Consider the following 71,831-nt stretch of genomic DNA (forward strand, 5'->3'; position numbering starts at 1 on the left):
CTTTACTTTTGCTAACCTCAACTCAGGACCTGCAAAATTAGAATATCAAAGTCAATTGTTTTCTTTTATGTTCTTATTTTCAGTGTTGTCAATCGCATATCGCAAAAAATAGTGGTGTGTTCAAATTTTGCTATGCTAAAATGCTATAGCCGCTTTTGACCACAGTTTGCACTAAACAGCATATCACAGGACTATAGTGATTTGTTCAAATTCTTCAAAGCTATAGCAGTTATTTGATAACACTGTTTCAATTGTGGTCGCATTTGTCTGCACTTATCCTAAACATTAAATATCGCAACATAAATGTAACCGCAACTACAATTGCAGGGATATTTTTCCTTACAAAAAATGTCGGTTTCGATATGGCAATATTCTTTCTACATTCCCCCTCACTACTAACAAAATAGTCCCTTTTTTTTCTATTTTATGACTGTTGAATATTTAATATGTATAGCATAGTTTCTCCAAATGAAAAAAGAATAATAAGAGTACAAAAGCATGATCATAAATAAGAAAAAATGAATAATATGATTACTCACATTCTGAGGGTTTGACAGTGGTTGGAGATTCAGGAGGCAAGTCAACAACCCAATCATATGATTTGATGTGCATAGTTCCAAAAAGCAGCTTACTAAAAACTGTCATTCCAGGATGATTATGAAGAGGAATAACACCAGATGGTGGCAAACAAAATATTCCCATCTATACAACACATATAGAGTCACTATCATCAATAAAAACATCACTCTTATCGGATCAAGATTCCCTGCTGTTGAGTTATTTTGAATTCACGCAGTCAATACATCAGTGACACGTAGATCCATATTTTGTAAATTGTCTGATCTTAATCCAACGGTCACCAATGCATTGATTGTATGAATGAATGGATATCTCAACGACATGTAATCCATTTTCCTTTTCTTATAGATCGCCATATAAACAACTTAGATGTGTTTAGTTACTTACGGAAAACTTCTCACACTCATAAATGTGTAGGTACGTAATTTTTGGCCTTCTGTGAGAGGCATTTGCCATGAAATATGGCATATCAGGTCTCAAATCAACATCTTCTGGTTTTATTCCGTCTGTAAAAAGAGAAGCATGAGTTGTATACTTTGCATGACACATAAAACTCATGAAAATTGTCATGAATTGGTTTATATATAAACTATGAAACACAGACACCAATATATTTAATCACTTATATTTTCTCCAATATAATCAAATGTGTCGGTGTCGGACACCAGACATGCCTTCAATATGAAGTGTTGGTGCGGCATATAGTATATAACTCTTGGAACCGGTGCACAGGTAATTAACCTTGTGGTCCAAACTACTACTATTAAGTAAGTAAATTCCAAAGGAATACAGTATTATACAAAATTTCACTTTGATGTATCCATCTTCAAACATATAAAACAAGCACATAGGAATATTCTTTTAAGTTTTGACATAGACTTTATATGTTTAACAACTCTTGCTAAATAATGACTTTTTTGTTCCTAGGCTACTAGGCCTAAATCCACCAACAATTTTTCCACTCTTTGACAATAATGTCCATACTAATAATCACTATACAAAAAACAAAAATGTGAAGAACATTTTTAGCTAATAATAGGGATTCAACCTTTATTACTAAACTATAATCTAGCTCATTATATCCAAAGTGGTCCTTGTTAACCAATTAGTGAATCCATATGAAATCATTCACATGAGAAGTCAAATGAATGGATGAAAGTTAAACATAAAAAAAGAGAGGAGAAGAGAGGCATGAGAGAGAGAGAGAGAGAGAGAGAGAGAGAGAGAGAGAGATTATCAATATTTGCTTGATGACTCATTCACATTACATCACATTGTAAACTTAACTTCAAATGTAAAATATATATATATATATATATATATATCTCGTGGGGAACAAATAGCACATGTGACAACATGAAATTTTTATTTCATTTGATAGCTAAAGCAAGAACCTGAGTATATAATATATAAATATAAATGCATAAATAAAAGACATGCATGCAATGCATGTTAAGACACATGACCTCTCACACTAAGGAAAGGAAACAAAAATCAGTATATGAAAGAGCACAAAACTCCCCCAAAACTCCAACAATAATATTCATGGTAAAATGATAACATAAAAAATTGGTGCGATTTTGTAAATTTAACCAATTCAAAACAAAACCATGAAACATTTAATATAATAAGCAAAACCTTGTGAGTTGTGACCAAAAAAAGAAAATGATTATAATTCCAAAGAAAATAGAAAAAATCAACCTAATTCACAACGACCAATTTTTTTTTTTTGAAGAAGCTAAATTAGCCCACTCAAATTCACAACGACCAATTAAAATTAAGTCCCTAAAAAATTTAAAAACAACACAAATATCTTCATTTCCACATCAACATATGGACATAAATTTATAAAACACTTGTGCACACAATGACACTGACACACCACCGACACATATACATCCTAATAATTGAGATTATATAAATGATTGAATGCAATCACATGTGTCATGTTAGTGTCTAACAACACATATCGAATATCGGACACACCTTCAATCTGAAATAACGGATGTGAGTAAAAAACACACTACATAACCAATTATCAACACAAAAACAATGAGAAACAAATTAAGAAAAGAAAATAAGAAAAAAAAAGAACAAGAACCTCGTACCTAAAACAGACCGCAATTTGTCAATGTCCTGAGTTGGAGGAACAATTCCTGTCCCACTAGATGCAAAGACTTCCTTACAAGTCTCAAAAAGTTTCTGAACCGGCGGCATCTTCTTAGAAGAACGCCGCCGGTTCCTCCTTGACCTGCTGTTAGTAATTGTTTCCTTTGGCAATTCACAAAAATCTTTTCCTTTTCTATCAGCCAAGTTTCTCTCAATCCCCATTCAAACCAAAACCAACAACAATAATAAAGCTCTCAACTTTCTTGACCAACTGAAAAATCCAATGCAATAAACTTAGTTTCAGCTAAAAGGGTATCCAAAAAACACTCCAAATTTCAAATTCAACACACCCCATAAAAAATTCAAAAACAGAGAAGACAGAGGAAACAGAGTATTGAATTTTAATAATTAAAATATAAATAATGAAGTAAAAGGGTATCAAAAAACAATCAAAATTTCAAAATCAAGATACCTCAGAAAAACTTCAAAAACAGAGAGAATAGAGGAAACAGGGGAATTGGGTTTAATAATAATTTAAAATATAAATATAAATATAAATAATAAGAATGAGGTAAGTATGTTTTTTTGTTTACATTTGTTTTTTGTTAACTAGGAGATAGTATTTGGTTGCACAAGTTGGTGTTGTTGTTGATGATGTTTTTGTTGAGATTAAGGATGAAAATAGTTGATGTAATAATAATTGTAATTGGAATGAAAAATAGTGAAGTTGGGTGAAGATTATGGATTGACATTTGATATAAAAGAGAATGAAAGAAGAAGTAGCAAAGAGAAGGGGTTAGTTGAGAGAGAGAGAAAACAGTTGGTTTATGCAAAGAGAAGTTTGAAAACCAGGGGCCAAGTTTGATATTCCAATGGGCTGTTTTCAACACCGGGTTTATAAATAGCTTACTATACTATATAATAATTATTTAATATTGATCTGATTTTATGTCATTGTTTAGTTATCTTAATCACTAATCTATTGTTTGTGTAAATAATTAGGGTATTATTTTAACTCGAGTTATAAAAGAAGGGCACTGCAAATTCTAAGAATCCAATAAAAGGTTTTCATCAATAAAATTTTTGACTAAATTATATACTATATTATTTGTATAATAATATATATGCAAATTCTAAGAATCCAATAAAAGGTTTTCATCAATAAAATTTTTGACTAAATTATATACTATATTATTTGTATAATAATATATATAAAATTTTAAACTTATTATATGTACCTATTTTAGTTCCTTTTTAATTTTCATTTTTTTCATGTTTCAATGACGGTGAAACGACAAAAGTTACATTTTAGAGCTTTAAATATTGTTGTGGTATCGTAATTTTCGAACTCTCTATGAATCTAAAATAATACTTTGAAGAAAATTTGTGTTTACTTGTTGTTTTTAAAGTTCAATGCAACATTAAGTATTATTTAGTCAATAATAGTCTCTGCATCACTATTTATTGCAAAGAGGGAAAAGATAAAATTAAATGATAAATATATTAAATAGTACTACATTTTAGTCAAAGTAGCTCTTATAAAAAAGACGGATGAAGTATTTGATTTTTTGTCTCCCACATAATTCTTTTAACAGAGGTATTCATGCGAGAGACACAATCAAACACTTAATATTGACATATTTCTTAGTCGGTATTTAAACTTTGGTTCACCGTGTTGTTTATCGAGAAAAACTTAAGTCTTACATTAAAAATAGATAAGGTTTGTAAAAACGAGTCAACCAAATACAAAATTCTAACTTAGTATCGGTCATCGGAGCATAATCATTCAAGTCAACACGCTATTTCTATTCATACACACTAATTCTAATAGTGTTAGGGCGTGAAAGAGTGTACTGGAAAACGCTCAAGTACTACATATAAACGAAATAAGATCGGATATAATTTATAGGAGTGGCATTTTTTACATTACAAGACAATTTTATAATAATAAATTAAGTATGACTAACATTAAACTAGTTGTGATTGTGAGACACTTTTCCTTTTTTTTTTTTTTTTTGTTATGTAGACAACTCTGAGGTCTCAAATTTAAACTTGAGTGAAAATATTCAACCTAACAATATCAACAATATCGATTAAACTAAATCTTACGGATTGATATTTAATGCGGATCACTTAACCACATTTGATTATTAAATTTTATGTTATTTGAATAAATTTTAGTATAATATAATTTTCACTTTTATTATATGAATGAAATGAACTCCTTTTTTTGACTCATGAATGAATAATGGACTTATTTAGTTTACTTTTTAAGTTGTATTCAAATAATTCTTCAACAACAACAAAAAGATGCATTCGTATAAAGGAAGCAAACATTAAAATAGTACTCCTATGTTTTTTTCTTCCTTTTTCTATATATAATATACACTTTTTTTCTTCTTTCGATATGGTGGTTTTTAGACTGCTTTTTTCAACTAAGATTATACAGCATGCCCTAAATAAGATTATGTCAAAGACAAGAATATACAGCATGGTTTTGATATTCCATTTTTAATTTTCAAAATTGAAGGTGCGAAAGCTGGAAAAACACGAGAAGGTGGGGATTGAATTGTGTTTTAGTATTTTAAAATCTTTTTCGAGTTGCAGCGGATGAAACTAAAACACGAGGTAAAAAGATAGAGAGGAAAGAATAACATAAAGGATTTTATACTAGTTCCTCTCACAAATCGAGAGTAGTCCAGTCATCTTGCACTTCCAAGAGAGTTTTACTAAAATAATCACAAAGATTACAACTACTTGCTCAAGTTATAACTAACAAAAGACTTCCTACTTAAATGTTCACGTTACCTAAACAAGAGACTTCTTACAAACACAAAGTTTTCCAAATGAAAGTATAAAAGATATCTAAGACTTAAACAAACACAAGTATGATAAGTTACAAAATGTTTGAGCAATATTCAGAATATGACAGAGTCAAAGCTTCAGAGCTTTAAGTCTTTGTGCAGAGTTCTTTCAATTCGAGTGTATGCGCGTATATGTCTCAATATGCAGAGATGCAATTCGTCTTGTATATATAGGCGAATGAAATATAGACGTTGCATTTGACCGTTGATGAAGATAAGATTGTCAGTTTGGTCTGAAATAAATTGTCTTGACATGGATTTGAATTATCATCCAATTTTGAACAAGAGTTTCCATAACTTTACCTTGACACAGAGAAACTTTGCTTTCTCGGCAAAGAAGACCAGACATATCACGTTACTCCCTTAAGACTAGGGATAGTGTAAGATAGCTATCATGAACCATTGGTATAGTCGCTTTCGCCTTTGATAAATGTGTTGACCATCAAATAAACAAACATATTCTTCGAAAGATCACAAATCTGTGCAAAGGTTCATCATACTCTGAGCTTTCAACTTCTGAAGCTTACATCTTCTGAATGTTGATAACCTCTGAGCCTTCAGAACTTTTGAATGGTCATCTTCTGGCATGTCTTCAGAACTTATCTTCAAAATAAATCTGCATACTTGAAATCAAATTTTAGTACCTCCAATTGTACATTTAATACTTTGTTATCATCAAAACCTTTAATAATGATTGAGAATTTTACAAAACTCAATTTTGTTCCAACAGTGCCTAAACGATTTATCACAATATTTTACATTTTTTCTGAATGCTATTAGGTATGAAAAAAATTCAATTAGAAGTAAAATAATTATTTTATCTTTGTGTGTGTTACAGATTTTCGAATAAAAATTAGTACCTATATATTATTGATGGTGAAAACTTTGTACGTAACTATAACATGCTAACTGAAAAATATTATTAAGAAATCACGTTTAATAAGTATACACCTATATTATTTATATTTAATTATAATTTACAATTTTTTTTGACAAAAATTATAATTTAAAATTATATTATTAATTATTTTGTATGGTTTAAAATTGAACTTATGGTAAAGAGATTCAAATATTTACTATTTGTATTACAACATTTTATGTTTACAACCCCTGAAAATTATTGCAATATAAAAGTTTGTGGTCTTTCTCGATGAAAATCAAAATCTAATGGTAAGATCATCAATACATCGTCTTAGGCCTAAAAAAGTATGAAAAATTTATATAGTAAATGTTAAATTGTACGTACTTTTATCTCCCTAATTTTAAAAAGTTTGTGATTTTAGCCACCTAACTTTAGCCCTTTTTATAAAAAAATGAGCCCCATTTATTTTGGCCAATTAATAAACACATACATGGTAAGTGACTCACATGTCACGTCAATATTTTTTGTCATATGTATAATGATTCACATGTCATGTCAGCATGACTTGCCACATATGTTGACGTGACATCTAAGTCATTGACCACGTGACAAGATCGGCATGTTGAGATGGTATGTGAGTCACTTGTCACGTGTGCGCTGATTTGGTAGTGCTAAAATTGCTAATTTGTGAAAGTTAATGGGTCAAAAAAATTATTTTTTTAAAAAAAAATTGACAAAAAAAAAGCTATTTTAATAGTTAAGATGTCAAAATCACAAGTTTGTGAAATTTAGAGGGCTAAAAGTGCAATTTAACTTGTAATAAAAAAAACACTTGCTCTCAACAAAAGATTATATCAATTGATTTACTACCAAATTCAAATTGATAAAAATAGTATTAAATAAAATTCATAACACTTATTTAGTAAATGACTATGCATGATTTTTTTTTGAACGACAAATATATTAATAATCAGGTCTCTACACAAGACGAGCAATGATCATGCAATATCAATTCTAAAACTTGTAAAAAAAAACATAAATTAAAGTTTAATAATTTTACTAAAATATTATTGTGAGCTTTCGAAAAGTCTTATATTTCTCTTACGCTTCAAAATATGTTTGGTTGACCCTGATAAAAATGTGTTTTTTTTTGTTGATAAAAACAATTTCCTAATTAAGGTAACATAAGACATTATCTTTTTTTATTAAATAGAAAATTTAAGGCGTTATTTATTGTTTCGACAATGATTTTGTTGCATTGTGGTAACCGTAACTTAAACCGTTGTCTTCTATAAAATTATTATATTGAGTTAAACGATAAGATATAGATGTTTTTTGTTACATCTTTTCGAAAGAAAAAAAGTCACTTTTAAGAGTATTGCATGCGTTCATTAATTATAACATTTAAAAAAAAAAATCAAGATCTAAAAAAATCAGAAAACATATTTAAATCAAAAGATGTTAATTAGTGTAGCTTCTCAAAATACATTTTTTTTAGACAAGATAGAAACTAAGTGAAAAAAAATGGTGTAATTTTTTAATAAAAAATCACTGATATATAATTATACCTAAACAAGTTGAAATGTGTGCTGATGCTCTTGCTCACATAGGGTGTACTATGAGTTTTAATGTGAATATTTATAAGTCTTGTCCGATTCAAATTCATCATCTTTGTTGTTGCTTATGCAACTTGAACTAGTGTTTCCATACCGGTTACTTTGTAACCCTCTAAAGAGTGGCATTGAGAATCAAGCATTTTTTTTTGGACACAGATAAAGCATATTCTTTATGATGTCTCTAAATGCAGATTTTGGCACAGATTCTAAGGAGTATATCATTCAATTTCCTTTTTACCAAATTTTAAGGTTCCAAACATTTTTTAAAACGCCAGAAAAATTAAATTATTGATGTTAGCTAAGGTCACAAATTTAGCTCTCATGATTAATGTTCCAAACATTCACATTATGATTAATAAAATAAACTTAGATTTTAACTTAGTTTTTAAAACCTTTTTAGCTCCTATTTTTTTATGTGAAAAATTTTAAGACGGCATTTAAACTGACAAAAGAATATTTCAAACTGATTTCATACAAACAATTGTAAGTGTTTGGTTTAACGGTGAAAATAAAGTAAGCGCACGTCTATTGCGAAGCTATAAAATGTGGCTTCTCTATTTATCTATTTTTACGGTGAAACACTGTCAACGTACAATGGCAGTAGTAAAACGTAAAATCAAACATACACTTAATTAATGGATAAATTAAAGCATAATTAATTGTATTGAACAAGGTAGTAATAATCCAGACAAGATCCGTGACACTAACATGAAACTTGAAAGAAAGTCAATGGAAACATGCGTTTGGACAGGAAACGGGGTCCTTTGGACACCAAACAAAGATGTTTTGTTTATTTAATTAAGCACTTCAAAATTTAAGCTCTTTCTTCGAAACACTTATACTACTATGTGTAAAAAAAAAAAAACTATTAATATATTATTAAATGTCTCGTTCAGTTGTGTTTTTGATTCGTCTACTAGAACGAAACGAATTATTTGAAAGAACCCAATTTAATTGGCGAATTCATTAAATATTATAAGCAAAAAAAATTTTGAATTCATTAAATAATTGATGTATGTATAGGTCAAATATATCGGTTATTCAATAAATTATAAATTTTTTTTCTTAAAATATATACAAAACCTTGTACTCCCTCCGGACACAAATATAAGAAAAAATACACTTCAAATTTTTGACACAAATATAAGCAAAAATCAACTACTTTTAAACTAATTAATACTACTATTCCTAATATACACTTATTTAATCATTTCACTTTTCAAAAGTTTATGTGATTTCCAAGGCATAAATCATTTTTCAAAGGGTAATATAATAAACTTAACTCATGTTTTGCATTAAATCAAGAAAATTAACTGCACTTAACTAAATTTCTTTTTTTTTGACAACACACTTAACTAAATTTTTTAAACACCGCGTAAACAATTATTTTTTCTTATATTTATGTCAGGAAGGAGTAGCAAAATAAAAAATATACAAAACCTTGTCTGAAAGGCAAATGCAGTTTGCTTAAATTCCGCAATAATCTGATTTCTATTATGTGATCAAAGATGTACAAACCTTGAGACCCAACTCACATTTTTTCCTCACGAAAAGACTTTGGTAAAGATAATTAAGGCTAGGTTTAGTATTACGTAAGTATACTTGGCAATATATGATGTCCTTAGCTCCTAGTTTATGTTAGTGCCTGTTTTAAGGAAACATTGAAGACGTGGTTTCCTAACAAATGTTTAGTGTTTTTATTACAAAAGATTCGATTCTGACCACGATTTAGTTTTTGGACTATATATGTTAGTTTTTAATTAGTGTTCCATAATATTATATTATTCATAAATTTTAGTTTTGATGTGGCAAATGTGAGATGAGTTAATCGCATATTATTTAGAAAAGTTGAGGTTTAACACTTTATATAACTGAGAGACCCATAAATTTAATGTCTTAAGATTTTAGATAAAGATGTGGTGTCCAACTCACTTTTAGTTGCTATGAGTCTAATGTGGATGATTTAGCTCCTGCCGTCTCATGACCCAACAGTGATATTAGATTCGATGGTTTGAAAAGAAGGGTTCAACCGAGTCCTTGTATAGAAAGTCTTCCTGACAAAGGTGATCAGGTGAGGAGACCCGTTGAGTGCAGCTAACGGCGGTGCAAGTGTATGTGGTTAAAAAAGTTTTCGCTTCAAGGGGGAGCATAAAGAATTGAATGACTCACACTTGAGGGCAAATTGTTTTAGCAACCGTAAAGTAGGTTAAGTCTCGCTTATAAAAGTGGAGGTTGAATACTTTATAATTTAGAGGACCATAAACACCTTAATATTTTGGGAAAATATGTGGTGTTCAACATAACTCACATATAATTGTCCTAAGTCCAATATAGATGATCTCATGCTACCCCCATGATCGAACAAGTTCAAGTAGAAATTATGAAATTATGAAACAATAAATGCCACACAATAAATCCCCTCATGATCAATATTTAGTGCTTGAGTTTCCACCATAGTATCTTATATTCCTTTGATATTCCAAATAGTAACTGCAATAATACGAGTTTTTTTCATCTCATATTGAAGAAGAATCACTAATCTCAATAATATAAGATTAGTTTACAATAAATTTATTAGTCTTTAGACAAAAACAAACTTAGAATTTGCCTTTCTTTGTCATATAGGCTGCAGCACTAACACTACTTTATTTAACTTGCTTCATTATAAGAGGAAAAAAAATCAATCAGAAAAAATAACAGAGAATGTTATAAAATCATATGATATAGCTAAACATCAATTCATCAATAACTAGCCTAACTAGTGGCTAACTACTAATCTAATTTAGCAATCAACGTTGGTCATTTAGATAAAGTTTTAATTATTTTCAATTATTATACCAATGTCACTAGATAAAGCTAACAAGGGGTTGAAAACTTGAATATATTGAAATGAACTAAATTTTTGCAACACATTAAATTAAAATTTGAATTTTAGCTGAATTTTTTTATAAGCAAAAATATATTATTGAAGGGAGTACAATGTATACTCTAACTCTATATAAAGAGAGAGGTTCGAACTCAACATTATAGCAGAGAAACTATCCATCTTCTATGAAGAGTTGTAGAGTTCCACCAAATCACATGCTCAAAAATTGAACAATATTACAACACCACACACCACACACCAAACAATATTATATTTATATTTAGTGCTTAAATAAGATTGTTTTAAGTAGAAGAAGTCTACTAGAATCAAATAAAAAAAGTTTAGATCACTCGTGACATATTCATAAACTACTTTTAACTTATTATTCTTATAAGCTAACTAGGATAGTTTATAAAAGCCTATAGTTATTTTATTATAAAATTACAAAGGTTTAACTATACATTTGGTCCCTTACGTTTATTTTAGGTTTCAATTTGGTCCCTTACGTTTAAAAAGTATCAATTTGGTCCCTTACGTTTATTTTAGGTTTCAAGTTAGTCCTTTCCGTCAATTTTGTCACACGTGGCAGTCAATTTGCATATGTGGACTGACACGTGGCACTTGGACACGCTGACACGTGTACTGTTCAAACGGTGTTAGTGACAAAACTAACGGAAAGGACTAACTTGAAACCTAAAATAAACGTAAGGGACCAAATTGATACTTTTTAAACATAAGAGACCAAATTGAAACCTAAAATAAACGTAAGGACCAAATGTGTAGTTAAGCCAATTACAAATAACTTATATGGTTGATCTTCGATCTTCTGACTAATAATAATTTCAAATGTATTTTTCTTAGATAAAACTAAAATTCAGATGTATTTATTAAATTTTAAAAAGTTGTTATATTAAAAAATACCTTTTTTTAATCACTTTTTTTAAAAAATGGTTATCTTTTAACTTACACGAGAGATTTTGACTCATTTAATTTTATACTTTTAAATTTATATTTCAAAAATTATATAGTAATAAAAGAGATAAAAATAATACAAAAGCGAGAGATCAAAACTCCCTCTTTTTTTAGATTTGGTTAAAAAAAAAACTCCCTTTTTTAACTTAACTTTTTTTGTTGATGAGTTTATAACTCATGTTCAAAACCACCTAGAACATATTATCTGATTAAGCTAAGGATTAAGAAGCATAAGATTGATGATTCAAATCTTGGCAAAAGAAAAAAAAAAACTAACATTATTTATAAAAAAATATTATCTACACCCCCTCGCTACTCGACTAAATTTAGTGTTTTTTGTTTTTTAATTAACTTATTTCTCGTGTAAAAATAAAAATCTTATTTCTCAATTTAAAATTTATTAAATTAAAAAACAAAAAATTACCGATCGTTAGTTGGTTCAGTGGTGATTGACGCTGAACTTGGGAGGACCGCGGTTCGATTCCCGCACTGCGATCGGGAGGGGGCTGTAACACTTGATGGCAGAATTGACTCCCAACTAGATTAAACCGTATGAAAAAAAATAAAAATACTTCAAAATAATCCCAACTCACTTCAATTTACCTTTTTTCAATCAATCATCTTCCCAAAATCTTACATTTTTAGGGTTTAATGGCCGCTTCACCACCACCACCACCGTCATCACCGCCGTCACCGGCAACAACAATAACCGATCTAAACGAAGATTCAATAGGTCACTGCGCCACAAACTTAACTCTCCGCGACGTATGCAATCTGGCAATGAGCTCCACTGCTCTCAAACGCCTCGCTTATTCCGATTCCGTTTGGCATCACTTGTTCAAGTAGCAATCGAATCTCTTCATCTTCCAATTTTGAATTAATCAACGAATTTTCAAAATAATTAAATTGAATCAATTAAGTGATTAACCAATTAATCACCTAATTAACAATGCTGATACTGTTGTTGTTGTTGCAGAGATCGTTGGCATAGAGAATTAGCTGGTGGCAGTAGAACCGCGGCGGCAAGGGAAGTGTACATTTCTAGACACAATGATTTGCAACAGTTCAAATTCAGTGATCCTTTTGTAATCAATAATTTTCAAGCAAATGCTCCTAAACCTTATGATCATTTGATTCTTCACCGAAACAATGTTTTCTTTGCTCAGGTTCGTTTTACCTCGTATAATGCTTACTAAGAATATTTATATAGGATAGGATAAGCTATATTGTATAAGCTAGCTGATAGTAGATAGATCGCAGATTAAATTTGTATTGTTTGGTGAAATTTGTATGCACGATTTAGGGCATGTTGGAATTGACTTATTTGAGTTTATTTACCGTTATAAGCACTTGTGAGACTCCTGTTTGAATTGGCTTATTTGAGCTTATTTAATGACATAAACACTTGTGAGACTGAATGGAAGTTATGAAAATAGCTTATGATATGCTCATAAGCTGTTTCAGGTTATTTCCATAAGCTCTCCAGCTTATGAAAATAGTTTATAGCTTATATGAAAACAATTTGCCATTGTTTATCTTTTTTTATAGAAATAACTTACACAAGCGCTAAAGCTGTAAGCTGCAAATTAAGTTATTTATTCAAACAAGACCTATATGGGAGAGCTTATCGAAAGAACATATTCTATAAGTTATTTTCAGCTTATTTAGGTAAGCTATCTAGGATAGCTTACAACTTATATGAAAACAATTTGACTTCATTTTATCTTTTGTTATAGTGTTTGGAGAAACAACTTAATTAAGCTCTTATATGTATAAACTATTTTTACAACAAAATATAAAATAAAGTCAAACTGTTTTCATATAAACTATAAGCTATTTTCATAAGCTATCTTGAAGATCTTATGGAAGTAAGTTGAAAACAACTTATGGACATGTTATATGTTGTTTCCATAAGCTCTCCCAAAAAATCTTGCAAGTGCTTATGTTAGTAGATAAACTCAAATAAGTCAATCCAAACATGTCCTTAGAGGATATACAGTGTCTGTTATTAACTGTTTTGAAAATTAATGGTATGGTTATGAGAATATGGAGGGTTAACGAGTCTAATTCTATTAGTAACTGAATGAGTAATTTTTTATTGAATTCTAATGGAACTTTTATCCTCTGGTGTATATGCTAGTAGAAGTGTCTCACTAATAGAGACCGAGTAAAATGACAGGAAATGTAGAAATGAAGTAGAAAGAGAAGAGTATGCTTAAACAGAATACGGATATTCTAATGGAACTTTATTTAGTATGCATTGATGGTGTGAAAATGTTTTACAGAGAATCTAATTCTAGGTATTTGTGCTGGTACTTTAGGAATAAGACATGGCACTATACGAGATATTATTGAACGCACTTGTAACATTTTTTACACTGTTTGTGTATAGATATTAAACTCATAGTTTACTAAGTGTCGTTTCAATAAATTATTCTAAGCATCTTAATTAGGTGCTTATTCATATAATAAGTGTTTATGGTCAGTTTATTCTGAAAATACCTTGTGAACATGTTACAAGTTATTTTTCTATGTGTATCTAAACACTTATATAAGTGTTTGTCATTTGCTTCTTTGCATTCACTTTGCTGAGTGTTGACCAGGGATCAGTTGCAGGAATGATGAATTTTGATGATCATCAAAAGGGAGCAGAAGGGTTTGTCCATACGATTCACAAAGCGAGAATCACTTGTATGAGGTAAACTTGTGATGCATTATTTTTTTTTACTGATGGTGCATTAATTGCTAAATAATTTGCTTTGGCTGTATTTATTCATAAAATAATCTGAACAGGCATATCATGCTCCCGATGTTCATTCATTGATTTTTAATCTGACTTTCTGATTTTAACAACTGTTAACACACTTGCAGAAACCAAACTTAGTTACTTTCTTCCTATGGATAAATTATAATTATTTATCAACGTGCCAATGGAGAAAACAGCCCATAACACCCTGAAATTAATGACTGGGAACCAATTAGACAGATCCCTGAATTTTCACTATACACGATGCCAAGCTTTCTGGTTATGAATTCTTATTAGATAATCAAAACGTTGGTATACATGTAGAGCTCGTGGTAGTAAGTATCTCAATTGTTTTGATTCGTGAAAATTTTCCATCAAAGATATAGGTTGTTGGGTGATACTTGAAGCCTTTGTCAGGGAAATGGTTTCCCATGCAGTTGTAAATTTGTATAAACTAAAATTCATTATTTTTTCAATACCCAAAAGAAATATATTTTCTGGCTAAATGACTATGAATTATATTTATTTTGTAAAGTTGGAACTGAATATTAGTAGTATGAGGCAGTGTTGTCAATTGCGGATTGCAGAAAATAGAGGTTTGTTCAAATTCTGCTACGCTACAGCACTATAGCACTGCTATTTGACAACGCTTTACTAAATTGCGTATTGTGGAACAATAGCGGTTTGTTCAAATTCTGTTACCCTGTAGCCGCGATTTGACAACACTAGTATGAGACCTTGCTCCTGGTCTACTTTTTGTCTAGTAGTAGTAGCAGCAGTACTATTACTACCAACATTCCTGAACTTTTTTTGCAGTTCTTGAGTTTCATAAGTCTAATATCTTTTTCACCATAAACTATAATTTCATGAAATTCGGGAATGTTGGCTTGATGTTCTGTTATAAAATAATCAAACTGCAGGTTGTTTTCCCTGGGGGAGCAAAATCTTGTGGTTACCTCAAGCTGCGATCACTCCATTCGTTTGTGGGGGAAGGTAATACTTAGTTTAAACAAAATTGTATGAAACCCTCGTGTTTGTGTACAAATTCCTTATCATGTTGTTAACCAGCTTGTTTATTGTTTTCTAAGTAGGAAAATAGAGAGTGAAGAAAGTGCTATAATTTTCACATGTTAATGCTTGATTGAGAAGAGTATGATGGTAGAAAAGAAAAAAAAAAAGAGTATGATGGGATATGTAGCAATGTTAATATCCTTTCTTCATATGATTTAAAATAAATAAAAAATAAAGCATGAAATTGTTTTATGTTATACTTTTATTTTCTATTGCTTGTGTTGCATTTCAAGTGTGCTCAAGATTCTACCAAACAAACAAAACTAAAGCAGAAAAGAAAAAGCCTTTTTACAATTTGTGTTCATTCACTTATGCTTGTGCAAGATATTGTTTATGCCGTGTATCTTATCTTATGTTTAGCATTTCTTCACCTTGTCTTGTAGGCTTCTTCTCTGCGATGCTTGAGAGGTCACAATGGTCCAGTGTTATCACTATCAAATGAATTATTGGGAGACGATGGCAGCAAAGTCTTAGCAAGTGGAGGAGAAGACGGTACTGTTCGACTATGGTCCCTTAGTTCAAGTGGAAAAAGAGGGCAGCGTGCTCTGAAGGCTACACTCCATGGACATGAAAAACCTGTAAATTTGATATCAGTTTCCGGGTATGAGTTCGTCTTTCACTGTTACTTGCCTTCACCAATGTTTTGTTAGGATAGTGAAATGATGGGCAGCATTTGGGCAAACAAATTGCAATATTCTTTTCTGTTTGGATGTCACCTGGCTTGTTATAAGCAAAAAAGCTACCTCACACTGTTTAAGAAAATTAGTTAACTTTTGTTTTGATTATAATGAACAATATAATTGCATTGTCCAAACCACCCTTCATTGGATTTGTTTGATGGGAATAAATTTTTTTGGAAATCTTAAATTCTAAATTAATTGAAGGGTATTTTAAGAATGCTTTCAATAAATAGGATAAAATTAATTATGCTTTCCTTGTAATTCTGATCATCAAAATTAGATTTTTTGTTTCTTATATTCGAGACAAGAGTTAGTATATTGTCCTTATTTGGAAGCAATGGCCATATGTCCATCATATAAAAATTATTTCCATTAAGTTTCTATTGATTTATATCCTGCCTTATTAATACATTATAATAAAGGATGCATGATTGGTGAAAATTGAATACTAATGTTTCGTATAATTTTCACTTGTATGTCCTGCCTAGCAAATTAGCTGGTTTCAGAGATTCAATTGATTAAACTTTTCAGCGTGTTAAATCTAATTTATGAATCTTTGTTTAACAGACCGTAGCACATTTGTTAACAGCCAGCACAAAACTTTGCCAATCTTTACAACATGGATATATAGTTTGAATCTCACATAGTGGGAAAAGAACTTGTTGTAAATGGCAACATGTTTATGCGTCCTAAGACTAAAATTCTAAGTCGAGTCAATTCAAGAATTTCACAAGAATGATCTCATCCTGAATTTTTAAGTGGAGTTTATTGTATTTCATTTCACTCTTACTGATTTGAGCTTGTCATCATTTTTTGTGTAGAGATATATTTGACTGGATGTTACCTGTTTTTTAAACTAAACGAGTTCATTTTTAAAAAACATTGTGGTTTTTTTTATAGAATCTTTAATTTATGTGTTGAATATTATTATTTGTCCATTAGTACCGCTTATCAGCACTACAAAGAAAACAAAAAGCAATTTGCTTACACTAATTATGTTTTTAATTGTAACAAGTTCTATAAAAGATTTTCCAATGTTTACTCACTAATACTATTACTCGTTGCATTTGAAGTAGTTATAGTCTGCAGTCATCTCCTTCAACTATGATGATAGATCCTTCCTGTTCTCATTTTTCAGGCACAAAACATCACTTTTGGTGACGATCTCAAGAGATTCTAAGGTTCTCTCCTGTATTCCTGTCTTTTATGTTGTCGTGTTAGTTTACTTGATTTATGAACTTTCATTTATTCTTTATCGATGCTTTGATTGTTTGATAAATTGTTGAGTATGTATCAGAATTAATTAATGGTCAAATTATCTGTAAATGGCATCTCTTTCCAAACTAAAAAAGGTCTTTGAAAGTTTTCTTAAATAACTTCAATAGTTTTCATAGTTGAGCTGAAGCTAACCTAGCTCTAGGGTGTTTTATATTTAGATGCTAATTAATATGCAGACGGGTTGAACATTAATATCTGTTGTGTATTATTCACATACTATCTGATTAGTAGGACATAATTTGTGGCTTCAAAATCTTGACATGGACGATACATACACATTTCTTCCACTTCAATGTTTCTGTTAAGCCCTATATTGAAGCCTTTCATTCTACTATTATAGGTGAGGGTTTGGGATACGACTACATCATCATCTGTTCGCTCGTCATGTTGTGTGGGAACGACTTCTGTTCCTGGCACACCTATAAACATGAAATGCCATGAATCATTGTTGTATGTGGCATCTGATTCCACTGTCACTGCAGTTGATTTAAGGACAATGCAAAGAGTTATCACAGCAGCTGTCCATCAACCGAAGTTGTATTCATTCGGCATTGCCCCTTCAAAATCTTTATTATGCACAGGCGGCGATGGCAGGTATGACTGTATGGCAAGAAACTTTGTTATTGATGTCAAGCTACCCATATAAATTAGTGAATTGCTCTTGGTGTATTAGTTGTTTTTAATGTGTTAAGAAAATGGCTTAATCTTAATGAAACTATCAATCACTAACACAAACAAGGTCACCGGACACGACATTGTAATAATTTAAGAAAATAGAAGGGATTGATTGTAACATGTTTCAGTGTTGTATCGGTGTCAGACACCAGATACGTCTTCATTCTTAAGTGTTGTGTTATGTTTAGTTTAGTTTCTTTTGAAATCTTTTTGAGCAAAGTTATTATATGTTGTTTATATGCATTTAGTGGATGATAACTTGCCAAATCTATAATGCTGCAGAGCAATGCTTTGGGATATTAGGAGAAATCAAGAATTGTTAAAGCCAAAACCGATAGCCGAGTTAGACGGACATTCTGGGCCAGTAACTAACGTGCACATGGATTCATACAAAATAGTTACTGGTGGTCCTGATGATGCTTATGTAAATGTATGGGAAGTTGGGACTGGTGAACAAACAAATTCATTGCTTTGCTGTTTATCTGGTTGCGATGCTATGGCAGTAGATGGGTGTAGAATCATCACTGCTGGTTATTGTGATCGTTCGGGTCATTTAATCTATAGGGACTTCAACAACGCTACAAGTCCTGTTACCAAACTAGAAAATGAGCCACCAACTTCAAAATTTTGGGATTCTCAGTCTGATGATAATAGTGATGATGACTGATATGTGAATAATCTTGGTGGCTCCCAAATTGGTATATAGTTCAATATATTTCTTTCACTTTGTTTTATATGGCATTCTTGTATTTATGTTTATCCTAAATTATATAGAGAGCAACTTTCACCACTTCCTACATTTCTAAAAAATATATATTTAGAAGTGTATTTTTGAATGACATATTTTGTCAATGTAAAATTTATGTTCTTTTGTCCACGAGAGCATAGGTAGCGACATCACATTACATATGCAGGGCCAAGGCTCGGACTTGAAATTTTTCTCTTATTCATCTCAATGGATGAATTTTTAGCTCTAGACTACTTGACCAAAAAGTAAATAAAAAAGTTTATGTTCTTTTGGAATGTGTACATCCCAAAAGATATTGGAATTGTAGAGATTTACTCCCAATTATATATTATTACAACAAAGGCACTTATGGTTGTTTATAAAATAAAAAACGAAGGTAGCTAGGGTAGTTATTTAACTATTTTCCTTAAGGGCACGGATCACTCCTTGTTTTAAAAAATTTGGATGTAGGTGTGCTAGGAAGAAAAAAAATGTTTATTTAAAAAATATTATTAGTGGATTTTATGACTAATAATGATGTTTTTTTGTATGAAAAATAATTGATCATATCTATTTTATTAGTTAATTTTTTAAAAAAAGTTGGAGAAGAGAAAATTATTAATAGTGATAACACTAATGACTATTTTACAAATAATTATTTTACAACTGTTCTGAATGAGATTTAAAAACACTGTCTTAAAGTTGTAAAGTCAAGTTCTTACCATTTTACCGTACATTTTGTGTAGAATTTATTTTATTCCTTAATTGAATTTGGAATTAGTGACTTCATTTTGATTATACAGAGTTGCATTTCATTTAATTTTATGTCATTTTATTTCTACCGATAAATTTATAGAAGAAAAAAAAAGAAGCCTATTTCAATAGTTCCAATTTCTATCCCCCCTCTCTAGAATAATAGATGAAGATTCTCTACTATAATATACTCACTCCGTCACAAATTAAAAGGGAAAATAAAAAATCACACTTATTAAGAAAAAGTAAAATATAAAAATTTGAAGTATTCTTAATAAAAAATCACACTTATTAAGAATAAGTTGCATAGGAAGATGTAAAAACAATTTGTATTGGTTGTTGTTTATTGAAAAAATGAGAGAGAGAAGAAATTAAATGTAATTTGCATTTAATTTTATGAAAATAAGGAAAAAATATTCTTGAAAATGATTTTTTTTCTCATAATTCGGGACAAAAAAAATGGTTTTTTTCCCTTATAATTTGGGACGGAGGGAGTATGTTTAACACTAATTTTATATCGAACGGTTAACACGAATAACTGCATGACGTGGTTACTGCATCCAATTCAAATCTCTAGAATAAACTCTTCGTATTGTGCACAAATCTTAGCTCAACTGACAAAAATGCCGAAATTGTTAGTGTCGGACGTCATAACCGAGGTTTGAACCCCAAACCCCGGTCACTCGACTTTATGTGTGTGAGTTTTCAATAACTTTGTCATTTCATCTATAAAAAAAACTCTTTGTATCAACAAGATCATACAATTGAGATTATTTTCATATGAAAAAGAGATGATAAGTTACTAGGTGTTTAGTAATAAATGAACAAGATTTATGTGTATGAGTATTATGATAAAGTGGGGAACCCCATCCATGAAAATTTCTCATCCCACCCACCCACTTTCTCACCACACCCCTGGAAATTCCATTTTTGCCCTTGGTCAAAAAATTCGGAACGCGTTTTCCGAATTTTTTTTGCCTTCAAAAACAACTTCGGAATGTATTTTCCGAATTTTTTCGAAATTTGAACTAAAAAAATTCGGAAAACGCGTTCCGAATTTTTTAACCAAGGGCAAAAATGGAATTTCCAGGGGTGTGGTGAGAAAATGGGTAGTGCGATGAGAAATTTTCCCCATCCATTTGAGAAACCTATGGAGAAGAAATATACTTCTGCCTGCAAGATTATCTTCAGCAACGATAAATCCAAGAAACTATGATCACAATAGCATATACTATCCTTCATATTTCTTTTTAGTTGTTAGTTATTAAATTTCTTTTAAAAAATTGTTCCTTACTTCTAAATGAGTTTTATTATCAATTTTCAATGTAATAATAATTATTATTTCTTAATTGTATTCTCTATACATCAATATTTGATAAGATTAATTCGGTAAAATTGTCATTATTTTTCTTTGTCAATATACTAAAAAGATTGTCATTAATGTAATAAAATTGTCATATACTATACTTTCTTCTTAATTTGTTTGAAGCAATAAAATGTAACATTTAATAAAACGAATGAAAATTTATTTGTTCATACGTCTTAATTTTCTGTTGTTGATCTAGTGGCGAACGCATACTCAAATAAACATATACGGGAAGAAGAAAATGTGATGATTAAAAGTCGAACCCCGATTTTCACATAAGTATTCTCACAGCCAAAACAACGGAAACTTGTCAATAAATCTTTATCTAAACTATTTTATCAAGTTTGTCAAAAAAAAACTATTTTATTAAGTATTTTATACTTTTATTACATTAATGTAAATGAGTCAATTAAAAGTAAAATTATTATGTAATGGTCTTTTAAGATACGACACACTCTTGAGGACAAAATGCAAAGGTCAATGTTTGCTCTAATATTGTTTGCGGCGAGTCGGACATGCTTTGGCTTGTAGTAACACTTTGTTCGGCTTAAATTAAATTAACTTTAAACATCAATTTCAGAGCTTATTATTCTCCTCAAGTATATACTCCATTAGTGAAAAATAAAATTTGTTTGGACATCAAAAATATTGATGTTGGTATTATTTATTTGTTGTATTTTTAAAAGTGTAGATAATAAAAAATGAGGTAAAGATAAATTCATGTATCATATATAATGTAACTCAGATCATTGTGTGGGATTATATTTATACTCATTGAAATAAAAAATACACATTTCATTTCAAAAGAGAAAAATACTAAACTAAATTCTTAAAACCACAAATAGATATTGTATATTGATTTAATGAAATTGCTGATAAACAAGCCGTTGTATATATTACAACAGCTCTTTAAATTTATAGATTTTAGTATTTTTCTAACAAGTTGAATCGGTTTACACTATCGGATAGAGAAATGTTTTACACATTCATCAAATGATTGGATGATTATGTAATTTTTTTTATATAGTGACAATATATATCAATTAAATTCTTTTTTTAAAAACAATAAAAATTATTAGAGTCACGAGGTTGTCTTAAGTCATTATATATTTTTGAAAAAGGCAGATTACTTAAATCATAAGGCACCAATATGAAATAAATTAAAAACACTTGGACTTTGGGTAGCAGACAGGACAGAACAACATGAATTTGTCCTTGAACTTCCCTGTAATCATCGTCCCCTTGTTTTTAACTTCAATCCTCAATGTAATAAAAAAACAAAAACATAACAAGTCCAAAACAACTATGCATGCTTAAGAAGAATACATACATACACAAAGCAGAAAGTCAAGGGAAAATAACAAGGAAATAAGTTTACCTAGAGGTAGACAAAGGTCATTAGAGAAATGGAAATGATAATAAAGACTGAAGAAAACAAGAGAAGAAAATTTATTTCCATGGCTGACGATGATTTTCAAGTAATTGGAAAGAGACGACGAAGAGAGCCAACAGTGGCTGCACTTACATCTGAGGATAACCAAGGTCAGAACCAACAAGTTTGTCAAAATTCTACTACCACCACCACAAAGAGAAGTTCAAGATTTCGTGGTGTCAGCAGGTCGTAATGAATGAACTATCTTGTTCTATTGTTTCATATAGATGTCGCAAGTATTAACTTCGGTTCTTTTTCATTTGCTAATCCAAAGTTGAATTTAAACAGACATCGATGGACAGGTCGATATGAAGCTCACTTATGGGACAAACTCTCTTGGAACATGACCCAAAAGAAGAAAGGGAAGCAAGGTAGGAGTTAATCCTCCTTAGTGTTGTGAATTGCAAAAATTAGCAATTTATTAAAACTATGCTTGCTACTGAGCTAAAGCACCGCTATAATCACTATTTGAAAACATTTTGTATTAAATAGCGTATCATAAAACAATGATTTGTTCAAATTTTGCTACACTGTAGCATTGCTATATCTGCTATTTGACAACGCCGCTTCTCCAAGAATGCTTTGTACCTTACTTTTTCTTATTCATTGGTTAATCCTTTCTTTTCATGGAAAGAATTTGTTTATCTATTCTAACATAGAAGTGTGTTTTCATGTTCCAACTTTGCCTTTGGAATGTTGATTGGAATTGGCTATTGGGACCAACAGTTTATCTTGGTAAGTATCTTTACTATAACTGTATAAGGCCACTATTTTACTTTTATTAGTGTTAATTACTTCACAAAGACAAACTATTTTTCAAATATCACAGGGGCTTACGATGACGAAATATCGGCAGCCAGAGCATATGATTTAGCTGCACTGAAGTACTGGGGAACATTAACTGTCACCAATTTTCCTGTATGATATTTGGTACCTAAAAATAATAGCACACACATCTTTTACTTAATGCTTAAAAGCAGATTATTCATCCAATATACTCCTTATAATTCTAATAGGTCTCAGAGTATGAGGAACAAGTAGAGATAATGCAAACTATGACAAAAGAGGAGTACTTAGCCACTTTAAGAAGGTAAGAGTAATTGTTCCCAATGGTGCAGCGACTTCCCCTCCAGGTCAAGGGAAGTACCTCTGAACCATGTAACACTGACACTTTCGATTGAAGGCATGTCCAGTGTTTGACATGTGTTAGTGTATGTGCTTCATAGACTCTAAAAACTTTAATCCTAATAGTAATGTTTACAATACATAAGCATCCCTAATATCGGTTTAGGAGCATTATCACAACCTCTCTTTTGTGACTTTTTTCTATCTTACAGAAAGAGCAGTGGCTTTTCAAGAGGGGCATCAAAGTATAGGGGTGTTGCAAGGTGATACATATTATGATTGAATATATAGGTATTCTGAGTTGTTCTAGATGAAGATAATTATTCATATAATTGGTATATTGCAGGCACCACCACAACGGTAGATGGGAAGCACGGATCGGAAGGGTTTTTGGAAACAAGTATCTCTATCTCGGAACCTACAGTAAGTTGAACCTCCATAGCCCATCACAGGGCTACAAATCAAGCAGACATAGACAAAATAGATTTAAGATATGCTTCTGACATTTCATTAACCTCTCAGAACATCTAGTTAACCAAATCTATGTACCTTTCCCAAACATAGGCACCCAAGAAGAAGCTGCTCGTGCTTATGACATAGCAGCCATTGAGTACAGAGGGAGCCATGCGATAACAAACTTCGACTTGAGTACTTACATGAGATGGCTAAAATCATCAGCAGGAAATATCTCAGAAACAAAACTTGAAAAACTGGAAGTACCAGAGTCTCAGACAGTGGCATCCCGATCTAACTATTCCCCGATAGAGGGGTCGAAATCCTTGGCCCTCCACAACAGTACTTACAATTCAAATTATCTCAATTCACCTCAAAAGTTTGAAGTTTTTGACAATAACATCTCCAGCACTAAGTTGTCTTCTTCTCCAACTGCACTTGGGATCCTTTTCCGGTCTACAATATTTAGAGAATTAGTTGAAAAGAATTCGAACATATCTAGAGATGAAACTGAAGGGGAAGACACAAAGGATCAACAACCACAGATGGCAAGTGGTGTTAATGATGAGTTGGATGGGATCTTCTACGATGGAACTGGGTTATCCCCTTACTGATAGACAACTTAGAAATGCAAGAGACATGAACTCAATATTTTGAAATGGCTAGATTTTTAGAGAGATGCTTCAGCCTTCGAAGCCGAGGTGAACAAGTGCTAGAGAATTCAAAACACCATTACTGAAGGAAAAATGTAGAACAATAATTGTGAATTCCTCTTTGTAAAATTGAATTACTTCTATGCATAGATCTGAATAACTTTCAGTTTCATACTTGAAAATAAAAATTCATTTAGTTAAAATAATAAGCTTGATTGCCCACGAATGTATACACACAACCCATTGTTAACAAGATCTAGTCCGTCAAAAAGGCACCCACAGCTCATCCAAAATAAAATCCTTTTATCACGTGTTTCAGTGCTAACTGATCATGTATGACTTATTTGCAACCAATCAGTAACACAGTAAGGTTTTTATTTTGATTCAAAATTCATTACTGTAGTGTCTATATCTTAAGACATAGGAGGTCCGGATTTAGGATACCTCCACCCCAAAAACTAGCTTAAAAGGTAAAGAATACCCAAATTTTATAAGGACTACTTTGGCCGCATCTCTAGTTGTGGTTTGGTTTTCATTGTTTTCAATAAAATGCACAAAATTGTTCATCTCAAGAGTCTATTATCTCATTGTTAGCAAGTGAAATTAACACAGTTTAAAAAATCAAAATACCAACTGCTATCACAATAAACGGGCCTCTTAGATTCTGGACTTTAAGCCTAACCGAACCCCAAAAGCTAGCCCTCAGAGGCAAGGATTTCCCAAGTTTTATAATGACAACTTTGGGTCAATGGGGATCTCAATAAAGCTAAATGACATGTTGCATGACGAGCAAACTCGTAGGGATAATTTGGGGTTGACAATTTTCTGATTACCTAATGTTTGCATCACCTGTTCCCGTTTTGAAGGGTAATACGGGAGGATTAATATGTATTATCACCCCAAAATTTAATATAAACGATTGAGTAGTGTTCAATATCCACTAATTAAAACCAAAAAGATTAAATGAAGATCAGCTTTTGTAATTTTCAAGGTCAGGGTATACAACAGATACAATACAACACAGATTATTCATAGAAAAATGGAAATTCACGAGTAAGAATCTGTTTGCATGTTTTCACCTTTGGCACATAAACCTAGTAGGCTAGTACATCTTCCAACTACTTTACATCTAGATTTAGGTACAAAAGCCTGCAAGCCTTTCATCGTGAAAATGCTGAAACATTGAGTTTGACCACTCAAGAATTCTGCACTGGCAGAAAAAACTGTATCATTCAATTTGAATTTAACTTTGACCACCAAGCTAGGAGGTGCAAATATCAGATAATTGATCACTAGACCACAGATATAGTTATATCTAAGCTGCAAGCCAAGTTTGTCCTTCCTAAAGCATAAGAGTTGCTATACATTTCCTTTTAGTTTATGCAAAATTAATGAACCTTAAAATGTTTGAAAATTGAAAGCATAGATGATGCCAGTCAAAGGGTGGTCATTTATTATAAATTATTATGTAAATGCTGAAATGCTGTTTGTGCAACTTCGGGATGAATGATGTTTTAAGACACTATGGCATGAAGATTCCCAACCAATTCAAGCATGAACGCGGATAAAGGAAACTTAATTATAATCCTACAATGTCTCCCACAAAAAATTGCCGCTAAAACTCCCACTCACTTACATTAAAAATATTATAAAAAATCCTAATAGCTAGTGACTCATATATGTGGTGGTGGTGCAGAGGAACAAACGCGGGTGTCATTACAATGTTTTGAGGCACTATGGCATGAAGATTCCCAACTTACTCTAGCATGAACTCGGATTAAGGAACAAGAAACCATAAAGTCTGTAATTGATCTAGTTTTAATCAGTCACAGCCAAACGTCACACAATTGATATTTGATGGAATCTGTCATATACAGTCAAGACTCAAGAGTGGAAAGTTATTGATATTCTGAAACTTGGAGAACAAGTTAGGAATTCTTTCTTTAAGATATGGACTGAAAAAGTTCAAGGTCAACATGAAAGTTAGAGCATGAGTTTTCTAAGTGGAGGACAAATGATGCAGGACAAATTGGGTCACTCGGCATTGCCATTAAATATTGGGTTTTGTCAGTTTAAGTATTGTATATTTTAGTCATACTATTGTAAGGCTTAATGCGCTAATTCTTATGGAACAGTATCACAATACTGTTCATTCAATGTAGCGCAGGCACAGCGAGTCGCATGCAACGGTGTAGGTTTTAATTTATACCCTGTTAGTTGCTTTCCTTGAAATTATTAGACAACTACAATCAGATATATCCGAGTAAGTTGTTGACAATCTAGGAGGAGGGTGCATTGGCTTGGATTTGTTTAGAATTTGACTTAAATTCTGATTAAAGGGATTTAGTGCAATGTTACAGGAACAGTTTCATATTTCATTGATAACAAAAGCTTCTTATCATTGTACCTGGTGGTAAACCAGAATTCCAGCTGTCTTTGACTGTTTTAAGATCTAATTGTCAATCATTTTCTTTTCTATTTCTCTTATGTGTTTACAGATTTAAAGATAGGATTTCCAATCTACTGGTGTTCTGCTAATAATACTCATGCCACATAGAAATGATAAACTTATGTTATCATACTGAAACTGTAAAGCAAAATCCCTAAAAAAACTGATTACAAAGAACAACCAAAGTAGGAAAACGGAATGTTGAACAGGAGTGAATCATTCAAGCAATTTAAATATAAGCCTGTCAGCATACCTCTTGTATAATCATACATGTTGTGCTTTCTTAAAATCGTACAAACGCCTGTCCTGTTGTGAGAGCATCAAAAAACCTTCCTTTTATTTCTGAAAAGTTTATGTCGTTTTGCATAAACATAAGAGAGAGCAATGAAGGCCCCAGCAGAAGTTGAGACCGAAAACCAGGGAAAGGGAGGATCCTTGAAGCACACGAGTGAGGCCTCAATTTCTTGAGAGGCATGATACACGATGGAGTGAATGGCATAAAGATCATGATCAGAAGACCTCAAGTAAAACAAAGCCATCTCATAATCCAGATGCGACAATGCAGACACCGCCTTGTTGAGCTTGTACTTGAAAAGATTCCATCTCTGAACAAACTCATCGTGCTGCTTCGGCTTGAGCAAATTCCTGTCCCCACCGTGTGTCTCTATGGACTGCAGAACATCCACAGCACTCGAAATACTATAATTCAACGACGTCAACAGAACATTCCTCCTAGCAGCATCCTTCTGCGCAAAAGACAACGACGACAACGCCGAGAACGGCCCAAACGGAGTCTGCCCCATACTCCAAGTATAATCCACCAAAGTACTATTATGCAAAGGACTCCAAGACAAATGGGTCGGCGAAACCCCCCACATACTCTGCAGAACCGATCCAACAATAGGCCTCTCAAGTTCCCTCGTATGCACAAACACGTGACGTCCGTTACAGCTATAATCACTGACAGTCTGCGTATTCCTCGTCCTAACCGCAATCACCATATCCTTAAAAGCAACACTCTGATGATACCGATCCAACATCAACAACGAAGCATAATCCAAATCAAAAACATACACCGGAACAACCCTACCAAAATCCTCCTCCGGTATCCCACCGATTTTCCTCATCTCATCAGCTGAATCAGACAAAATCTGATGCAACCTCTTAGAATCCAAATACTCACTCACAATCAAAGTATAATTATCAAACAAAAACCTCGAAGTATACGAACTAATCGACCTAGAAACCGCAAACGAACAAATCGGACACTCATCATACTTCACATCATATACCCTAAATTCCAAGCTCTGATCCCCTAACAAAATCTTACCATTACTCTCATCTCTAAAATTTTCTTCAATCAATTTCCAATCCAATCCTTTCATATCCTTATCTTTCTCCTCACCAGAATAAACATGAATAAATTGAACAACAAGCTTATTCTCAAAAAACACAGGAATTCTCAAACTAGGAGCAAGAAAAACCTGATAAGCACTCCAAACAATCGAAGCAAGATCCGCTGCAAATGCTCGATTCGATTTCGGCCGTCCATGCAGAGTCGCAAACGGATGAAACTCTCCTTTCGGAATAAGTCCATCACCAGATATCGCCGGACCATAATCGACACCACCAGCCGATAAATCGATCCAAAAGTATCGATTCTTCGAAGTCCAGAACGTTCCAAGACAGTTAGTGAAACCTGGAGAGGAATTATCAGATGCGGTGGAAGAGTATGTATAAGCGTAGGGTTTAACCGTTTTTGTGATAGGATCGGTTTTAGGTTTGGGGAGATTAATTAAGTAAAGATGAAAGCCTTGAGGATTGGAGTGAGGTTCGGAGTTAATAGAATTGAAATGTTGGTTTATGATTTTGTCGATTGAGGAATGAGGGAAGGCAAGGAGTGAGGTTCGGATTGGAGTAGGTGTGGTTTGGAAGAGATTTGTTAACGTTTCGGAAATGGTTTGGGAGAGGGATGAGGAATGAGAAGTGGTGACGTGGAGGTGGAGAGTGTGGTGGAGAGAGAGAGAATGAGAGAGAGAAGGAGAGAGAGGAGTGATGAGATGGAAAGGGGAAGGGAGAGGAGAGAGAAAGGAAGAGAGGTGAGAAGGAGTGGTGGAAGGGAAATCTCCGATGAGGTGAATTGTGAGAGAGATTGGGATTGGAGGGAGAGAGAGGGAGAGAGAAGGGAGAGTTGAGAGAGATTTTTTTATTGTGGTTGGGAGAGAAGGGAAAGTGTCTGTTGTGGCGGAGGGATCCGTTCGAGATTGAGTTGTTAGGTGTGAGTCTAAACCGATTATTGGTGTTGCGGTGGTGATTGTGGTGGTGGTGGTGATTAGGGATAGGAGAAAGAGTGCGGTGGTGGTGGTGGTGGTGGTTGACCACATGGTGGTGATCGGAGTGTTTACGTTTTTATGGGTTTGGTGTTGGAAGCATTTGGGGGGTTTTGGGTTTGGCGGAGTGAAGTGATATGGTGTTGTAATGACTAATGATGATGCCTGTAGGTAGTCGTTATTGGTAAATCTTTGGTTAGTCAACCAGTAATATAGTAGCAGACTAGCAGTAGTAATACGGAATTCAAAAAAAGAAATTAATATTTGTCAAAAAAAAAAGAAAAGAAATTAATACAAATATAATTAAATTTAGTCTTTTGGCAAAAAGTAAATAAATTGTGGATATTGGTGATAAGCTAATTTTTATTTTTGTCTGGTTGTTAAAAAATCGTGAATAAGTGAAGTGTTCGAGAAATGGTTAAAAATATGGTTGATTAATAGTATTTAATTTTTATATTATTGAAAGAAAAAAAAAATGATAAGTCATAAACTTTATATTAACAAAATAAGTTATACACAGGATAGTGAGAGAGTGAGAACATTTGTTTGAAGGTAGTAATTCAAAGTGATGTGGTGGTTTTGCTAAAGGATTGGAAACTTGTAGTGTTATGATGGCGCAACTTTGGGGTGCTGGGGAAGGATTAAGGTATGCATGGAGCTTGGGATATCATCATGTAGAGCTTTATTTGAATTCTACGATGATAGTGGACATGTTGGTAAAGAAGAAAGGAGGGTCTCCGGAAGGGTGGAGCTTATGCAAAAAAATTTGGAGACTTTTGCAATCGGATTGGGAGGTTTCTATTCGTCATACGTACAGAGAGGCAAATTTGTGTGTGGATGCTCTTGCGACTATTGGGTGTGGTTTAGGTGATACTATGATTTTTTATGCGTCTTGTCCGACTCAAATTTGTCATGTTTTTGAACTAGATGTAGCCGAATCTACTGTATCCAGGCTAGTTGCTTTGTAATTTTTCTCCGAGACTTAGTGCCTCCATTATATAAAAAAAAAAGAAGTTATATACTAATAAAAATAAGTTATAAGCTCAAGAAAAAAAAAATGTTACCAAATAGATTTTTTTTTATTTTTAATTTTTTGAAAAATGAGCTTGCAAGCTTTAAGACTTGAGCTCAAAATTTGCTATTGCTAAACAAAGTCTTAGAATAAAGATTTTTTTAGTCTATCACAAATTTATGACGCGACAATTCAATGTCTCACAAAAATAAAACTCAAAATAGCCTCTCATATTTTTATATTTGGGACAAATTAATAAGTTAGGAATTAATTTGTCTTTCGTATAAAAATATCATTAAACGAATTTGAATTTTATTTTTAGTAAGGACTATGTCAAAATTTGAGAAAGACTAAGTATTTACTCCTGGACTTAAATAATAAGGATTTTTTATCGTAGAAAAAATATTTATGATGTTTGTTACATTCTCTAGTACAGTACTTATTATTAAAAAAAATATTTTTATTATTATTTTTATTATATAATCGATTAATTTGATCAATAATATCATAACGGAATACTTTACTTGTTAGATTCATTCCTATAATTTGGAGTAATTTTTTAGTCAAATTTATGTCATAATTGTTCTTCTAACGTGCTGTTCAGAAACTCTTTCAATCTCATTCTAAAATGTGTTTCAAGAATGTATTTTTCTGCCCAAAGTTAATTTTATTAATATTCTGTGTTTGATTGCGCAACAACACAGATATTTATTTGTGACGTTCCTCCTATAGGAGTTTGTTCTCATAGTTCTTTTTTTAGATAAAAAGAAGGCTTAAGTTTAAACAAACTAAACTTAATCAAATTAGGAGTAAACACTCCAACATAACCAAGTAATCAATTATCAATAAGAACCTCACAAGTCACAATTAAATAACACCAATAGAAAGAGCCTTTGGCTGTAAAATAAAATGTCTAACAGAAATAATTATAAAAGGAAAATAATATCAAATATTTGTAGTATTCTCATTCATCAATGCACCATTTATATTGAATACAACAATTCAAAGAACAAGTGCTCATGGATCCTTTGCCAAATCCCTGTTAAAAACCAGGGTCCCTAATTACTGCTCCAGCACACACAGCCTCTAGCTTCTCTCCTGGTGTCCATCCAAGAAACAATGTAATAGAAATGGAAATTATGAAAGCTTTTTTGGGGACAAATGTAAGTGACTGAAAATTTGCAGGTTAAATGTAACCTTTGACTGCAATAAAATATGCTTTGTTACAAGAGCAACTATACATGTACATAATTTAGGCAAGAGGCCTTGTATTTGAGAAGATTCTGCTCTACTTTGAAAAAAAAATGTAAAAGCATACAATAATCCGAAACTCATAAGTTACAGTGAACAAAACTGGTCTAATTTAGTCATGCCCGCATTCGTTTTCTTTGATTTCCTTCTTCATATGTACCCTGCACTCAAAGAGAAAAACAGGATAAATATTTGGTGTAGAAAGCTTGAAGTACAATCATGCAAATCTCTTGGAGATTAAACTCGCACAAATATCACGTGTTCAAGGATAAAATTACAGCCAGAGTTGCAATCTATTATAAACCATGATATGCTCATTTGCAAAACAGTACATAGAAGAAAACCAAAAAAAATAAACAGGGCATTGCACTTGCATAGCCATAGATTTCTAAGGATCAAAATGCAGGTCAATACTTTAAAGTACAACAAAAAAGCTAGACAAATGCATAGCCATAGATAAGAAATAATATGAGAAACACATACCCCTTCATCCATCACAAAATCTTCAGATGGGGAGGTAGTAGATTCAGATCTGCATTTAGCATGAATAATAGGTCCTAACTGTGACCTGTCCATGCTTGTTAGTATTCCATTGGGCGCATTAAGGTATACAGCTCCTCTATACATCCACTCCTCTGTCTCATCACTGTAAAACTCATCGAAAGGCTCTCCACATAATGCACATGTATTCTGATCCTCTTCAGCAGGAACTGCCAATTCTTCATCATCTTTCTTTTCCTCGGTGGTCTCGGTTGGCAAAAAACCTGGAGCTGATTCGGTTCCCAATGCCTCTGCACCACTAAGCCACATCGTTTCACTGACAAACCACTTGCGAGAGGGTTTCTGCTTACGGTTTTTAGACATACGGTTCTTAGTCACATGCCAATCCATGTGACTGCTGTGCTCATCTTGGGATTTGAATCGGAGGCCACAAGTTGTGCACTGTCTAGGAAGATCACCATATAAGGCACTGACTGCAGATTCATGACGAACCTTCAGAATATCGGGATCAAACTCAATGCCAACAAAATCCTACAAACATATAGCATTAATTACAAAATTGGTTCACAATCAAATAAAAAACATGGGAATATAAGAATTTAACTTAGGATAGATTTAGTTACCTGTGTGGGGGCTTGATTAGCCAATGAGATTACACCTTGGGCCATGAGTGAATTAATCAAATTAGAATATCCAACAGATGGCTGTTGGCTTGACACAAAAGGACTAGGATTGGGATGAGGTAGCATTTGGGGTGGACGATGTGGGCCGGCCGGAGGAAAAGGTCGCATAGCTCCCCCCTGGAAATGTAAAGGGTTGTTTGGGATTCTTTGGCCTGGCAAAGGGAGTGGCATAACAGGGCGTGCATTTGACAGGGGGTTACTTATAGAAGCACCATGTCCTTGCAAAGGGGTCCTATAAGTAAATTGTGATGCTGCTGAATCCTGAGATGGAAAAAACTGCAATTGTGGTGGTTGTCCGCTGTTTTGCGGATTAGATGAAATCAGACCAGCTGGCTGATTGGGTAATTGATGCTGGTTTCTTTTAGTGATATCATTGTTCTCAACACCGTGCAACAATTGGTCTTGATTTGGAAAAGGTCTATTTAAACCATGATTAACAATGCTACTATTAGCATTTATTGATTCAAATGGATTCATAACAGGATTCTTCAATGGAAATATAGGATTTAAGCTGAGAGGACGAGGAGCATGCACATTAATAGAGTGTCTCATTTCAAAAGTTGCCGGCAAAACTGGTGGACGGTACTCAATATTAGGCGTGAGACCCGGAAACATCCTTGACACTGAAGAAGTTGCATTTGCTGCAACAGGCTTTTCTGAGGAGAAACCAATAGTTGGTTGCAAGAAACTATTATTTCTACTGTGATCTACTAGAGTTGGACTCATATCTTCCCAATCAAACTCTTCCTCTTCAGTGTTCTGCCATGATGTTGAAATAACCTTATCCATACCATTTCTATCCAGCCGATCAACTAACAAAGGCTTGCTGCCAGAAGTTTCTTGGCTTTTGTCACTACCATAGGCGTCAATTAGCGCTCTTGGATTTTGACGCGGTTGTCCGTTACTAAGACTATATGTCATAGAAGTTTGAAATCTTTTCCGACCATCACCAGAAAATTGCTTTCGCGGCCAATCACTCAACTCTTCTTCTCTACCTAATCCTTTAACTAGTCCATAATCAACAGCACGATGAGGAGATTCTCTCTCAACTGTCCTACCAGAAGGATTGTCAGCTACATATTCGTCCATATATGAGGGCATATGCCTATCAAGTCCAATTCTTGATGGTGATGAGGATCGTCTAACTCTACTTGGGACAAATTGATTAATCTTACTAGCTACAAGGCCTAAATTTGCATTTCCTACCGCTCCTGTTGAGTCTAATCTTTCGCCTACAACCTGTGAGGATGAAACCAACACCCTGTCAGAATGTATCTTCTAGTAGTACGCAAGATCTCTCTGTTGCCAGAGGACACTAACAGATACAACATAATCTATTTCTCATAAATAAGTAAAGGTGCTAACGATAAATGAAATACAAGGAAATAGACATATTTAATATTTCACCAGCTCAACAAAAATTAAAGAGTACAGGTTTGAGGGGGAAAAAAACTTACACTATCCATAATTGAAGTAGAGTGTTCCATTTGTCTTATGTATTTTGGGTTAACATGTATCCCATGAGTTGGTCGAGGTGATTCAGAAGCCCTGAGGGGATTACCACTTGATGACTGATTATTAACTACTTGAGAAAATTGTAATTGTCCATCAATCTTACGCAAGACAGAGGGAGGGAAGACTTTTGACCAGGTACCAAAGAGATGTCGCATAGAAGAATGCAAACTTGGATTAACCTGTCTGTATGCCTCGCAGAAAACCTAGGGAGACAATAGAACTATTAGTTTCGATAACAGAATTAAATCATTTAGGAATTGAAATTATAATACAACTCAAATTGACTTACTTCAGGAAGACGTGATGAGAAATGTCGAATATATTCCTGGCCAATATTCTTCACAATACTGTCCAAGAGGTAGAGTGAAGGAAGCTTTTGATCTGCAGACACCTGGAAAAAGATAAACAATTGGAGAACCATACATACAGTGGAGATTGGAATAATAATGGAGACACTAATTTTATACTACACGCTATTAACTAAAATAAGAAATGAAAGAACAGCAAAGAAAAAGAGGTCACGCTTAGGTCTCCATACACCAAACTCAATGGCATGTAAGTGACAACATTTTGCATGATGAGTTATGTTTTCCAGACAACAATAAAATACTTTAATGCACATTTATTTACCGAAATCTGTAAACAATTCTTACACAGTTCCCAGTTTCAGAGGAGAGATTAGTAATGATTGATCTCTAAAATCAAAATTTACAGAGTTAGGTTAAGAACCAATACTTTAGTCAGAGTCGCTGTATGATTTTAAATTATTTTGCAAATTATGCCCATATAAACTTAATAAGAAGAGGCACTAATATCATAATTAAACAATTTTAAATTATTCTGCCTCTGAGATCACCAATGTTGAACTCAGGATATGCTAATGTACCAAAACCATTCACTTTAAAGTTAAAATTGTTGAACATTCAATTGCAACTTTGCTCATTTTCATGCATTTCAAAACTACAACTACCCTAAAACACAGGTAACTCATATAACACGCACGCACGCACAAAAACTCACAGAGATGAAAAGCTGTGAGGATTTGGAATACTGTTGAGCAGGTAGCCAAAAGACTTCATCATTTCAACAAAAGCACAATAACAACTTTCCTCAGCAGATGACAGGCCTGCCTGAATCCTTTAAAAAATAAATACATCATATATTTCCAGTGTTGCTAAATTGCCAACATGGCAGCAGCATGGCAGATTTTATGCCAGCCACCATCGTCCGCAATGCCTATTATATCCACCATAGGCCGTAAACCCCATTATTATTATTATACAATTATTATTTTTGGACTGGCTGCCATAATCCGACATTGATAACGCCGAGTATTTCACTTTTGTTGGTTCATGAAATTGGTTTTTAAGAGCTCAAACGTGTGGACTGTTAATGAATCTCTAAGTTTTACCCTTCGTTATTGGTTATATAACTTATTATTGTTGAAATTTCCCAGAAGCTACTATTAATTGTTTTAATATAATGATAAAAATTGTTCCTTTAAATTTCCAATTCACGAATCGATAAGATTAATTAAATTAAAGAAAAATCGCTACAATTGAAATTAAAAATCGAGACTTTTTAATAACTAAGTGCGGTAAATTAAATTCAAAACATAAAAAAAAAAAATAGATAACAATTGAAGTTGCAAGAATTGAAACAACAATAACTCTTAATATGAACAATGGTGTGGAGTTTTACAAAAGGGAAAAATGAAAACCTCAATAATACGAGCGCAAATAGCATAAGCGATTCCTTTAGCATGTTCACGATGTTGTTCAGCAATGATTGTAAGATCAGTGATGATAGGTTTAACATTACAAGTGAGTTCAGATAACAACAACTCGTAAATCTGAACAATTTCTTCAGTTGAAGGTTGGGAATTTCTCAACCTAGGATCGTCTTCACGTTGCTTCAACAAAGCCTTGAATCGACCAACGAGTATTGAAGGTGGAGGTTTCTGCCCAATCTCATTGCTCATGTTGTGGTGAAAATCGATCGAGAAATCGATAGTTAGGGTTAGGGTTTTGAATTTGGGGGAAAATTGAACATTGGTGGAGAATGAAATCGGCGATTAGGGTTTGAAATTTATGCGAATTTTTGTTTCTGAGAAACGATTATGAATTGTGTGATTTTAAAAACGAAACGCAAACTCTTTATTGTGAATTGTGAATATTTGTGAGTGATGAAGTAGATAGATAGATTTTTCTTAATACAAAACTTTTGGGAAATCTTTTTTTATTATTACAATTGAAGCATTATCATAGTGAGCAATTAATAGTAATCTTGTTCTGTTTTTTTTTTTTTTTAAAGGAATCTGATAATAATATTCTTTAATAATTGTTTGAATTCAGTCAAATAAAAAGCAATACGTGTTTTCAAAAAAAAAAAAAAAAAACGTAGTATATTAATTTTTTTTAAAAATCAATATATTAATTTTTTAATATAAATAAATCTTAAAATAGTATATATTAAAGAAAATATTATTTTTCTTATTAAAAAATGAAAAGATTATTTTTTTATAAATAAAAAAACTTTTTGTGACAAATAGGTAGGTAGATAGATTTTTTTAATACAAAATATTTTTAGGAAATTAATAATAACATTCTTTAATATTTGTTTGAACTCAGTCAAAATAATTTTTTTAAAAAATATTATGTTTTTTTTTGTCTTATATGAAATGATAATTCACTTAAATTAAAGTCACATAATTGTGAGATTCTAGGTTCGAACCTGGGTCACGACGTTCGACCTAATAATTTTTCTATTATACCTTTGTTTTAATTCACAAAAAGTTCATACCACAGTTTGGCAAAAGCCTAACAACTTAGAAAAGCTGATACTGTAATTAAAAATAACATTCTTTAAAGGTTTGTTTCTCCTGAATGCCAAAAGCTGATAATAATTATTTACTCCTTCCGTTTCTTTTTACTTGTCGTTTTAGAAAAATAAATTTGTTTCAAATTACTTGTCGTTTTGATAATTTAAGGTTATATTTTATTCATTATACCTTCATGTAAATTATAAATATTTAGGAACAGTTGTTGAAACCGTAAAATAGTTAATATATATTTGGAATTTTTTTTTGATACATAACATATTAATTTATTTATTTTTGATATATAATATATTACATTTATTGGAAAGAAAAAAAGTGTATGAAAAAAATTATTGGTGAATTAAAATAAGAGTATAATAGAAAGATAAGGTATAAAAATACACTTTTTTAATTTATTGTTTTTTTTTATTTTAAAACGACAAGTAAAAAGGAACGGAGTATAAATTCATCAAAACATTATAGCTATTTACTTTCATCTTATATGAGATCACAAGGGTCATAAATATTGCTGACACAAGAAGGAAATTGGTTACTCTTCACGGCCTTCCATTTCTTTTTGGTCTATGCCTTTTATATTTGTTGCAATATTTTGATTGTCAATCTTAATCATCCTATAATTTATCAATAAAAATTAATATGTAACAATTACGTTGAAGGTTGTGAAAAGTCAAAAATTAAAAATCAAAAGCATTGAGAGAGTACTACAAAGAGGTGAGATTTTAATTAAAAATAATAAAGAAACCTAAAGTGTTTGGATTTTTTATGTGATACTTGCAATCTTGTTTACACTAAATAAATTGGCAACAAACAGTCGAAGTAATTGATGTATTCAACGTTATGTTGTGTTAAAGGAACAAAACTCTTTTTTTCTTTTTTAGTGGTATGGAGATGAAATTAGGAGAGGGAGTTTCCCAAAAAAAAAAAATAGAGGAAAATCTGTAAAATATTAAAATAGGATGAAGAGTTGTAATTTGGAGTAACTCTTTAGAGTTATATTTGGAGTTAAAACATTTATCATCATCATACTAAAATTAAAATTCAAATGATCCGTAAGTGTAAGAATTTTTTGCCTATTTAAGCCTATTACATAAAATTAGGAACTAATTTGCATGACTTGAATTTCATAAAAAAAATAAAAAATTGCATGACTTGAAATAATTTAAGTCTCATTTAGTACGGCTCATTCTATAATGGAAAACAAAATAATTTGTTTGACATGTTGTTTCGGAGGATCCGATCCTCTAATAATGTGGAACCCTGTCTCACTACATGACAATTTTTTTTTGTTTGTTAATTTCTTTTTAAATCTATCAAACATTAAAGTAACGTAAAATATATTTTCATTTGATATTTTTATATTTTTTATTTTTTTTGAAAATTTGGTATCCGGCCTTAGGACCGACTAATCCAATGAAACCAATTCCACCGCCCACTTGCGATGGCCCCATTTAAAGCCAGAGTTTTTTTGCTCTGTATGGACTTAGCCCACCGAAATTGACATCAGTGAGAATCGAACCTGAGAACTTGAAAGGAGCATGCTCTAAGGGCCCAAGGCAACATCACTCGACCAACCCCAGATGAGTTGATATTTTTATATTAAATTTTGGTTTTCGTCCTTATATTTTAAAATTATTATTTTTAGTTTTAATTCCAAATATCAGGTCAATGATTAGTTCACTAACAAAAATCCAAGGCTGACACATTGAATTTTGTTAACACGTGATATCTTACGTGGACGGCCACATTAGAATATATTAAGCAGGAAATGATCCTTTTCCTATTTTGGAAGCTGTAAGCCTGCAATGTCGTCCTATAATGTTTCCAAACATTACTATAGCATCATTTACTTTTCTTTTTTAAGAATTAATAGATCTATAGCATAATTTTTCAAACATATTAAATGAAGACAACCATGTATGATCAATGGTATCTATGATTTAATCAACCGAATAACCTCAAATGACTAATATAAATTTTATAAAAAATGAATCATTCGAAAACTATAGGCAATATGCATGTCTCCTACCCACATAATTAAAAACGTGCATCCAACCATTCATTCTGTCAGATATATGCCAACAAAGCAAAGTAATTTTCTCACCAACATATTGGTAGTTTTTTCTATAAAAAATAATTTTTATCAATAATAGTACTATTGGTATAAGGATAATGATCAATCTTATGAAGAATTTACTCACGAAACACACCACTTGAGGCTCCGTTGATTTACACTAATACACGGCCATGATTTCTGCTAAGCATCAACTTAAAAGTTTTTTATTATTTAAAATAGAAGATTAGTAAAAAAAAAAGGAAATAGAAGATAGTTATATTCTGCAATAATTATTGTGAAAGTGATTCGTAATACTTTCTCCGTTTCTTTTTATTGTGAAATTTTTTTATTATTTAAAATAGAAGATAGTTTTTTTTTTTCTTTTTTTTCTAAGGAAATAGATCTAGTTATATCTAGGAAGCACCGACATATCTATGATTAGGCGTGTCGCGATGTCCGACACTCGTATGACACTCGTCTGACGCGTGTCGGATAACTCATATTGGTGTCGAAAAAAAATTCAATTTTTCCTTTAGTTTGACACTCCTTTGATCGGTGTCTGACACCTGTAAGACACTCGTATAACACGCGTCGGACAAGTGTCCCAAATTTTTTTTTTTTGCTTATACTCTCCTTAGGCACATATCAGACATATCTACAAGAGTTAAAGATGTGTAGAAACAATATTGATCAATGAGAGATTGAAAACATTACATTTTGATTACGATATTTTTAGTTTTTTCGATCGTAGATGGATAAATAAAGATAAAATACAATCATATTTTGTTTTAAAACTTTTTTTAAAAAATAACTTGCTCGATCAAATTAGATTTACATGTATATATTTTGATTCTCAATTTATATGTTTTATAAATATGTAGCGGTGTCGGTGTCCTATATTTTTTACATTAACAGTGTCGTGGTGTCCGTGTCGAAGTACGTGCTTCATAGAATTATATTCTACAATTTAAGATGCGGGTATTGTCTTGGTTTGGTCCTTACATACATATATACATACATACACACATATATATCTTTGTATTTATGCTAAAAGGAAAATGTATAAGTGTAAGTCGTGCCTAAAAACAAAATGTATAAATAGGTTACAAACAAGAGGATGAAGACTCTTTAAAATAAAAAAACAAAACCAACTCAATTTACACCACAAAGGCACATAGTCTAAACAAACTGATGGGTTACACCACCAAATATTGAACTCTAATTGAAGTCTTTCTTCTTATCTTTTAACCACGGCCAATATGAATCTTAATTTTACCAAGCAATTGTTTGAGGGTAACTTCGGGAAGTCCTGAAACCACTTGATGCTAGCAATTGTTTGAGGGGCAACTAGGATCGGTTTAAGGTTTAAAATTTAGGATTTAATGCATTATTTTTATATCTAATTTAATTAAATTCAATTTTGTTTAATAAAAAAAATAAACTAATCATGAAAAAAATTATAAACTAATAAATTCAAATTATAACGAATCATAATATACTAATTTTTTTATAAGAAAGTTAAAACAAAGGAAAAAATAAACTCAAAGAAAAAACTATTCACGAAGAAAGAATGTTTCTATTGTGTCGTTTCTAAGAAGATCATGAACCTTTTGAAGGAGAAACATGAATCAAGATGTCGGTATCTGAAGATGCTTCAAGTTTAGCGAAGAAATCTGCACATTAATTTCACTCGCTAAGTGTGTGATAAAGAAAAATATTAGTCTGAGAGAGTAGCTTTTTTATATCTTGGATCAACACAACCTGAATATGATAATTAACTTAGAGACCTTTGATGAGGTTAACACAATGTAAAGATTCAGAGTAGCAAAAAAGCTCATCACTCAGTATGTCTTTGGCCAGCAAGAGGCTCTTGTAAATAGCATACAGTTCAGCGAACAAAATGTTAGATAACTCTTGAATGAAGCTCGAGAAGCCTGCAAGATAATGATCGAATGTGTTTATTATAATACCACAAAATCCAAATTGAATGGGAGAATCAAGAGAACTTTCATCCACATTAAGAATGACACAAGAATAATTATCGTGGATATTTTTTATTAATTACATAAAATGTAGTATATGATATTATAGTATCTCGTGATTAAATATAGAAAGATGTTAATTTTAAAATCTATAATTAATTAAGGAACCATCAACATAAATATAATTGATTTAATAATAATTAGAGAATATTTACATTTGTTATGAAAACGCTAAGAGAAGAATATCATTCTAGAATTGCCATATATATATATATATATATATATATATATATAGATAGATAATAGATAATTTTCCTTAAAAAATCGTTCAATTGAGATTAGTACCACAGTTGGCATTCTAAAACCTTTCTCTCTCTTCTCTTCCACCTTCTCCTAATTAGAAACAAAAACCTTCTCTTTTATTCTTTCATTCGTTTTAGATTTTGCATTTGAAATTTTCCATATATGAAATAAGTCAAGGAAAGGAGATTAAACAACAAAGGCTTTTGCATTTGTGATCAATAGCATTTTCCTCTCAAAAGAAGTTTCCAATGATGACAAATGGATCCAAAAACAATGGCTTCTGAATTTGAAGGAAAAACATCTTAATCTTAATTCTCTAAAGGTACACCCTATTGTTTTATTTTTTTCCCTTCTTTTTTGAAACACTAATCATGCTTACCCTTAACAATCTCTTAATCTCCACATTAATATGACAATATATTAATCATCTTTGTATTCTAATAATCAAGTTAATCTTCATTCATTCATTCATTCATTGACTAATATATAAGAAAAGTTCCTCCAAAATCACATATGCATTGAACTCAACCTTTATTGAATTCATAATTGTGTACAATATTTTATTTTTTATTGTTTATGATGAGAGTTTAATCATATTCATATTGTGACAGGCAATAAGCATTATTCCCTCCTAAAAATTCGATTTTTGCTTCCACATTTTGCTACCCTAAGGCCACCACCATTGGGATCGTGTTTGTGATTCCTATATGACGATTAGAGGGATCTACAATAAAGGTTTCAAGTACATATCTCAAATTTTTGGTAATTTATCTATCTTCTTGTACACCCCTAATATAATAAATTTTCAATTTTAATCGTTTATCACTAGAAACTAATTAATTCAATAATTGGGGTGAGATTAGTAGCTCAATTGGTTAAGCCGGTTGAAATAAGAGTTAAGGAGCGGGAGGTCTAGGGTTATAAGTCATAGCAAATGAGAAAAAACTAACATAACATTGTAATACTAACAACTAACATTGCTTATGAAAAAAATTAATTGAATAATTTTTTTTTCTTCATGTAGGTTATTGGTTATAATTTAACCTTTTAAGATTAATAAGTGAGTCTATCACAATTTTAACTTTGGTCTATGAATTGCATACAATATTTTTATCAACCGGATGATATTCACATGGGTAATTAATGCAATCATTTATAAAGATAAAATGTGAAAGTTTTTTCTAATTCTATTGTTAAGTTTAGTAATTACAAAATTAGAAGAAAAAATAAAATAAAAAATCTCTAATTGTGTTCATCAATTTAATTTAATTTAATTTAATTTTGTTTAGTTTGTTTTTTGTGTGTGATTTTGTGGACTGAATTGGGAAGTTGGTATTTTGTAGCTGTGAGTGTGAAGGAGAAGGAGATAGAAATTGGGTCTCCAACAGATGTTAAGCATGTGGCTCACATTGGATGGGATGATCCCAATGGAAATGGACCCACTTGGGTATGTATATGATACTTTTTTTTATTTTATTTTTTATTTTTTTATTCATTCATGTAGATACATACTTTGTTGTATCTCTTATTCATTTTATAATTACTATTTTGGATTAATTAAATGTTTCATTATTTTGTCTTTTTTTTTTTTGTTGATTTCAGATGAATGAATTTAAAACTGCACCTGATTTTTCAACATCAATTGGTGCCAATCCCAATTCAACGACTAATCAAGGTATGCTTTGCTTCCTACAAATCTACATTTGATCAAAATAAAGTTTTTTATTTTTATTTATAATTTATAATCTATTTTTGACTTTTATATCTTTTTATTGTAAGACATGAATTTTTCTCAATAGTTTTCAAATTTAGGGCTGGCTCCTGGTAACATAATCCAAACAAGAATATTTGGTCCCTAAAATGGTAAAAAATATATTAAAGAAAAAAGTCCCTTATAAGATATAAGTCATAAATTCATTAATTTACGGCAGGAAAATACATCAAAGAACAACTTTGCAATTCTTCGTAAATTCAAACATTTTTTTTAGTTTCAGTTTAGAATTAGGTCTCTTTTTAGGCTTTAGTTTAGAATTCTACGTAGCATCGTCTTGCGGCTGCCAACTATGTTGTGCTTATATGATAATTACTATTTTTGTCACTTTAATTCATATAGGTATTTTTTTTTCACTTTAATTCATAGAGGTAAACTTGTGAGTCTTGGCAAAACGAAAAACAAAATGATATATTCCTTGCCCCATGGTAAGAGTTTGGCACTTCTGTCACGAGCAAACTTATTCATTACTCTTGGCTTATGTGCTTGCTTTATACTTGACTATTTTAATTGTTTATAAACAAAAATTTGAACTTAAATTTTAGACCATCCGATTTTAATCTGACGGTCGTTATTTGACCGACTACACTCCACTCTGGTCACTATTTTTCGACTGCACACAACCTCAATCCAAGAAAAGTTCTTTAGTACTCGATAATTTTGGAGTAATACACTAATCAATAATTTCCTTATTTTATTTGGCAAGGAAAAACTATTAAGGGTTACCATTATTAATTTTTAATGATAGCTAGCTTATAACCTTTGAACAGATTTTGAAGATACAACAGGAAGCCAATCAACACCACCAGCTGGGGTTACTAATAATGTTCCTAAGAAGCCAAAGAGGAAAAAGGCAAAGGCAACTTCCTCTCCTAAATCTTCATCAAGACAATCAAGAGCACCAAGGTCAAAGGGAGAGAGAAACAACAACAATTGCTGATCAACATTAGATGGTTTATCAAGAATGTTAAATTGGTGCATTGAAAATGGATTTGGGCATTGGCAATTGGCAATGTTAATTAATAGCAAAAACCATATGCAATGCCCTTAATATTAGGTACACTATGGAATCAAAGAGCAAAACTATTAAAATTTCCATGTTGTTTAGTATATCCAAGTTCACTTAGAGAAAAATCAAATATCATGCTAACAAGGTGGGAGAAAAATCATTGAGGAGAAAAAATGTGGCTACTACTCTTGGGTGTTTGGATGTGTGTTGGTGATTGATTGGTTTTATGTGAATTATAACTAAACCTTAAATATATAAGCTGTATTGTCAGTTTTGTAGATTAAATGAAGATATGGAGGAAAACAAAAATTGTAAAATATCTTCATTTTTATAAGATCAATATAAGCTAGTAATTGACTATTCTTTTTTTTTTTTTTTGGTTACGGTAATTGACTATTCTATGTAGTAGGATTTTCATTAGTAAAAATTTATTTACTTTTTTAAATAAGGAAGAGTTGAAATCCGATTAGCAAACGGTTAACACTTTAGTATTTTGAAGTTTAGTCGGATATCAGTTTATATTAACACCATAAAATAATTATTTTTTGATGTAAAATAATAAATACATGATAAAGAACATGTCTATAATATGATATATACTTTGCTAAGAGTGGATATGTTAACCTGTTCTAATACGCGGATGAACTCTTTGTCCAATCACTACAAGAAAATGACAATTTATTGGCGGCCATAGCCCCTCAATAAGTGGTCAAAACCACTGGTAAAAGGACAATTTACCGGCGGCCTAAATCCTTCAATAAAATGGGTGCTGAAAAAGTTACCGGCCTGATCGTCACAAGACATTGTGATGTACAACTCATGACTTACCGGCGACCTGAACCGCCACTATATAAAAGCAGTGATTTTCCTATGTATAGGCGGCTCAAGCCGCCACAAACTAATGCAGTAATTAAAAAAAAAACATTTGACACATAGCATCATCATGCATTAGCCTGAAGAACTACTCATCATCTTCCTCACATTCCTCATCGGTTTAATCCTAACATTCAACATCTTCATCTCAATCACAACATGGATCTTCAACACGTGTTTCTGATATGAAAAACACTTCACCAAATCACACGTTACAACCAGCTTAGGCCGACACTAAATTATTGGCGGCCTAAGCTTCCAATAAGTTATACGTCCTTTAAAAAAAATATTTTTTAATCTTGTGAGAGTTTGTTCTCACTTACCGAGAGTTTAGCCGCCAGCAATTTATTGAGAGTTTAAGCAATCAACTCTCAGTAAGTGTTATTAAATATGACAATAAATTGAAGTATTTTTATATGGCATTTGTTTTGTGTTCATTTTCGGTTGGTTTGCAGCATATCGATATGACGTGTCTGTTCGATTATTGCGAAATATTTGCTTGTGGGAGGAGATATTTGTAATGCCAGTGGTAGAGAAGCTTGTTCGTGATTTTTTGCTACAGACCCTCGCGAATCAGAGACTATATATGACCATTAGACATGCATAATGGGATGAAAGCTTAGATGAAATTTTTTTCATCACTTTAGTTCATGCAGCAAATTTTTATAAAAAAACAACGGATTTCCATAACCACCTATCATTTTTATTTATTGAGGGTTTTCTTATCATTTAAATTTACTTTAGTTTCAATTGAGAGTTTATCCATTCCATATTTCCATGACCATAAGATCTAATCGTAAATCAGAAATAGTTAAAAATTAGCATTAATAAAAGAAGTAATTAAGAAGACGATATACGTGGTTCATCACAAGTGGTGTGACTACTCCACGGGCAAATGAACGGTTTTTTTAAAAGTTTGTCGTACGTTCAATTGAAGTTATCAGAAAAAGTATCAAACGGTTTTGAATTTTTATAAAAATTTGTGTAGTTGATCTACTCAATGAGATCTTTGAATTCAACGGTTGGATTGAAAAAATATAATGCCGATATCAAGTTATTAAGCGGAGTAAGTCAATGGAGACTTACTCCTGGAGTCAACATGTTCATTTTTGTGAATTCTTCGCTTAAAATGTACATCTCGAAACAATTTTTTTGTGAATTCTCACATATTCACTTGGTGAAATTTTATCAAGTATAGATCAAACTTTTGGATGATGACTGGACACAAACAATAAATTTTAGAGGAATATTTTTTGTTTACAATGAGTTGTGGATCGAACCCAGGACACATATAACATATTACTCAAATCTCTCACCACTATACCAAACTTAGTGGCTTTTTAGAGTTACTAAAATTATAGGCTTTTTAGAGGAATGTTTAAATATAGAGAAAAACTTCTCTAAAGCATACAACATAGGCAAAATGGTTTAGCAAATTTTGACTTATCTTTAAACAGGCTTACTGTAAGGTGTGATAGACTTGGTAAACCCTTTTTTAGGATTATACATAGTTAGGGAGGTTTTTGACCTAGTCCCCCTCCTTCTTTTTGTAACTCTTTCCTCATTTTATTATATATATATATATATATATATATATATATATATATATATATATATATATATGAGGAAGAATTCACAAAAATGAATATGTTGAAGTTTCTCTATATTATGCCGAGTTTTCTTCAGATAACGGATGTTTGAGTAGCTCATAGGCCAATACATTATACATTTTTGTGAAAATGAATCGGCTAATTTTTTTTTTTTTTTTTTTTTTTTATGGATTGCTACCCTATACAGCTTTTTATTTATGCATTTTGGTTGTTTATATTCATAACAGTTAATCATACTAATGTTGTCTTCAATTTGTATAAAAGTTTATTCATATTCGTAACTATTTGTTACTAATTTATTAATTATGCTATTAAAAAATAACAGATTCACCAATTTATGCATCTCTCTCACTATAGCCTGCCGTATAAAATTAGCAAACCAAACATCTTTCACATTTTAAATGAACCTAAAATGTAAAACTTATCTTATAATAATAATTAGCGGTAGTACATGGCAAAAAACTAACATGATAAGATATTCTACACAAGTTACGTAATGCTTTGAATAGTATTCCTTTCGGTCCTAAATATATAGATGAAGTTTACTTTTTAGATTTATTGAGAATCTAATCTATCTGAATCATACCATATACATTAAATTCTCAATAAATCTAAAAAATAAACTTCCTCATTCGTATATTTAGGATTGGAGGGAGTAAAACATTAGCAACAAAAAAGATAAAATGATTACACCCAATAGTAAAATATTCTAAATTTTTTTTATTGGTTACGACGTCGTGGTTTAAACTATCCGTTATTGATACTTGTTCTATTTCCTCTCTGAACCCAATCTTTTACCAATTGTTGAATGAGTCCAGTATTTAAAGACACCTCATCTTAACCAAAGTTATCGAATAACATACATAGACAATGCACGTAGAAACACAATTAGCATACAGTTAACACTTCAAAATATTATTATGTAGTTTAAATGAACTTTGCCTATAGAGTATCATTATTCAATTAAACTCTACTGTAGCTAAGAATTTACTTAGCTAAATTATTTTTTAGGCAAAAGATTTACCTTTTTTTTTTTAAAATTTAAAATAGTCATTTAATTTATTTTTTTATAAAATTAATAGTCATTTTCTTTTGACGAAACCTTATGTTGATATAACATTAGGACTATATATTACAGGAATATATATTATGTATGTATGCATGAAAGTTCTTCTGACAGGAATATATATTACAGTTTCATTCCTACGTATCAAGTACATTTCGGTTCAAATTTGATACGGTTTGTATGTTATAAATTTAGAGTAGTGATATTTGTACATCAATTTTTGGGACAACAAATTGGGACAACATTTTTTCCTTCTACTTTTGGGGCAAAATCAATAAAGAGAAAGAAAGTAGGAGAGAGGGTACAAATATAATGAGAGTATGAAAGAGAAAGTTGTTTAAAAGTTGTTCAAAATTTGTTGTACAAATATCATTTATCCCAAATGAATTTTGAGTCGTTCATTTTTCTTTTGAAATGTTGTGTTGTTTGGTGAAGAATTGCATTGGTTGGTCATGGGGATGTGATTGAAATCATTTCATAAACAGTTTGAGGATTGATTTTGGCAAGTAATATTGAAGGAGAAAAGAACACATGACTATGGTGAAAGGTACACATTTAAATTGTTTTGATATGTTATTATGATATGCATGATTTAGAAACTTAAAAGTATGTGAATTTTGCCAAGTTTGAATAAGTTTGGTTTACGAGACATGCTTTTATGTGATCTTTTAATATAAAAGTAGGGTATAATTATTCAATTAAACTTTACTGTAGCTAAGAATTTACTTGATTAAATTTTTTTTAGGCAAAAGATTTACTTTTTTTTTTAAAAAATTTAAAATAGTCATTTAATTTTTTTTTATATAAAATAGTCATTTTCTTTTGACGAAACCTTATGTTGATATAACATTAGGACTTAGGAGCATCCAAATCATCAGATCCACTTATTCTAAAATATTTATGATACAAACTCTTTCTATAACAAACTCGGAGTTGAATTCTCTCTCTCTCTCTCTCTCTCTCTCTCTCTCTCTCTCTCCGATGACTGTAACAAACTCTTTCTATCTCCGATGAGTATAACAAACTCCATCCGATGACAAGAAGATGATGATGATGAACATGATGAACATTGCACATAAATTTCAAAGCATGTGTGAACACACTAAACTTTAGGTTCGATTCGTCCCCACCATAAACTGAATGCAAAAAGGTTAACCGGCGAATTCCCTTCAGGATACTTTGGAAACCTTGACATGGATTGCATACACATATCAAGCATATCGATCAATGATATTTTACAGAATAAAGTTCCTTAAAATTCCTCTCGTGCACTAGAGAAATGAAGAAATATTTAGAAATATTTTGTAAACAGAATCCTGACTCATGAAAACATAATTTCTGTTGTATGTTTTCTGCCTCCTAAGTGTCTCTATTTATAGAGAAACTTATGTCAAATGATGAAGGGACACAACCTTTAAAAGGATTTCAAAAATGTAAATTTGAATTTCAAATTAACCATTGCAACCTTTCAAATATATTTTCGAAAATATCCAACATGCTCTATCTGAGCATGTTACTGTAAGAAAAAGAGAATTCATAAAGAATGTCATCTCCCTTGTATCACAAAATTTCACTTTCCTTTCTGCCTTGGTTGCGATTGTGATACACCCGACAATTCAGCAAACTTTCCATGACAAGATAACTTCTGCTGCAATCTTTGTTCTTCACTTTACTTTCCTGTATGTGATGTTCTTGGAGATGGACCAAAACTGGGACTTGGTTAATGGTTCGGTTATGTTGCTTATAGCTCTAACCATGCTTGGTTCCAGGCTACTGTTTACGGTGATTTCTCCGATTTTAATCTTGTTTTGCATAATTGCATGGATTATTGATTATGCTGTTTTTGAAAAAGTTTCTTTTAAAGATTCAGCCTTGTCTGCGAAAGATCCACTCCTTCATGCTTCAACTCTTTCTCGCACTTCCTCCACTCCTTGCGGTCCAGTGAAATGAATACTGATGGTGAAAAAAAATTGAAGTATTTAAGTATTACAACAATTAATATATGACAACAACCAAGAATTTTAGAGCTTTTTCTTTATGAGTTTCCAGAAAAGTTTAAGAGAAGAGAGATTTATGAACGCTTTGTTGAACTAATTTGTGTGACCCTCCGTCCTAAAAGTACGAGTAAAAACTTTAAGGATTTTTTTTTTATTTCATTGTCCAACTTAATTTCAATAATGTTTTTGGATAGATTCTTATTTTTTTTTGGTCAAGGTTTTTGGACAGATTCTATTAAAAGTTAAAATTTTAATGGCCGGATGCTTCATTGGTCCCCTGCAATATAAAAACAAATTAAGAGGAACTGCCCTCGATTCTATAGAATTGACGGTGTTTAGAGTGTTAATATAGTAAAATAGAAATGACATTGTACTACTATTTTGTCGAGGTAAATAAAGTATGTCTTATTTTCACTATAATTTAAATTCAATTTCTTTCGAACGATTTATCTAAAAAAAATATTAATTACTTAAATTCAATATCTTGATTAAAGTATTCGCTCTTTCTTATTAATTAGTGTTGGTTTGACATGGATTGCACATGTTATTCTTCACAAATTCAAAGAATCGAGCATATGACATTAAATAACTAATATATGTACTAATAATAATAAATATTTAAATTTTGATTATAATAAATAACAAAAGTGCTTGTTCAAAAATAAATAAATAACAAAAGTGTAAAATGAAAAAAAATTAAAAATTAAGGGTTGTGATCATAACAACTCTATAATTTATTATAATGTATCTATAATTTCGAGGAAAAAAATCATATGATGGTGTATACTAGGAGGTTGATAGGATATCCTAACCATAATCCTATCCTATCCTAATCTTAATATTATAAGCTTATTACGTTTGTCTAACCCTAATTTCTTCCCTCTCAACTTCCCTTTCATTTTTTACTTTAATTTTCCACTAGACTCTTCCAATATTCAATTCAAAATTAAATTAAATAAGATAAGATGTGTGTTACATATTTTCATTTAAGTTATATATATATATATATATATATATATATATATATATATATATATATATATATTAATGTCTTCCATTAATTTTGTAATCATCTCAACTTCAACTCTTTCCAGTCATACGCTTTATTTTTCTTGCAAATTCATTGTTTGAAAAGTTGCATTTTCGTCATTTCCCCCCTTATATTTTGTCTTATTCACTTCATTTAGTAATTATTTTCTTTATGGTATAATTGGGTCATTAGATCCAAATCTCATAATACAACAATGATGCATTTTTTGTCACATTTTATTTAAGAAGACACCTTTAACTATAGATGTTATTGCTATCTGTCATGATTTATGTTGTTATGGTTTCTCAATCTTGTAATAATAAGTCTTGTTCCATTGCATAATCCTAATTTTTTATTCAAATTCCTTAATAGCATAACAAGAACTCCAACTTTAAGTCTCAACTTGTGATTTGGGAGTCCTGACGTAGAAATCGTGTTAAAAAATTCGGGAGTATGAACATCATCCATTGTTTGACCATCTACATTATGTGCGAGTGGAGTATCATAACTCAAATATGTTTTTTCTTCACCAGGAATTAAATCCAACATATAATTATTTATTATGTCGACTATTGAATTTTTAGGAGCTAATATAGCTCTATTTTGGAAACACGTTATATCGTTCATGTTTTGTAAAAGTTGGGGATATGTGCTTTAAAAGATAGAAACAAGAGGATCACATGAATTTGGAATCAATAAATCTGATGAAATGTCAAGTTCTAAATCATCGTCGTTGTCATCTTCAATTTCTCCATCGCCAACACCCAAAACCCATTTAGAAAACAATCTTCTTTGATTCGGAAAGGTTAGGATACATTGTTAGCAAATGAAACATATGTGAATCAGTGATTTTTTTTCGTAATTAATAATATAGATATCGTACCTGTTTTATGTTATCAATCAAACATGTATTATTTAACAATAAAAAACCCTATTAACAAAAATATTTTCCCAATCTTATACGTACTACTGCTATCAAGTGCAACAACAGTTATAGAATTGAGCTTTGTTTCGCAGATTGCTGCTACCACCATTTTGATCTCATGGGCGATCTTAATTGTGAACGTTGTTTATGTTAACTGGAAAGAATTTACAAATTGATAGCAATTATTTTTGTCCTATCCCTAGTTTGCAATATTTATGGCATGGTGCACATTTTAAGAGAAAACGTTAGGCCGAACTACATGACATATTATATTCAGAAAAATAAGTTAAAATTTTTATATTAGTTGAATCTGCAAGATTAATTAGTTTCATAATTGAGACGGTGTGTATAAATTGATCATAGAGTGCATCATGCACAACAATGAAACTACAATGGATTTGTGTGTTTAAGATTGGCTTCATTGAGTTGAGGACTTGAGGTATAGTATTTGTAAGACAACAATATACGTATAGTGGTATATGTTCATTAGATATTTTATGTTATAACTAACAATTAATAAAAATGTTACTAATTTTGAGACATAACAGAGGTATAGTCGATAACATATAGTGCACATACATTTATACATAGCTTTCTCAAATTGCATAGAGAGTAAAAGGGGGGAGAGAAAAGATATTAAAGGATATATTTTTTTTTTGAACGGCTATTAAAGGATATAATACCTTGAAGACAAGACAATTTTATCCCCTATTACAGGGTCATGTTAAAACATTTTCCTAATCTAACATTATCCCTAGTAAGCATTATCCCTCAAGCATTATTAGCAAAGAGCGAGCTAGACAAAGACAACTCTCAGGAAAGTGTATCAATCTTCACCAAAGGCAAGTTAGACAAAGCGTACATCTTTGCCAAAACATCAACACACATACTCCCTCCGGTCATTTTTATAAGAAACACTTTGAAAAAGGAAACACATTTAACATAGTTATTTTCATTTAATACTCTTATAAATTTAAATTTATTCCATGTATACCCTTATTTAATTACTTTTTATTCAACTAACTTACTTATTTTTAAATTCTCACTCATAATAAATAAGGGCATAAGTGAAATTGAACATTTAAACCATTTGAAAATTGGTCAAAGTTTTTTATAAAAAAGACCAAATTTTTTTTCCAAAGTGTTCCTTATAAAAAGGACCGGAGGGAATATTACCTTCATGGCGAGTATGATTAATCACTACATCGTACTCATTAGCAATCACTTAAGTTACGAATACTATGTATCTCATTGACAAATCGATGGTGAACCGAAACTCTATCACGAATTAAATTTATTGACTAAAGCAATTCTGAATAACAAATAACTTTCATGTATCCGCTAACTCTTATTTTGAGACGGGCTACAATTTTTTTTTTGATTTGGTAATCTATTTTTTATATTTCTTTGGTAAATTAAAGTATTAAACATCCTTATAATTCCACTCCAACTCCAACCACAAATAATCCTTGTGTATTGACCCAAAGAAAGTACAGTTTGAAAAAAAACAAGTAATTCATGTTTGTTTTATTTGGACGTGTAGTGGGAGTCAGAGTAGTACTAACCTAAACAAGGCTCTCACCTCACCTCTTAGACTGTATATGCGCCAGCGCCAGCGCCAGCGCCAGCCTATAACAAACTTTTTTTTCTCTCTAAGATCGTACATATTGAGGGTCCGTTTGGTAAAAATAAGCTATAAGCTAGCTGATAGCTGATAAGCTAGCTGATAGCTGAAAAGCTAGCTTATAGCTGATAGCTGAAAAGCTAGCTTATTGAAATTAAAGTGTTTGGTAAAATTAGCTTTTAAAGTGGTTATTAAATATAAAATTACATAATTGATAGTGGGTAGTTTATTTTTTAGAGTGGGTAGTTATTAAATTAAAGGGTAAAAATGGAATAAAGTGTAAAAAGCTATAAGCTATAAGCTCAAATGCTACTTAAAATAGCATCTGAAAAAAAGCTATAAGCTAGTACAAAAAGCTTGTTACCAAACACCTCTAATTTTTTGAAACAAGCTTATAAGCTCATATAATAAGCTATAAGCTAGCTTATTTGTGTTACCAAACAGAGCCTGAGATTCTTTAATAATATTTTCAAAGCAATTTTGTATTAAAATTTTTAGATAAAGAGACACATATAAAAATAATTTTTTAAAATTTTGTGTAATTAATTTTTTAAATATTAATTTTTCTATTGTTGAGTATGTCTTGAAATCTCGATTACAAGAAGTCAGAGTTTTTTTTTTCAAGTTTTGGAGCTGCAAGCTCATGGGGCGCAGCGCAGGGTGAGCCTATGAGCAGGAACTCGCTGGCTGCTGCGCCAGGTGTAGGCCCATGGGCGCGCGGCGCACCTATGAGCACATATTTAGTTTTGTTGATTTTTTTTGGAAAAAAACATATTTTCGTCACTCTAACTTAGATTTGTTTTATTTTAAAAACAGATTTGTTACTAATTTTTAAGCTTATATTTTTTTTTATAAATAACGATTTATTCATAAAAAAATTGAGAGAGCAACTCAAGAGAGTAGAGATGTAGGGAATCAATTAGGATTTGCGGCCGACACAAAGCTAGGGTTTTGGAGAGAAACAAGAGGGCTGTCTCTCGGGTTTACTCTAGGTTTGGGCAAAGGGATTGATTATACCTTGAGAAACACTTATCAAATTGAGTCTTTTGGCCATGGAAAGTATAAATAATATTGTATTTTAATTTAAAGTTTTTTGTTATTATCCTTAAAAAAAAAAAATTAGTTATAACAAGATAAAGAGGATAATGTAAACAAATCAACCCAATACTTAATTTAAATAAACTACAAAATACATAAAGAAAAAATAAATGAAGTCACTTAAAAGTTAAAACAACTAAAATTAACAAACTTAATAAACTTACTTAAAACTAAAATAAAGAACAAATACTTTTCTTAAACTGACATAAACATAATTTTCATAAACCTATATATTTTCTCCCAAGACTTTCGTAGCTGTAGGAGTAGGATAATACATAGCAATCAGAAATGCAGTTACCCAAACAAGGGCACCAAGAAATGTTGGGACCCCAAATATTAATATCTTGTATTTAAAGCGGTAATATAATTTGATAATACCATTCATAGCAACAGTAACAAGATTTGGGAAGCAAACAACATTCATTCCCACTAACCACCAAATAACAACAACAATGGTAGCAATAAAATTCCCACAAAGTGTATGAAGCATGAACACATATGGAAGAATAAAGGCTACCAAGAAACAAACAACTTCACGGACACATCCAGACTCTCGAATCAAATCTCTATTAGAGGTGATGGTAAAAAAAAAGATATTAGTTATAACAAGATAAAGAGGTTAATGTAAACAAATCAACCTAATACTTAATTTAAATAAACTACAAAATACATAAAGAAAAAATAAATAAAGTCACTTAAAACAACTAAAATTAACAAACTTAATAAACTTACTTAAAACTAAAATAATGAACAAATACTTTTCTTAAACTGAGATAAACATAATTTTCATAAACCTATATATTTCCTCTCAAGACTTTCGTAGCTGTAGGAGTAGGATAATACTTAGCAATTAGAAATGCAGTTACCCAAACAAGGGCACCAAGAAATGTTGGGACCCCAAATATTAATATCTTGTATTTAAATCGGTAATATAATTTGATAATACCATTCATAGCAGCAGTAACAAGATTTGGGAAGCAAACAACATTCATTCCCACTAACCACCAAATAACAACAACAATGGTAGCAATAAAATTCCCACAAAGTGTATGAAGCATGAACACAGATGAAAGAATAAAGGCTACCAAGAAACAAACAACTTCACGGACACATTCAGACTCTCGAATCAAATCTCTGTTAGAGGTGATGGTAAAAAAAAAAGATATTAGTTATAACAAGATAAAGAGGATAATGTAAACAAATCAACCCAATACTTAATTTAAACAAACTACAAAATACATAAAGAAAAAATAAATAAAGTCACTTAAAACAACTAAAATTAACAAACTTAACAAACTTACTTAAAACTAAAATAAAGAACAAATACTTTTCTTAAACTGACATAAACATAATTTTCATAAACCTATATATTTCCTCCCAAGACTTTTGTAGCTGTAGGAGTAGGATAATACTTAGCAATCAGAAATGGAGTTACCCAATCAAGGGCACCAAGAAATGTTGGGACCCCAAATATTAATATCTTGTATTTAAATCGATAATATAATTTGATAATACCATTCATAGCAGCAGTAACAAGATTTGGGAAGCAAACAACATTCATTCCCACTAACCACCAAATAACAACAACAATGATAGCAATAAAATTCCCACAAAGTGTATGAAGCATGAACACAGATAGAAGAATAAAGGCTACCAAGAAACAAACAACTTCACGGACACATCCAGACTCTCGAATCAAATCTCTATTAGAGGTGATGGTAAAGATAAAGTGCTGACCCATAGCAAAGTGGATTAGAATAGCCCAATTTGATACAACTAGTTGACCATAGTAGTCAATGATGTTGAACTTCATCTTTGCACCCAAAAACGCTCCAATAACAATCAAGTTAAAGGTAAAAGCTCGAAGTAGCATATTGATTAACTCTCTCTTCTCAACTGGAGGAGATTCAGCTAGTTGGCGGCGGCCATTTTCCGATGGTGGTGGTGGTGGTGGATAAAAAAAGGCAAACAATTCTTTAAACGTCGGATAACCGACGTGTTGCGGCTGCATCATCATAGTTCTGAAGGCGTTGAGGTTGAAGAAAGAGTATGAGTGGAGAGGCGGAAGGAGTGAGAGTGACTATTGGTGGTGACAATTATAAAATATATTTCTTCACAGCTGTCTCACTCCTCTATTTGTATTGAGTATATGACTAATTTTTATTTTTTTTTCATTTCCATCCACCTTCATTTAATTTATAAATTTCAATTTATTAAGAAAAAAAAATCTCACTATTCAATTTTCACCTTTTTCATTTCTGTTACGATAGAAAGGGGTAAATGAAAAATTAGGATTTATTGTTTGTTTGTCGAGGAAAATAAGTTCGAAGGGAAGGAAATGAAGTCTACTCAACATCTGTCAAATCATCAGAAATGTTAACAAAAAATCTAGTTCAAATCATCATTAAGATGGGAGGCATGTTGTTGCACTTTTAAATAGGGATGATCATATCCGAACCAATCCAAAAGTATATCGTGAAACGAACCATTCTAATCAAAAATCGCAAAAATTCGTATTTAGTGTGAACCACACAAATCATTATTATTATTTTTTTAAACTGCGAGATTTGGTTTGATTTCCGATTTCAATTTCAAACTTGTTTTTCTTCTGAACCCCTACTTTTAAAGATGAAGATGAGGATCTGCACTTTAATCAAATGCACGGAGATGCGATGTATCAAAATCAAATAAAAATAAAATTTAAAAATTGTACACAAGTGGCAGTGCCACAACACCCTTTATTAGTCTCATTTAACAGTAGAAGCTTCATGGTTCAAGTTCTAACAAAAGAAAAAAAAACTAACATAATATTGTAATATGAACAACTAACATTGTTTAAATGATCATTTACCCCTGCAAAATAAGCAAATTTTTGTTTACCCCCATGCACAGATTTTTTTTCTGTTTACCCCCTTGCAAAAAATAGATTCCCTCATTTTGCCCCCGGGGTGTACAGCAGGACAAGTGACTATGCAAACCTGTTGACGTGGCTTGTACATGTGGAAAAAATCATTTATATTTATTTTTTAAATTCCACGTCAGATAATATTTTTTTAAAAAAATAAAAAATAATTTTTTTCCTACAAAATTAAAAAAAAAATTCTGTTTTTTTTCCCCAAAATTTTTAAAAAAAATTCCTACAAAAAAATTTAATTTTTTTTCATATAAATGATTTTAAAAAAATTTCCAACAAAAAAAAAATTTCCTCCCAAAATAAAAAAAAAAAAGAATTTTCTTATTTTGCTCCCAAAATAAAGATTTACTCCGAAATAAAAATTTTAAAGATTTATTTTCAAACTTTTTGAATTAAAAAAAACATAATCTTTATTTTTTAAAAATAAAACTTTATTTTTTGTTATTCTCCTTGAATTAAAAAAAATAGAAAAAGATTTTCAAAAAAAATATAAAATAGAAAAACAAGTTTTATTGGTGTTTTCCTCTTCTATCAAAACCATTTGCCCTAAAACTAGAAAAATATAAAGAAGCAGAAGACAATAATAAAGTAGAAGATGATTTCGGCGATTGAAGAAGACGACGACGAATACAATCATGACGGTGGAAGCAAACGATTACGGAGAAGATTTTGTTTTTTTTAATTCAAAAAGATTTGAAAATAAATCTTTATTTTTGGAGTAAAATAAGAAAATTCGTTTTTTATTTTATTTTAGGAAAAAAATACTCAATAATTTTGTACGAAAAAAAAAGTTATTTCTAGGAATTTTTTTTAAAAATTAAAAAAAAAAAAAAAAAAAATTCGTTTTTTAAATTTTGTAGGAAAAAAAAATATTTTATTTTTATTTTTTGAAAAAAATATTATTTGACGTGAAATTTAAAAATAAATATAAAGGTTAAATTGCACTTTTGGCCCCCTAAGTTTCAGAAACTTGCAATTTTGGCCCCTTATGTTTCAAAATAGCACTTCTAGCCCCTGATGTTTCAGAAAGTTGCGATTTTGTCCCCCTATATTTCAAAATAGCAATTTTGGCCCCATAAGTTTCAGTAGTTGCGATTTTGACCACCTATGTTTCAAAATAGCACTTTTGACCCCTTATCTTTACCCCTTTTGCAAAAGGTCAATTTTGATCGAGTCAAAGTTGATGTGCCAAGTCACTTAAGTGACTCAGCTGCCACGTCAGCATTTTTTTGTCATCTTATAATTAAAAAAACTAAAAGAATAAAAAAAATAAAAGGAAGAAGTCACGTGCTTTAAATTTATTTTTTCACTAACACACATATAATCTCAAATCCTAAAGAATTAACCTAATCCTTCATGACGTTTATTCAAAAGGATTTCTCACTATACGTAAAAAAAAAACCTAATCCCAAATCCAAAAATAGGAAACAATGGAAATTGGAAACCCTTCGTGCTTTTTATTATGTCATTTTGATTATGTTATTTTGATTATGTAATGACTTCTTATATGTAATGACTTGATTTGTTATGTCATTTTGATTTAGAAAAGTGTCTTGAACTTCTATTTTGAATGTAATTTCTTATATGTAATAAGTTTGACTTGTTATGTCATTTTAATTATATTATTATGCCACATCAATTTTGACTTGGTCAAAATTAACTTTTTGCAAAAAGGGTAAAAATAGGGGGTCAAAAGTGCTATTTTGAAACATAGGGGGTCAAAATTGCAACTTTCTGAAACTTAGGGGGCCAAAAATGCTATTTTAAAATATAATGGGTCAAAATCGCAACTTTTTGAAATTTAGGGGGCCAAAAATGCTATTTTGAAACATAAGGGGCCAAAATTGCAAGTTTCTGAAACTTAGGGGGCCAAAAGTGATAAACTTAGGGCGCATCTGGGGCCCATATTACGTTCGCCATATCAAGTTTCAAATCATTTATAAACCATTTAAAAAGTGCAATTTAGCCACGTCAGCAAATATAAATGATTTTTTTTCATGTGTACAAGCCACGTCAGCAAATTTGCACAGTCACTTGTCCTGCTGTTCACCTAGGGGGCGAAATGAGAGAATCTATTTTTTGCAGGGGGGTAAACAGAAAAAAAAATTTGTGTAGGGGGGTAAACGAAAATTTCCTTATTTTGCAGGGGGTAAATGATCATTTACCCTAAAAAAAATAGTAGGAATTTAAAATTGTAAGGAAAGATTCTTTGGGGGACTAAAAAGTAAAAAGTGTGAATTTTTTTTGTCAGGTAGCCTAGTGACTTGAAATACCATCTTTAAAGATGGATTAATAGTGTGTCCGGACTTCGAAAGCTAGCTCCTACATATAAAATGCTGATGTCCTTATCAACTGAGTTTAACTCACAAAAACAAGGGTGAATTTTTTTATAAGGAATTAAAATGAAATTCTAAATAATTGGAGGAATTATTTACTTTTTTTTTTTTTTACAAAAAGAGGGCAAGGCCCGAATTATTTATTTATTTAATCCAATTTTTTTTTCAAAATCTAATTATATTTTCGCACAATTATTATTTCTTTATTATTTTTTCCTATTTTCAATTTGATATGGCGAACGTAATATGGGCCCCGATGCGCTATCCAGTATTTTTGTCGCCACATAAATTTTATCTTAATTAGTCTTTTCCCGTTTGGCCGTACCACGTGCATTTGTTGGCCAATATCTTTGAGAGAATTGCTGCTATGCTACTAGTAGTGGAGTAGTATGAGTATTTGTAAAGAATCTCCCCTATTATAGGAGAAATGTCCATTAAAATAAAACAATTTTTTTTTCTTTTTCAAAAACTACATCTTTTTATGTTGTACAAAAATTTTATATAATGATATGAGTACAAAATTTTTACCGCAGTTTAATGATGAAAGATTCATATGTATCTAACTTGTTTCTTATATTGAGTTGTTGTAAGGGCTGAGTATCCCTTATATTTCTTATAATTCATTTTTTGCTTATTAAAAAAAAATGATGAAAATTTCATAGATCAAATCTCTGACTACTTGCATAAAAATATTAAAATTGATTAAAATGAAATACTTGATTAAAATGAAATTATCCAAAGAGATTACAAGAATTAGATTTCATCATAATTTTACCATTTGCCCGAATTTCTTCTCGTGACTAATAAATTCAATATGAAAGTGTTTCAAAATCCTAGTGTTTGCCGAACTCGTATGAGCTCGACCAAATAAGAATTGGATCAATTTAAAATTCAGGTAGAGATAAACACATACTCTTTTTTTTTTAATTAAGCTCGAGTTCACTCATTTAAAGTTCACAATTTTTTTTTATATTCATCTCGTTAATTTCATTTCATTTTTAGTTCAAAACTCAATTCAAGAGTTTCTTCACAATTTTTCACCTGCTCAAAGTTGGTAATTATCGAAATTGTTAGTATTTATATTTTTCACCTCGGCAAAACTTCAACTCTATGACTTTGAATACTTTGAATTCAGACTCTTTTCACTTATACCACCCTTAATTTCACTTTTTGGTCGCTTCAATCCATCACAAATTCAACCAAAGACTTGAATACTAATATTTTTTTGTTTAGAAAAAAATTCAAGATGTTATGTTCAAGATTTTTTTTGGCAAATTTGTTTTGCTTGTGATCTTCCCTAAGCTCACATTTCATCGTTTTGCACATAGAATATTATAAAAAATGCACATGTTAGTAAATAAAACTTATTTTATGATTAAATTAAAACTAGCATAATAATTACAACATAATATGAATATAATGTAAATATATAACATAGATATGAATTTTAGCATGGGTTAATAATAATTTTGTTTATAATTTTCATTAATCAACATTAAAATCTTTTAAAAAAATTAATTGATATATTATAGTTGATCGATATATTTTTAGCAAATATGAGATATAAATGTATTTCTCTCCGTGCATTATATGGGTGTAAAAACTAGTAATATTGACAATGTCATACTATGATTTTTTATTTTTTACATAAAAAAGGTTTGTTTTTTAATCAAATTAAATTAAAAGTCATACTATAACTAATAAGTCATAAAAATTGTGAAAACACTTGGACAGTGATGTAGCAAAGAAAAATAGTCATAGTGATTAACGGTAATACTAAGATCTTATCCAAGTGGAGGATTAATTATTGTTACTAGTTTCATTTTTCAAAGTCAATATTAATTCGCTTTTGGCTTAATTAAACCTTTCTCCTATTAATAGCCTAAAAAAGTTTTGGTCAAGATTGCTATCCTTAAAGAAAAACCACAAAGGTTGTCCACCCTTTGCGGTTTAAAATTTAAAAGCCTACCCTTCAAATTTTGAAGGACTACCATTGTTTATTTAACCATTCCCAAATTTGTAAAAACCAAGGATTATGCTAAGGTCCAAACTAACTTGGTTTTGATTGGTGTAGGCTTTGTCAAGGTCTTGTTAAGGGATAGGGATTAACCTAATCTCAATACCTTGACATTTATAAGTAGAAAAGCAAAACAAAAAGTAAGATAAAGGGAAATCCAGCCTAAGGAAAAAAAAAATTAAAAAAAAAAAAAAAAACACAAACACACACAAAATATAGGCATGGGAAAAATAATGGCACAAAGTTCTACTAAGGTTTTGTTTATTCTTTTGGTTACTTTTGCCATTACTATTCCATGCCTTGAGGCTGGGATTGCTAAGTATGATGATTTTCTTAAAGCTGAAGCTGAAGAAGCCCATAAAATTGCTCTTGAAACTTATATTCCAATTCATGAACATCATAGTCCCCATGGACATCATCATCCCCATGTCCATAGTCACTTAAAAAATGAAAAGAAAGAAAAAAATTGATTTGATTATTGTTCATATATTTTATTTTAATTCCATAAATGAATAACTAAAAACTAATTCTAGTTGGTTTATAAAAAAAAAAAATTATCTAGGGACTTATAATTTTGATACAATGCAGATCAATGGAAGAATCAACAAAGAGGGAATTAAATTAAAGCAAAAATATGCAGGAAAACAAAAAGTACCATGTGAAGCAACAATTGATAATTGTAGAAATTAGGTCTGTTATTGTGATCGAATTCTTGAATCTAATTTCTTGTAATTCTTTTATATATTTTGTAAATATATATTTATTGATAGTATTGAAGAGTTATTCTCTCTCCCAGATATTATAGGTCAACTTTGGACCATACTGGATAAATAATTTGTATGTTTTTTTTCTCTTTACTCGTTATCTTGTTTGTCTTCATTGAATTTTTTTACACATAAGTTATTTATTATTATTGTTTGAACTATTTAATTTGGTTGTCATTGATTATTTTCCAGTTCCACACACATTTGTTCTCGGTGCGGTTTATTTCGAATTCACAAACCACCACTTTCAAATTTAAAAAATTAAAAGAACGATGAGATAGATCATTATGAAAATGCCATGCTCTTCCGATTAACCACCAAATGGTGATATTTTTAGTGCCATGATCTTCCATTATTTACAGCACTGTATGAAGAGATTTCTTTCGGTTAATGTAGATTAGTAACTAATTGAAGAGGAATATTTAAATAAGCAGTGTGCCGTAATTAATTAAAATCACAAGATATTGAGTATCACAAATTTTGGATAAGTTAGGCATTTTTGTTTTTTTCTCAAAAGATGGAACTTGTATTATTGAAAAATAGGGCTCGTTCACTTGGCTTCTCGCTTCAGAATGCTAGCGGAATTGTTGGCCTAACGCATTAACCAACTATCCGACCGAGATTTTGCCTATCGCTTTGAAATCATTGGAAAGGGGTCAGGCTTTCAGCTTATTCGAAAGGGATCCTCAACTAAACAAAGATTCGTACTTTTGCAAGAAAAAAAATCTCGCTCCAATCTTTTATTTTTGACATTATTAGAAAATAAAACTCAATTAACATATACTACAGTCTAGGGTTAATTAAATAATGCAAATATATGAAAATAAAATAGTATACATCATTTGCAACATTATTCGGGATGGAAGATTTCGCGAGAATAAGCATTATTCTTGAATATAAACTGAATTTTTTTATTTTATAAATCATGAATGCTTGAAGTTTTGAATGATAATTTTATTTTTTGGCCACCTTATTGATTTATATTTTGACATCCTTGAATGGTTTTTAAATTTTTTTCTTTCGAATTTATATGTTATTTTTGAAAAATTATTATTTTTTAAAATATTTATTGGCGGGATATTCCCGCCAACCAGGGGCGGACCTGTTCAAGGCTTGGTGTGGCTATAGCCACACCATCCAAGCCCAAATTTTTCTAAAAATAAAAATTTTATAAATAACTTTAAGTCATTTTGTATACATATTCGTATAAATATAAGGGACCAAATTGAAACCTAAAATAAATATAAGGGACCAAATATGTAATTAAGCCTTTAATTTTATAAAAATCAACTTTGAGTTTTTTGTCAAAAAATAGTGGACAACTAATTGAATTTATAGGATTGGGTAAAATTAGCAATTGAAGTAACATATAAATATAATATGACATAAAAAAATGTTTAATATATTTAATTTTTTTCAAGTAAGATAATACGGGTAAAATTGGAATAAAAATTAATAAGTTATAAGCTTATTGAGTTAAACAAGTGATATGCATGATTTAACATATATTCAATAAATTATAGTTTTTTCTTTTTTTTTTCCGAATAGAAATTTTGTGGTTTTTAGATATAGTTTATTGGTTTTTTTGTGAATAAATAGTTTCTAGTTTGTTGTTCCTTTTATGGATATACATATTGTATTAGTAGTAATTTCACATATTATTTGTTGTTTAACTAAATTATTATCAAGATGAAAAAATTATAATGTCTAAATTTTTTTAGCCCCACTAAAAATTTGTGGTTAGGTCCGCCCCCGCCGCCAACCATTCGCAATGAAAAAGGGTGGGGTAAGACTTTCAACTCGCCCCACTCTGCCCCTTCTTAAACGGGTTGGTGACAGGGTGGGTTGAATGGTTTTGTCATCCCTAGACGATTATTCAATTTTACCCATTTATGATTAGAGTAGGGGTTATAAAAATGTATTCATAAATATAAAAAGCGTTGCCTACATGTTTTGGAAACTCTTTCAAAACCGTTTATATACATGACAACGTTTTTTTTATTTTTTACGCAAACATTTGGTTTTGATATTGGTTTTTCTTTATATATATATAAATTCCTAATTTTGCCTTTAACATAAAAAAAATCGTGTTACTGTTGTTGATATTAAAGCTATTCAAAATGGTTAAACTTTCCTTCGTACCAATTACCATCTTTTTCATTATTTTTTCAGGTATGTATACTAATCTTTATATCATATTTTATAGAACCTATAAATGTATTGTGGTTAAAATCACGTTTTAACTCGTAAACTCGTTTGATTTTACGTTTTTAGATACGAAAAACATGTTAAATCGGATGTAAACTCATTTTCTGGTAAACTCGGAAAAAAAATGTGTTTACATCGAGTTAACTCGGTCAAATTCGCTAGAATCGTGTAAAATCGTCACACGAGTTTACTTGTGATTGCAAGTTTACCTTTAAAGGTCCATTTCCATTTTTTGGCCCAATTTTTTTTGTCTAATTGTCAAAATAAACAATTTTTATCGGCTCCACCTTCAATGAATTTTATTTTTGGTTATAATATTAAAAATTCTTTATCATATGAAGAAGAATTTGATGATTTTGGAGATGAATACACCGATGAAGATGATTTTGTATACTTTAACTTTTTAACGATTTTAGAAACTTATGAATCTTCTTATCTAGATTGTTATTTGAACGTTTATATGATTTTGTGGAGTAATTATATATTTTAATACAAGTTTGTGGACATAATGCTATTTATATGGTGATTTGGTATATTTTGCTTTTATAATTAAGATTATATTTTAAAATATTGACGTTTTTATAGTATTATACTAGTATATATGTCATGTACATAATAATTTTAATATTATTTTTATTTTTGGTAAACTCGTACGATTTTACGAGTTGAGTTTATGTGTCGAATTTACCTAAACAAAACGAGTTGAGGTAAAAACTCAATCCTGACAATCTTGTATATATATATGTTGGTAGTGTCCATTAGGTGAGGTTAACATGATGAACCTTATATCATTAACAAGTTTCTATAGGAGTATTTATCAAACTTGTTGGTTTAAAGTGGGATATAGATTTTAGTGATAAGGTCATGGTTTCAAATTCTCTACTAACAAATTAATAGAAAAAAAAAAAAATTCTATATTCTATTGTTTTCTCAGTTTATTTTTTGAATATATATAATTATGTTTATTTTTATATATATAGTTCTAGCAATGCAAAGTTGGGCAGATTGTATCACCACACGACCAGGTGAATGCTTCCGTCTTGCATGTCAACAATGGTGCAGTCAAACATTTATTAATGGTCGAGGTAGTTGTGGTAGTAGCGGAGACCCAGGAACAAAATATCAATGTATATGTGTACACAAATGTTAAGCTAAGAACAAAAATATCACGATTGCTCTATTTTAAATCTAATAAAATCACGGCAATTATATTTATAATAATATCAGTTTAATATATATTAAGTGTTTTGCATATTTATTGTCATTGAAAAATATTATTTCAACCAAATTGCTATTGAAAAAACGATTTTGAATAAATTGCAATAGAAAACATATAAACCAAAATTTGAGTGAATTTTTATAGTCTAAAAACATGGTTATAGTATAAGACTCTATCTTTTGAAAATGTAGGAGAGTATGATGGTGTAAAGAGCAAATAAAAACGTAACTAACACATAATATTGCTTGAAAAAATTGGAAAACTGGTTATAAAAAAAAAAAAAAAAATCTTCAAATAGAGAGGGATTTGGTATAACCGTATAAGTTAAGAATTGGAGGAATTCAAATTTGATGCATTTGAAGCCTGCCAAATTTACTAAATCAAACAGTCTTCAAATTTACTAAATGTTTTACAATATATTATTTTTTTTTTTTTTTTTGCTTTCACCGCCAATTTAATCTGTTTCAGCACCCTTCCGTTCGCAGCTGCGGGGATCGACACAATATATTATCTTTTTGTCAAAAAAAAAAAACAAACAAGTCTTTTTAAGATGCAATTTATTCGATTGAACATGTACGGTTGAGATCATTTCAAATGATTTTATAACTTTGTCAATTTAAACTGTTCAATTAATAATTAATTAGCGAGATTAAAAACTACGTGAAAATTACATGTTTATTTACTACAGCAAATCTCAATTCGCAAATGTGAAGTTAAGATTTAGCAGCAAGCATCAAGTTAGCTTCTAAAGCGTCAATTGGATAGGTTCGGGGTCACTTATACAGTTAAAAATATACACTAACTTATAATTAACAAAAATAATGTGTGAGACATTATCTCTCATCACCATTTAATGCAACAGTTTCCGCACAACTTACCATGCGGCTTGCCGTGCCACTTACCGCGCGGCCTAGCACGGGTATGTTAATGGTTAGGCATGAAATTGTCACACGAAAGACATAGAAATTGGCAAGGCAGAACACTTGCACAGTGATAGTGATGGAAATGGATCTAATCTAGTCGCTATGATGCAGTCAGTGCATCGAAGTCGTTTGATTAAAATCAAATGGTTCAGTATTAAATGCATTTTTTATATTTTAACATATAATATTCTGATTTTTAAATATAAACTATCTGATTTCGATCGAACGATTTTAATTTCACCGACCGCATGTGCAGTAATAGGTGCTGACCGCACTGGATCAAGGTCCCATGGTGATTAACGGTAATAATAGGATCTTATCCAAGTGGAAGGATTAATGATTGTCATAAGTTTCACTTTGCAAAGTCAATATTAATTCCCTTTAGTTTTAGACCTTTCACCTATTAATAGCCTAATGTTTTGGTTGAGATTATTATACTTAAAAAAACACAAAGGTTTTAGTAAAAAAATAAAAACATACAAAGGTTGTCCATCCTTTGCGGTTCTAAATTTAGAATCCTACCCTTCAAATTTTCAAGGACTACCAACCATTCCCAAAATTGTACTCCATTAAAGAACATAAACCAATGATTATGCTAAGGACCATACAAACATGGTTTTGATTGGAATAAGCATTGTCAAGGTCTTGTTAATTTGTGAATGTTAAGGGATAAAACTAGTCTTAAGACCTTGGCATTCAGGGAATATCAGGGAAAATAAACACATACACAATACACAAAATAAAAAACAAAAAGATAAACACATACACAATATCAGGGAAAACCAGCCTAAGGGCAGTAAAAAAAACACAAAACATGGGCATGGGAAAAATAATGGTACAAAGTTCTACTAAGGGTTTGTTTATTTTCTTGGTTACTTTTGCCATTACTATTCCATGCCTTGAGGCTGGGATTGGTGAGTTTGATGATTTTCTTAAAGCTGAAGAAGAAGAAGCCCATAAAATTGCTCTTGATAGTTATATTCCAGTTCCTGAAGAAGTTGTACATGATCTCAATGTTGATGTTCACTTGTATGTATCACTATACCAATTACTCTCTTTTCTCATGTATTATTATTACATCATGCATGCTAATGCTAATTGTTGTTATTAGAATATGTATATATCTTTTATATTTTTTTTAAAACTCGCTATCTGACCCTATGACTGACTAGTCTGAGGGCATCAATTTCACTGTCCACTTGCGGGGACTCTATTTAGAGTTGAATGACTGGCCCGCCGATTTTTTTTTGTTGTATGGACTGGTCCACCGAAATTGGCACTAAAGAAAATTGAACTTGAGACCTTGAGAGAAGCATACTCCAAGGATCCAAGTCAATACCACTAGACCAACTCAAGTGGGTTCTTTTATATTCAATTAGAAAGTTTGGCAACAAAATTATATGAATCAGTTACAATTTTGTAGTTAAATATATTGACGCAGTTTTTAATGAAGGCACCATGATTTATATAGATCAACATTGAGTATTGTCTGAATAGTAGCTGATTTGACTACCAAACGAAAAGTCGCACCACAATCTACAACAGTTCGTTGGCATGCACCATCTCCTATTAACTGATTATTATAACGTTCAAAAGAACCATCAAATTGGGTGGGTGGGGTAGCTCAGTTGGCACTTGCTGACTGAGCGGGTGTAGGCTGTTGGTCAGGGGTTCGATCCTTGGCAGCAGCAATTATAGTATTTTCTTTGTAAATAAGTTGGTGGTACTTATAAACCATCAACTTTAAAAAAAAAAAAAAAAAAAAAAAAAAAAAAAAAAAGAACCATCAAATTTATTCCTATGCCTGAAAATTCACAAACTTCGAATTAGTTAAGAAGATATACTATATATAAATTGTAAAATAATATAGGGTTTTACTCTACTTTTGATACAATGCAGGGCAATGGAAGAAGCAAACGACACAAGGAGGGAATTGAAGGAAAATCATAATGAAGGACCATGTGAATCAAGCAACCCAATTGATAATTGTTGGAGGTGCAAAGCAGATTGGGCTGAAAATAGATATCGATTATCAAAATGTGGTAAGGGCTTTGGAAGAAAGGCCGTTGGTGGGCTTGGAGGCCCAATTTATGTGGTAACTGATGAGTCAGATGGTGACATGGTAAACCCAAAACCTGGTACACTTAGATATGGTGCTGTTCAAAAAGGACCATTGTGGATAACATTCCAACGTAGTATGATCATTAGATTGAACCAAGAATTGATGGTTTCTTCTAACAAGACAATTGATGGTCGTGGAGTTAATGTTCAAATTAGGGATGGTGGTGGAATTACTATGCAATTTGTTAATAATGTTATTATTCATGGTCTTCATATTACAAATATTAAAGCTAAACCAGGTGGTATGATTAGGGATTCTTTTGATCATTATGGACTAAGAACAAGGAGTGATGGTGATGCTATTTCTATTTATGGATCTTCTAATATTTGGATTGATCATCTTTCACTCTCTCAATGTGAAGATGGTCTTGTTGATGTTATTTTTGGTTCTACCGGCGTCACCATCTCAAATTGTCACATGACAAAACATAATGATGTAAGTAATTTTACATTATATTGTAAATTAATAATGCACGTTGATGAACAATTAACAATGTAATAATTTCATTCAATTGATATTTATTTAATAAGAAAATGGCTACTATTGCAGGTTATGTTATTTGGAGCTAGTGATAAATTCGAAGGTGACAGGATTATGCAAATAACAGTTGCATTCAACCATTTTGGACAAGGATTAATCCAAAGAATGCCAAGGTGTAGATGGGGATTTGTTCATGTTTTGAACAATGATTACACACATTGGATTATGTATGCAATTGGTGGTAGTTCAGGACCAACAATTCTTAGTCAAGGAAACCGATTCATTGCTCCGGACAACGACGCCGCGAAGGAAATCACACATAGAGATTATGCTACACCTGAAGTTTGGAAGAATTGGCAATGGTCTTCAGAAATGGACTTGTTCATGAATGGTGCTAAGTTTGTTACATCAGGTGCACCTATTAATAGGGCTCCCTACAAGAAAGGGTTTATGATGAAACCAAGAGATGGAACAAATGTTAGTAGACTAACAAGGCATGCTGGTGCCCTAAATTGTATAGTAGGAAAGCCTTGTTAGAGAGTTTCGTCTTTAAAATCAATTTTTTTATTTATTAAATATATATAAGTGAATTCAGACGCCCGAGCGCGCACATGCACAAAAACTATTAGAGAATCTTCTAGCTAGGATTATGAATTGGCACAATGTTTTAGGGGAGGATTTTTGTTTTTTTAAAACATTTATATATTGTGGCCTTGTGTGAAAGGGTAGTTAAGAAATAAAGAGAAATTGTTCTCTTATTTGTAAACTTTTTTTTAGTCTATTGTTTTTTTTTATAGTTGTATGTTTTGTACTCACTTACATACACGAGTTGTAATTTATATTTGGTTAATTACTATATTAAAATTGTACATATATATACATGAGCTGTAATTTATATTTGATTCATATATTTTAAGGACTGATTATTTTTATTTAGGTTAAGGATTAAGTTAGAGAGAGTGACACTTATACTAAATATGTGAGGGCAACCTCAGTCTATGAGTTAGCTTTTGGGTTTGAGATCTAAGCATATTTTACAAATTTGAGGTTCAATTGAAAAGTAAATAAAGTTCGAATTCTTTCGAACAATTTATTCTTTAATCAAACTAATTAACCACTTGAATTACATTTATATGGTTAAAAAAGCAATAAGACTTAGTTTTGTTTTCTCATACAAATACAACGTGAAGAAAGATCTGATGAGTTTTCTTTGAAGAAATCACATTCTGCAAAGCAAATTCTCTGATGGAACACATATTCTTCTTTACACTTTTTTTTTAATCAAAACTAGGAAATTATTCGTCCTCACGTTGATCTTAACCAAATCCTTCATTACTTCACTTACAATTCACTTCTTTATTCTTCCTCCTCACCATTGAAAAGTTTCTTAAAAAATATATATAAATTAATAAGTAAAATGAAAGAGTTAAAGAAATGCCAGATTCAACTAAAACATTTTTATATCAACAAAATAAAAAAAAATTAAATAATATATTTTTTTACATTAAATAACTAAGAAATTTTTTCTGTAGACAATATTATAAATACTGAAACTCACAAACATAACTATACAATTTTAAAGTGGGAAAGGTACATTTTCTTTATCTGGGTCTTTCTATTGGTGGTGATCCGCGCCGTTTGGTTTTCTGGGAACCGGTGATAGCTCGTATAAAGAACAGGTTATGTGGATGGAAGAGTCGCTTCCTTTCTTTTGGTGGTCGTCTGATCTTACTCAAATCTGTCTTGACTTCTCTGCATGTCTATGTTCTTTCCTTCTTCAAAGCTCCCTTAGGTATAATCTCTTATATTGAATCTCTTTTGATTAATTTTTTCTAGGGGGTGAGGATCATAGGAAAATCTCTTGGATCAGTTGGAAAATTATATGTTCACGTAAGGAGTATGGAGGGTTGGGGGTTAGGCAGTTGAGCGAGTTTAACTTAGCTTTATTGGGAAAATGGTGTTGGAGGTTATTGAGGGATAGAGAGGGGTTATGGTATAGAGTGTTGGCAGCTAGGTATGGGGTGGAGGGAGGGAGGCGAGGGTCTGCGTGGTGGAGGGAGATTGTGAGAATTAGGGAGGGGGCTGATGGTGTTGGGTGGT

At 31.2% G+C, this 71,831-nt stretch overlaps 7 protein-coding genes across 10 annotated transcripts in view; 4 read left to right on the forward strand and 3 right to left on the reverse strand.

The window, feature by feature from the left end:
• LOC123909193 (plant cysteine oxidase 2-like) overlaps positions 1-3,554 on the reverse strand; it is a 4,740-nt gene extending 1,186 nt beyond the window's left edge. The window contains exons 1-5 of one of the 3 annotated variants that reach the window (XM_045959978.1): positions 3,282-3,554; positions 2,688-2,959; positions 967-1,085; positions 540-702; positions 1-29 (exon numbers count right to left, since the gene is read on the reverse strand). The exon at positions 1-29 is cut by the window's left edge and continues 184 nt beyond it. In XM_045959978.1, coding sequence (XP_045815934.1) covers positions 1-29; positions 540-702; positions 967-1,085; positions 2,688-2,910 — 534 coding nt within the window. In that variant the 5' untranslated portion in view covers positions 2,911-2,959; positions 3,282-3,554. Of the gene's footprint in view, positions 30-539; positions 703-966; positions 1,086-2,687; positions 2,960-3,160 lie in introns of all 3 variants that reach the window. The other 2 variants (XM_045959979.1, XM_045959980.1) reach the window with 2 other exon arrangements.
• An 8,908-nt stretch (positions 3,555-12,462) lies between these two features.
• Positions 12,463-19,195, forward strand: LOC123909943 (mitochondrial division protein 1-like). Its single transcript, XM_045960890.1, has 8 exons — positions 12,463-12,710; positions 12,845-13,034; positions 14,472-14,566; positions 15,535-15,607; positions 16,069-16,286; positions 17,504-17,546; positions 17,984-18,237; positions 18,601-19,195. Exons 1-8 carry the CDS (start codon positions 12,520-12,522, stop codon positions 18,983-18,985), a joined length of 1,449 nt encoding a protein of 482 aa, XP_045816846.1. The 5' UTR covers positions 12,463-12,519; the 3' UTR covers positions 18,986-19,195.
• A 3,131-nt stretch (positions 19,196-22,326) lies between these two features.
• On the forward strand, positions 22,327-25,062 carry LOC123908155 (AP2-like ethylene-responsive transcription factor At1g79700). Its single transcript, XM_045958695.1, has 8 exons — positions 22,327-22,782; positions 22,885-22,967; positions 23,323-23,331; positions 23,426-23,514; positions 23,613-23,686; positions 23,934-23,984; positions 24,068-24,144; positions 24,286-25,062. Exons 1-8 carry the CDS (start codon positions 22,571-22,573, stop codon positions 24,786-24,788), a joined length of 1,098 nt encoding a protein of 365 aa, XP_045814651.1. The 5' UTR covers positions 22,327-22,570; the 3' UTR covers positions 24,789-25,062.
• A 722-nt stretch (positions 25,063-25,784) lies between these two features.
• LOC123908156 lies at positions 25,785-29,809 on the reverse strand. Of its 2 annotated transcripts, none has more exons than XM_045958697.1 (2): positions 27,530-29,809; positions 25,785-26,037 (listed from the first exon to the last, which is right to left on the reverse strand). In XM_045958697.1, the coding sequence occupies exon 1, from the start codon at positions 29,658-29,660 to the stop codon at positions 27,597-27,599; it is 2,064 nt and encodes a 687-aa protein (XP_045814653.1). In that variant the 5' UTR covers positions 29,661-29,809; the 3' UTR covers positions 25,785-26,037; positions 27,530-27,596. The 2 variants fall into 2 exon arrangements, with proteins under 2 accessions (XP_045814653.1, XP_045814652.1); XM_045958696.1 differs by having other exon boundaries at positions 25,785-26,032; positions 27,530-29,792.
• Positions 29,810-31,786: 1,977 nt separating this feature from the next.
• LOC123907860 (polyadenylation and cleavage factor homolog 4) lies at positions 31,787-36,850 on the reverse strand. Its single transcript, XM_045958277.1, has 6 exons — positions 36,289-36,850; positions 34,858-34,959; positions 34,511-34,771; positions 32,994-34,292; positions 32,353-32,901; positions 31,787-32,030 (listed from the first exon to the last, which is right to left on the reverse strand). The coding sequence occupies exons 1-6, from the start codon at positions 36,547-36,549 to the stop codon at positions 31,986-31,988; spliced, it is 2,517 nt and encodes an 838-aa protein (XP_045814233.1). The 5' UTR covers positions 36,550-36,850; the 3' UTR covers positions 31,787-31,985.
• Positions 36,851-41,768: 4,918 nt separating this feature from the next.
• Positions 41,769-44,908, forward strand: LOC123909152 (CRIB domain-containing protein RIC10-like). Its single transcript, XM_045959931.1, has 5 exons — positions 41,769-42,067; positions 42,357-42,507; positions 43,089-43,192; positions 43,348-43,420; positions 44,287-44,908. Exons 2-5 carry the CDS (start codon positions 42,453-42,455, stop codon positions 44,454-44,456), a joined length of 402 nt encoding a protein of 133 aa, XP_045815887.1. The 5' UTR covers positions 41,769-42,067; positions 42,357-42,452; the 3' UTR covers positions 44,457-44,908.
• Positions 44,909-67,949: 23,041 nt separating this feature from the next.
• LOC123908562 (pectate lyase-like) lies at positions 67,950-70,268 on the forward strand. Its single transcript, XM_045959234.1, has 3 exons — positions 67,950-68,158; positions 69,029-69,686; positions 69,801-70,268. Exons 1-3 carry the CDS (start codon positions 67,950-67,952, stop codon positions 70,266-70,268), a joined length of 1,335 nt encoding a protein of 444 aa, XP_045815190.1.
• The last annotated feature ends 1,563 nt before the right edge of the window (positions 70,269-71,831 follow it).

Source organism: Trifolium pratense, linkage group LG2 (genome assembly GCF_020283565.1).
Source record: "Trifolium pratense cultivar HEN17-A07 linkage group LG2, ARS_RC_1.1, whole genome shotgun sequence".
Taxonomy (NCBI): Eukaryota; Viridiplantae; Streptophyta; class Magnoliopsida; order Fabales; family Fabaceae; genus Trifolium; species Trifolium pratense.

What these genes read in the sequence shown, in the direction of transcription:
- LOC123909943 (XM_045960890.1), top strand. Translation starts at nt 12,520, where the DNA reads ATGGCCGCTTCACCACCACCACCACCGTCATCACCGCCGTCACCGGCA. An exon ending in GCGAGAATCACTTGTATGAG is followed by an intron (nt 14,567 to 15,534) that starts GTAAACTTGTGA and finishes ATCAAACTGCAG; the next exon opens with GTTGTTTTCCCTGGGGGAGC. An exon ending in TGCACAGGCGGCGATGGCAG is followed by an intron (nt 18,238 to 18,600) that starts GTATGACTGTAT and finishes ATAATGCTGCAG; the next exon opens with AGCAATGCTTTGGGATATTA.
- LOC123908155 (XM_045958695.1), top strand. Translation starts at nt 22,571, where the DNA reads ATGGAAATGATAATAAAGACTGAAGAAAACAAGAGAAGAAAATTTATT. An exon ending in AGATTTCGTGGTGTCAGCAG is followed by an intron (nt 22,783 to 22,884) that starts GTCGTAATGAAT and finishes GAATTTAAACAG; the next exon opens with ACATCGATGGACAGGTCGAT. An exon ending in TACTTAGCCACTTTAAGAAG is followed by an intron (nt 23,687 to 23,933) that starts GTAAGAGTAATT and finishes TCTATCTTACAG; the next exon opens with AAAGAGCAGTGGCTTTTCAA.
- LOC123908156 (XM_045958697.1), bottom strand. Translation starts at nt 29,660, where the DNA reads ATGTGGTCAACCACCACCACCACCACCACCGCACTCTTTCTCCTATCC.
- LOC123907860 (XM_045958277.1), bottom strand. Translation starts at nt 36,549, where the DNA reads ATGAGCAATGAGATTGGGCAGAAACCTCCACCTTCAATACTCGTTGGT. An exon ending in TTTGCGCTCGTATTATTGAG is followed by an intron (nt 34,960 to 36,288) that starts GTTTTCATTTTT and finishes ATCTTTTTCCAG; the next exon opens with GTGTCTGCAGATCAAAAGCT. An exon ending in CTAATCAAGCCCCCACACAG is followed by an intron (nt 32,902 to 32,993) that starts GTAACTAAATCT and finishes ATATGTTTGTAG; the next exon opens with GATTTTGTTGGCATTGAGTT.
- LOC123909152 (XM_045959931.1), top strand. Translation starts at nt 42,453, where the DNA reads ATGACGATTAGAGGGATCTACAATAAAGGTTTCAAGTACATATCTCAA. An exon ending in ATGGAAATGGACCCACTTGG is followed by an intron (nt 43,193 to 43,347) that starts GTATGTATATGA and finishes TGTTGATTTCAG; the next exon opens with ATGAATGAATTTAAAACTGC. An exon ending in CAATTCAACGACTAATCAAG is followed by an intron (nt 43,421 to 44,286) that starts GTATGCTTTGCT and finishes ACCTTTGAACAG; the next exon opens with ATTTTGAAGATACAACAGGA.
- LOC123908562 (XM_045959234.1), top strand. Translation starts at nt 67,950, where the DNA reads ATGGGAAAAATAATGGTACAAAGTTCTACTAAGGGTTTGTTTATTTTC. An exon ending in CTCAATGTTGATGTTCACTT is followed by an intron (nt 68,159 to 69,028) that starts GTATGTATCACT and finishes GATACAATGCAG; the next exon opens with GGCAATGGAAGAAGCAAACG. An exon ending in ACATGACAAAACATAATGAT is followed by an intron (nt 69,687 to 69,800) that starts GTAAGTAATTTT and finishes CTACTATTGCAG; the next exon opens with GTTATGTTATTTGGAGCTAG.